The following is a 72,089-nucleotide window of genomic DNA, read 5'->3' as shown; positions in this document are numbered from 1 at the left end:
TCTGTATTTATTGCTATTATTAAATTCATTCCTGTCTAATTGTCAGAGGTTCTGAAGAAGTGTTTCATTAATCACTTAGCAGTAGTTGTTATGACTAATTTGATATACATGCAGAACACTTTCAGGAAGAAAGCTGTTAAGATTGAAAAATAAGATTTTTTAAAAGTCTTCTCCTTGAAGCATATGTTAATTAATTGAAATTTGTCCTGAAAAGGTTGGCAACCATTTACATTTATTGTGTATTTTTCTAGGTAGGAAATTAATAGACATTTGGGTTTCACGAATCAGTACGCTCCCCAAAAAATACAGGAGTTGGGCACAACATAGAGGGATCAATTTATAAACTTGCCAAGGAAACACATAAGTAATATTAATTATATCTACCTTCACTGTCATTTCAAAAGAGAAATGTTCTAGGACTAAAAAAGGAATGAGATAATCTCAGAATATAAGATATTCCTTTAAACGAAAGAATTCAGTATTATTAAAAAAACTCAACAGATGTCCTTATTTTTCTCATCTTATCGTGGTTGACAGTCACAAACTTTGTGAGATTTATGTAGTGATGAAGATGAAAACAACAAGGGACAGAGGCTGGCCAGAATGTTTGCTTCCCTAGTGTCCTTTGCCCCTTTTGCATAGATCCAGCAATATTTTGAATCAGCTTGTACTCTTCTTGTATGTTGTTGTTGTTTAGTTACCAAGTTACGTCTGACTCTTACGACCCCATAGACTGTAGCCCACCAGGCTCTTCTGTCCATGGCATTTCCCAGGCAAAAATACTGGAGTGGGTTGCCTTTTCCTTCTCCAGGGGATCTTCCCACCCAAGGATCAAACCTGCATCTCCCACTTGGCAGAAGGATTCTTTACCACTGAGCCACCTGAAAAGCCCCAGTCTTCTCATATACTTCAATTTAATTTATTTTTAATTTTTTGGCTGCATAGCACATGGGATCTTACCACAGACTGAACCCACATCCTCTGCACTGGAAGCACAGAGTCTTGACCACTGACCACCAGGGAAGTCCCTATCTCCGTCTAAAATTTCAGCTCTCATCATTTATCGCTGACTTTTCCCACTTCCATTCTCTCTTCATTCCCCCCACCCTAAGCATCTCTGCTTCACTTTCCCACACAACTGGGGTGGGTTATGGGGAGAGGTAGGGCTTCCCAGGTAGTGCTGGTGGTAAAGATCCTGCCAGGCAATGCAGGAGACGTTAGAGACATGAGTTCAATCCCTGAGTCCAGAAGATCCCCTGGAGGAGGGATCGGCTACCCACTCCAGTATTCTGGCCTGGAGAATCCCATGGACAAAGGAGCCTGATGGGCTATGGTCCATAGAGTTGCGAAGAGTCAGACACGACTGAAGTGACACAGTGCACACGCACGTGGGGAAAGCCAGCCCTGACCAGAAGCACCTTTGAGGTCTCTGCTGTGTTCTCACTCTAACTTAGAAAAAACTATTTTGTCTAACGTTGCAGTAGCTAAATGTGTCACAGTGAAAGAGAGAGAGCTTATGTCAGATGGTGATTAAAAGCCCCTTTATTGACATATAAGTAAAGAGAAGAAATGAGCAGAATGTATGAAATCTTCACAGTCTTTTTTCTAAGAAAAATAGACACATCCTCCTGTTAGGCTCCTCTTTGCTTCCTTGGAAACGTCAGCATGAGATGGGGAGAGAGAGAGACACTGTTAAAGACTGCGGTGCACAGATTTCTCTGTCTTCTTGGAGGCCCCAGTAGGTTTTGTGGAGAAGCCTTCATTCAGGATTTCTCAAACTAGAATTTGGAAGCCCTGTGAAAATGCTGTAAGGATAAGGTAGGAGCATTGTGAAAAGTTGGAAGATTAGAGACTGGGCCTTTGGAAAATGAGGAAGTTGGATTGAGAATTGAAATTAATTTTCATCTGAGCTTGAAAATTCTATGATCCTCAAAAGATACATAGTTTAGTTAAATGTTTAAGGGAGTTAGCAAGTAATACTGAGAATGTAATAGCTTTGCCCCGCCTAGTAGATTTATGAATCAGCTTTGTACTAGGACATATAACAATCCTTGAGAATTACAGGTCATCAAGAAAGAGTTTCTTCACCCTTATTAAATACAGTGACCTTGTACATTAGCACAGACAGGGAACCTTAACTAGTCTTAACACAGCACAGCAATATTACAAATGGCCATTGCCTCTCATTTTGCCTTACAGTTTGGAGAAACACAGAGGCTGTATTAAAACTATGTGTATTATTTACAATTAAAATTTAGCCTAGAGCCTGTCTTAGAAAGACATGAATTTCTAGGACTCAGCAGAAACCCCATATGTAAATAAACTATACTTCAATTTTAAAAAATAATTAAAAAATTAAAAGAAGGAAAGAAGTCCCATAAACTTTCCCCAATGTTTTCTCTACCTACTATGAGATTCCTGCAATTCCAATTCCTCATCTGATTTTAATCCTTTGGACTATAAACACCAGTGGAGAAGTGACAGAAAAATCCAGTCATTGTCTTCTTAACTTTTTTATTAATAAGGACACCTTTCATAATTATTTCTTTTTTGGCCCCATATTTTGAAAGAACTGGCCTATCAAACAAATTTTATTAATTAAATAATAGTCATCAGTTTTCTCAATTTAAACACCATTTATCAATGATATCTACTTGTCAGTCTGAGCTTCTTTTATAGCAACACAATTACCCAGTTGATGTAATTCCATTTAAAAGAAAATTAATCCCATACTATCATTAACCTATGTAGCCTTTTAGAGGTTAACAATATAAGCATTGCAATTAGGCTTTCTGAATCATTGAAAATAGCTTACAACCAAATAGCTAGCCAACTTTACCCTTGTCATCACCATGTTGGTGACCACTTTACTGAACCTTTACGCCAGGGGTCATAAAGTCAAATTCTTACAGGGGTCAAGCTGATTAATGGGTGAAGCAGGCTAGATGTAAAACAATAGGGAGTGGTAGACACTGTGGCAAATAGCACGTCTATGCGTAAAAGAAGGCTAATCGCCACCACTGGGGACAGATCTTATTCTTTAAGAGAAGTCACAAATCTGGATTTTCATGTGTAATTCGCCTAATTTAAAAAGCTTTTTTAAAATCATGCATGTCAAGGAGTAGAAGAATCCTCTCACCCCAATATATGTCGCTCTCTGCTAGGGAAGCTATTACAACTTGGTATGGATTGGTTTTTCCTTGTCTCATGGAGATTCTTGTGAAACATCTCTCATAAATTTGACTCGTAGCCTGCTAGCCCCCAGAGCTCAAGCATGATCCCAAAGAACCAAGTCAAAGGGTGGTTAGTTATTTGTGGAGTAAACTAGCCAGGATGGCGTGTTCAGTCTCTCTCACTCCACCTTTTATAAGTAACGACTGTGTAACAGTTGAGCGCATTTGTAGCGCTGTGCATGCGCCTCGTGAAGTACTTGCTTGGCTGTGGGCTACTTCTGTTCTGTAAACGTGTATAAGCACCATCTGAGAAGGCTTTGAGGCACTGAGGTTATGCTGTGTTCTGGTTGTGTCGTGGCCGTGTTATGTGGGGTCGTTACTCCTGCAGCAGGGCTGTGTCCGTTGGGTCAGCCACGAGAGGAGAGAGGTTGTGGTATGGCTGCTGTGCCAGCCAGGAGAGAATAAACATGCCTGCAGTTCCTACAGACTTCCCTGATAGCTCAGTTGGTAAAGAATCCACCTGCAATGCAGGAGACCCCGCTTTGATTCCTGGGTTGGGAAGATCTGCTGGAGAAGGGATAAGCTACCCACTCCAGTAATCTTGGGCTTCCCTTGTGCTCAGCTGGTAAAGAATCCGCCTGCAATGCAGGAGACCTGGGTTCGATCCCTGGGTTGGAAGATCCCCTGGAGGAGGGCATGGCAACCCACTCCAGTATTTTTGCCTGGAGAATCCCTTGGACAGGGGAGCCTGATGGGCTACAGTCTATAGGGTCACAAAGAGTTGGACATGACCGAAGTGACTTAGCACACTTAGCATGTAGTTCCTACGGCCCTTTGTGTCTTCCTCCAGCCTCTAAGCTTGTGCTTTGCCTACCCTGGGTTCAATGAACAGTGTGCAGGGTGTGAATAGCAAGACAATTGATGACACGAACAAGATCAGCAATATAGTTAGTAGTACAGGAATTCCTCATCAGAGATGTTGTGGATACATTGCAACAAAGCAAACATTGCAGTGAAATGAGTCACAATTTTTTTGGCTTTTGGTGCATATAAAAGTTATGTTCACACTCTACGGTGTAGTCTATTGAGTATGTAATAGCATTGTGTCTAAAAACAACATGCATTCCTTAGTTTTAAAATACTTTATTGCTAAATAATGCTAACTGTCATCTGAACTCTTGGTAAGTTATATTCCTTTGGCTGGTGAAAGGTCTGGCCTCGATGTTAATGGCTGCCGATAAGGGTGGTGGTTGCTAAAAAGTTGGGGTGGCTTTTAGCCATCTCTCAAAATAAGGCAGTAATGAACAATGAAGCTTGCCACATCAATTTATACTTCCTTTCACAAATGACTTCTCTATAGCATACAATACTGTTCGATAACATTTTGCCTACAGTAGAACTTCTTTCAAAATTGGAGTCAATATTCTCAAACTCTGCCACTGCTTCATCAACTAAGTTTACATAAAATTCTAAACCCTTTCTTGTCACTTCAACAATCTTCAGAGCATCTTCACCAGGAGTAGTCTTCATCCCAAAAAATCACTTTCTTTGCTCATCCTTAAGAAGCAACTCCTCACCTATGAAAGTTTTATCATGAGATTGTAGCGATTCATCACATCTTCAGGCTCCACTTCTAATTCTAGCTCTCTTGCTGTTTCCACCAGATTTGCAGTCACTTCATCTACTGAAGTCTTGAACCCCACAAAGTCATTCATAAGGGTTGGAATCAACTTCTTCCAAATTCCACTTATGTTGATGTTTTGACCTCTTCCCATGAATCATGAATGTTCTTATTGGTATCTGGAATGCTGAATCCTTTCCAGAAGGTTTTCAATTGACTTTGCTCAGATCCATAGGAAAAATTATCAATGGCAGCTACAGCCTTACGAAATGTATTTCTTCAATAATAAGTTTTGAAAGTTGAAATGACTCCTTGATCCATGGGCTGCAAAATTGATGTTGTTTTAGCAGTCATGAAAACTACGTTAATCTCATTGTATATATCTTTTAGAGCTCTTGGTGACCAGGTGCATTGTCAATTGTATTTTGAAAAAAATCTGCTTTTCTGAGCGGTAGGTATCAATTGTTGCTGTTTAGTCGCTAAGTCATGTCCGACTCTCTGCTAACCCCACGGACTGCAGCACACCAGGCTTCCCTGTCCTTCACCTTCTCCTGGAGTTTGCCCAGACTCATGTCCACTGAGTCGGAGATGGCATCCAACCATCTCATCCTCTACCGCCCCCTTCTCCTTCTGTCGTCAATCTTTCCCAGCATCAGGGTCTTTTCCAATGAGTCGTCTCTTTGCATTAGGTGGCCAAAGTGTTGGAGCTTCAGCTTTAGCATCAGTCTTTCCAATGAATATTCAGGGTTGATTTCCTTTAGGATTGACTGGTTTTGATCTTCCTTCTGTCCAATGGACTCTCAAGAGTCTTCTCCAGCACCTCAAGAGTCTTCTTAGGAGGCAGGTAAGGGGGCCTGGTATTCCCATCTCTTCAAGAATTTTCCACAGTTTGTTGTGGTAGGTATTGACGATCGGCTTCAATTATTCAGTAAATTGTGTTGTAAACAGATGTGTTATCATCCAGGCTTCCTTGTTCCATTTATAGGGCACAGGCTTTCAATCAATATCAAATAACTGGAAAACACTTCAGAAAAGATATTAATGGTGCAAAGACAGACACATGCTTCAGTGAGACAGACTTTTATACTAACTAAACAGAGAGCGCAATGCTCTATAGGCCTGTGCTTTTCTGAAGTAAAGATGATCTGTTTCTCAGTGTTTATTCATCTACTACTTTCCTGGTGCTAGATTTGATAGGTGAACTTTGAAATGTTGGCCCCAATAATGATTGTGCTAGTTCATAATCTTTATTAGATTGACAGTATAATCCCCCAAAGTGTTAGAAATATTTCCAAGCAGTTTCTGATCTTTATCTATATTCCTGGGCATGTAATCTGGTATTCTACAGGATGTATTCTACATGTAAACATGATTTACATGTTTTTGATTAAAGTTTATGTTTAGGTTATGATTTAGCATAATTCTTAAGGGCCCTAGGATTTGGAGAATGGTAAGTGAGCATATGGCTTCAACTGAAAGTGCTCAGCTGCATTAGCCCCTAACAAAGAGGCTCAGCCTGTCCTTTGAAGCCAGGCGTTGACTTTGGTTCTCTGGCTGTGGCATCTCCTTTCAGTGGAAGGCCATTTTGTCTACACTGAAACTCTATTGTTTAGTGTCTCCACCTTCATTCATTGCCTTAGCTGGATCGCCTGGATATCTTGCTGCAGCTTCTATATCAGCACTTGCCGCTTCACCTTGCACTGCGATGTTATGGAGAGAGCTTCTTTCCTTAAACATCATGAACCAACCTTAACTTGCTTTGAACTTTTCTTCTGCAGTTTCCTCACCTCTCTCAGCCTTCACCGAACTGAATGGGGCCTTGCTTTGGCTTAGGCTTCGGCTTAATTTTGTCTGAGATTTTCTGCTCATCTGATTTTTTTATCCAGACCTCTCAAACTTCCCCCACCTCATTGATAAGTCTGTTTGGTTTTCTTATCATTTGTGTGTTCACTGGAATAGCACTTTTAATTTCCTTCAGGAACTTTTCCTTTGCATTCACAGCTTGGCTATTTGGCACAACAGGGCTGGCTGCCAGCCTATCTTGTTTTGATATGCCTTCCTCACTAAGCTTAAAGTGAGAGACATGCACCTCTTCCTTTCCCCTGAACACTTCGAGGCCCTAGCAGGGTTATTTATTGGCCTCATTTCAATAGTATTTTGTCTTAGGGAATAGGAAAGGCTGAGGAGAGGGAGAGAAACAAGGGAAGAGCTGGTCAGTGGAGCAGTCAGAACATACACAATGCCTGTCAACTGTTTGCCATCTCACAAAGGCACAGTTCGCGGCACCCCAAAACAATTATAAGAGTAATATCAAAGATCTCTGATCGTAGGGAAGGGTCTGTTTCCTAAGACACTTTGCTCCCAATGCAACGGGTCAGAGTTCAATCCCTGGTCGGGGAACTAGATCCTGCATGCAGCAACTGAGACCTGTTACAATCAAATAACTAATGTGTTTTTTTAAATCATAGATCACTATGACAAATATAATAATAATGAAAAAGTTTGAAATATTGAGAGAATTACCAAAATGTGACACAGAAACATAAGTGAGTGAATGCTATTGGAAAAATGGCCCCATAGACTTGGTCGATGCAGCGTTTCCACAAACCTTCAATTTGTAGAAGACACAATACCAGTGACAAGCAATGAGGCAAAGCGCAATGGAACAAAGTATGCCTGAGCCGTGCTGAGGACTTCACCTGCATCATTTTATCCTATAAACAGCTCTATAAAGTACTCTTGATTGCCCCAACTTTGATGATGAACAACTTGGGCTCAGACAGGCTTAACTAACTTACAGAGAGTGACTAAGTTGGAATTCATACCAAGCTGATCCAAAGCTTGGGGACTGGAGTAAAAGAGAAGCTATCGTTGAAGGGGCAAAGGTTGGAATAATAAAGACAAATCACCCCTCATAATTTGCCAAGAGTTATGTCAGCATCAATCCAACTTCTAATGATTTTGTTGAGTAAAGGGAATTTAAAACAATCTTAGTTGCAGAGCCTTTTGAAAATGTTACAACACTCCTTGAGATAATTTGAGATATCCTGTAGTGTTGCAGAACTGGAGCTAAGAATTGCTGTCCTAAATATTTGCTCATCTTTCTGATGAGGATAATAATCACCAAGTATTACTTTTTGCCAAAGTGTTGTATAGATAATTTCCTGTTGTAGCAACAACCCTAACAGGTAGGTGTTGGAATCTCCATTTTACAGATAAGGAAACTGAGGATCGGAGAAATAAAATAATATGCTCAAACTCACACAGTTAGCATGGATAATAGTTGGGATTCAAACCCAAGGCAGTCTGACCCCACAGTTCATGCTGTTTCCTCTGCAGCGTACTATCTTGGAGCCAAAGGATGAGGATAAAGGTATGAGAATGTAAGAATATCTTACTGCTTTAGGAGTTTGGGGGTTGTGGCAGAGACATTTAAAATTAACTGAATATCCCTGTGCTCCTCACATTTCCCTACTTCCTTTCCATTAACTAGCCCACGTGACTAGTTCTAGTCAAGGGGCGATAGAATTAATGGTATCATGTTTGGACCAAGCAAAGCAGAATGGATGCATATTCTGTCACTTCTTTCTTCCTCTGACATTGTAACTGTGGGGAACACCTGTCAGTCTGGGATGCTGAATAATGACATGGAACAGAGTTACCTGCTCAGATGTAAGTGAGAAAAGATCCTTGTGTTAAACCACTAGTCTTTAGGGTTAATTTGTTACTACTTCATAATTTAGCCCATTCTGACTAAAGCAGGTATTTTCACTGGTATAATTCAAATATAAAACTTTCATTATATTATGAATTTAGGGAAAGTTTAATCTAGTTTAGTGAAAAAATGCTTAATTTTAAGGGCAAGTTCATAATAATCCCATTCCTCCTACCAGGGACCCTGAGTCACATAAAATGCTGAATAACCTGCAATAAAATCATAATTTTCCCTTTGAATATACTTACATCTATTGAAAATGCATCTTTAAGGAAATAGGGCAGCAATAGTGCAAGTCAGAAAAAAATAATTCATTTGTTTTATTTAAAAAGACAAATTATACTTAATCTCATGCCAGTGACTATAGAAGAAAAAAATCTGTAAATTAATGACAAATTCCTTAACCCAGATAATCTTTTATCAATAGCTTATTTCTGTAACATCAAAGTTGTTGGATAGCAAACATCATGGGTAGTTTTCCATATGTAATACGGGAAAATATGAAGGCCACTATTGTGAATTCCCAAAAACCTGAGTTCTCAGAGAACTGTGTACATCTTAAGAAGAAATCAGAGATCTGGTGTTCCTTCCAACACATTCCTAGAGTATTACTGTGGCAATGCATGAATTATTTGTCTTTATCTCTTCAGCCAATCTTGGTAGTTTCAATAGTATCAGCCTATGTTTAAATTAAAGGTGTTAACAGCAATCTCACATTTTCATGTTACCTTATAGTTTATAAAACATTTTACATAAATCTTGCTAGATCCTCACAGCCACTCTGTGAAACAGGTAATGATGTCATTATTTATGATGTGCAGCTGGAGATACTAAGGTTCAGAAAGGTTAAATGATCTGTCCAAGGTCACAGAGCTTGAACAAAGAGTCACTCCTCTCATCACCCTGACTTTTGGCTCTAGATAAGTACTACAATGAGTTTTCCTGGTGGCTCAGTGGTAAAGAATTTGCTGGCCAATGCAGGAGAAGCAGGTTTGATCCCCAGGTCAGGAATATCCCTGGAAGAAGGAAATGGCAACCCACTCCAGTATTCTTGCCTGTAGAATTCCATCGACAGAGGAGCCTGGCGGGCTAGAGTCCACAGGTCACAATACAGTCAGACACAACTTAGCAACTAAACCACCACAATAAAGTACTACAATTGCTCTCAGTTTTGTACAGGACAATCATTCAGCCCTTTTGTCTTCTGGGTAATCAATATAAGCCATTTTCTTTTCCAGGGTCCTTCCCGACCCAGGGACCAAACTCAGGTCTCCTGCATTGCAGGCAGATTCTTTACCAGCTGAGAAGTACCAATCACTATATGCCGGTGATTAGCATAGCCAGTCTAGTATTCTTGCCTGGAGAATTCCATAGACAGGGGAGCTTGGTGGGCTCAGTCCATGGGGTTTCAAAGAGTCAGACATGACTGAGTGACTAACACGCACACTGTATGTCAGTAAGAATTGAGATAGGGGATGAGAAATGAAACTAACACACACAATTTTTAGAATTTCTCAAAACTGAGTTCTTTGAATTACCTGGAGTATGGTGACATCACATAACAATAGTTACACTTCCTATGAACACTAATGTTATACTATCCTAAGCACTTTACGTATAATTCAATCTTTGTAACAATCATATAACAAGGGTCCTATTTTTACTGCACCCATTTTACAGGGGATGAAAATTGAGGCACAGAGAATTTAAGTCACATGTCCTGGGCCACACAGCTTGTTAGTGGCTGAACAAGAATTTAGACCAAGGTTGTATGGCTCCTAGGTCTTTAACCATTAGACAAAACTACTTCTTATGTTAAGAACTAACTTACAGGGACTTCCCTGGTAGTCCACTGGCTAAGACTTTGAGCTCCCAGTGAAGGAGGCGTGGGTTTGATCCTTGGTCAGGGAACTAAATCTCACATGTTGCAACTAAGACTTGATGCAGCCAAACGAGTATTTTTAAAAAGTCAAAACTAACCTATCCAACTAGTCCATCCTAAAGGAAATCAGTCCTGGGTGTTCATTGAAAGGACTGATGTTGAAGCTGAAACTCCAATATTTTAGCCACCTGATACGAAGAGCTGACTCATTTGAAAGACCCTGATGTTGGGAAAGATTGAGGGCAGGAAGAGAAGGGGACAACAGAGGATGAGATGGTTGGATGGCATCACCGACTCAATGGGCATGAGTTTGGGTAAATTCCAGGAATTGGTGATGGACAGGGAGGCCTGGCGTGCTGTGATTCATGGGGTCGTAAAGAGTCGGACACGACTGAGCGACTGAACTGATATAGTACTTCCTATATGGCAGGAGCAAACATATAGACACCCATCTAATCCTTATTAGTGACACATTTAACATTTGAATTCAAACTGAAATTAGACTTAGAGAGAGAGGGAGAAAAAAGAGGATGAGTAAAAAAAGGAGGGAGGGAGAGAGAGAAACAGAGAGACAAACAGGAAGAACAACTAGAAGTGCCTGCAGTGAGGGCTCCCGTTCAACACAAAGAACATGAGTCGTGAAGTGAGCATAAGACGGCGAGGAGAATCAGCTCCCCTGGCCAGTCCCAGTTCCCACCTGCCGAGAATCAATCTAATGTTCACGGATTTGCCAATTACTTCATTTGGTTCTCAACCAAAGAAACAGCAAGCTCTTCCCATACTGGAGTAAACACCTGCTCTGTTGTGCTTAATTGTTTTTTTTAGGTTTTTTGTTTGTGTGTTTCTCTTTATTTTTATTTTTTACTTTACAATATTGTGATAGTTTCTACCATCATCAACATGAATCAGCCACAGGCATACCCATGTCCCTTCCCTCTTAAACCTCCCTCCCCATCCCACCCCCTAGGTTGTCACAGAGCACCAGTTTTGGGTTCCCTGCATCATACGGCAAATTTTCATAGGCTAACTAGTTTATATATGGTAATATATATGTTTCAATAATACTCTCTCAAGTCATTCCATGGTCTCCCTCCCCCCATGGTTTTAGGGTTTTTAAAAAATATATATTTATTTTAACTTGTTTATTTGACTGCTTCAGGTCTTAGTTGCAGCATGTGGGATCTAGTTCCCCCACCAGGGATTGAACCAAGGCCCCCTGCATTGGGAGTGTGGAGTCTTAGCCACTAGACCACCAGAGAAGTCCCTCTGCTACGTTTATTAAGAGGAGGTATTTGAGTCTCTGAAGTGACACTTTCCCAAGGAATTTCCAAGGATAGTGTTGACTAGAATCTATTTTTGCCTGCCTTTGGAACTTAATCCTTGAGTAAGCCACAAGCCACTTGTATCACTGAACACGACCGGGGCTAAAAGGAGTAGCTGGATTCCTGGAGTTTGTAACACAACTCTACTGGGTATATTCAACATTGCTCATGAAAAAGTTTCAGCTACCAGATAAACATGAAACTATGGCATGTATGAACAATTGCTTTGAAAAACAGGTCTCTCCTCCTGGCTCGGCCACTAATGAGCTGTTCAGCTCGAGGATGTTACACAATCTTTCAGAGACTCCAAACTAAGGAACTAGACCGAAGGACAATCTCTAAGATCGTGTGAGCCCTCATTTATTGAGATTTTTTAAAAATATAATGGTAACAAAACTTAGGAAGACTTACTACCTCTTTGCATGTCATTCTGCATACTCTGTGTTCCTTTTGCAACAGATTCTCATCCCCAAACAGGTCATTTTTCACTCCAGCGGTCATTTGTAGGTTTTATAGGCAGCTAAAGGACATCATTTAAAACATTGTACTAAAGAGGATATAAACTTTGCTGTCACAAAAGAATCATAGCCTTGAATTCCTGAATTTTATAGTTATGGTACTCATAAAAGTGTTTAATAACAAACTTGGCTCACTTGGAACTTACCAGTCTAAAGGACTTTGCCCCAACTGGACATGTGGATTCTATTTTTTTTTTTAAGAAAATATTTACTCATCTATTGACAATTTCATATTGATACTAATGATTCCTGCACAATCCCTTTCAACCACTCTAAATATAGAAATAATGTTTCACGATTCCACAATACTATTAAGCATTTAATGAAGGCTTCTATCACTGATCTTTGTCACGATGCACGGTCTTCAAGATTTTCTACCTATATCAGACAAATTAAAATGGGCCAGGACCTCCCTGGTGGTCCAGTGGTTAAGAATCCACCTGCCAATGCAGGGAACACCGGTTTGATCCCCAGCCCAGGAAGATTCAATGTGTCGAGGAGCAATTAAACCTGTGTGCCACAGCTACTGAAGCCTGTGCACCCCAGAGCCTGGGCTCATCAATAAGAGAAAGCTCTCGCCCAGCAACAAAGACCCAGATAATAAAAAAAAAATAAATAAATATACAGTGTTTTCAAAAAATTTAAACGGGCCAGTGAGAAAACTTAACAGCTGCATATGTATGCACCCGGGCTTCCCAGGTGGTCCTGTTGGTAAAGAGCCTGCCTGCCAACGCAGGAGACACAAGAGACGTGGGTTCGATCCTGGGGTGGGGGAGATCTCCTGGAGGAAGGCATGGCAACCCACTCCAGTATTTTTGCCTAGAGAATTCCATGGACAGAGGAGCCTGATGGGCTACAGTCCATGGGGTTGAAAAGAATCAGACACAACTGAAGCACCTTAGCACAGCACAGCACGTGTATGCACCCAAGAAAAACTTCCTGATCATGTTCCATTTGTCAAAACCTAGAGTAAAAGCACCCATAAAACTAAATCACCCACAAATAGAATATCTACAATGGTTGCTTTCCTGCGAATTGAGAAATGACACATAACACTCAACAATTTATAAATCTGCAAGTCTGTTATTCAAACTGACATGTCTTAAGTACTCGTTTCAAAATACTTTCACCTATATTCTATCTTTTGATCCTTAGGCATGGAGAGCCTACATTCTTAGTCTCTGAAATCAGATCACCTGGGTATATATTCTATCTCTGCCACTTTACTAGCTGTGTGATGATGGGGAATTTACCTAATCTTTCTGCTCCTGCATTTCCTCTTCTATAAAATGGGGATAGTAATAGAATCTACCTCGTGATTTATGGTTACTATGAGGATTAAGAGCTGAGAAATGTACACTGTGAGACACACTAAGCACTCATTAAGTTTTAGCTATTACAGAAAATTTTATTCATGGACCAGGGAAAGTAAAGATATTGCTTGGGAGCAATAAATAAATAAACTTTAGCTATTATAGCTACTACCTCACTTTTCAGAAGAAGAAAAGTTCTTCATTATTTTTTTTTAGTTTTTTATTTGCCCTGTGAATGTGTTCTGTTTTACTTCTATCTGATGAAGTATTCTTCTTGGAACAAGGAAGAAAGAGAACTAAACCAAGGAAAAAATAAGATGCACAAATGGAAATCTGATGAGAAAGTATTATAAAGGATGTATATTAGAAAAGGTAGATTTGAGTCATCAGCTCCTGCTTCTTAACTTTATTTCTGAGATTGGTATGCTTTGTCTCAAGAAACACCTCTGAAAAGAGTACAAGAATGCCATGATTATTACACTTAAATATTTGCTTAAGATAGTAAAGCATGTAGTTCAAGAACTAAAGAAGAGTTAAAGCTCTGGATTTTGTCAATTGCAGCATTAAGGAAAGCCAGTCTAACAGCATTCCTGAAGGGAAACCAGGATCTATGGCCTCCAGTGATGTTTAATTCTTATTTTCTTTCAGGTCTAATTTCTCCTCTTTCATCTCTATCATTTTCTTTCCTGTGTGCCTTTCTTTTCCTTTCACACTCATTTCAGTCTTTCTGTATTTCTACAATTTAGGTTTGGGTGATTACAAGTGTGGGTGATGATTTATAAAAATGTTTAGTACAAACAGAGGCATTTTCAGGACTTCCCTGGCCGTCCACTGGTGAGGACTCCATGCTTCCAATGCGGTGTGGGGTAGGATTTGATCCATGGTTGGGGAGCTAAGATCCTGCATGCTTCACAGTGCAGGGGAAAAAAAAAAAAAAAAAACAGAGAAGAATTTTCAGAGTAGCCCAGCTTGGTTTTCCTTGTGGCTAGAACTTCGCAGCCTTATATCATTGGCTTATTTTGTTGTTCCCGAGGATCTGACAAAAGAAAAGGAAAATGGGGGGCAGTTTCCTTGCATCTTCCAGAATAAAGTCTTAACCCCCAAGGGGTACAATTGGCCCTTCATGGTTGGCCCCTGCCTTCTTGTTCTTTAACTCCAACTATGCTCAGAGTCTCCAGTTCCCAAACAGAGGCTTACTACCTTCAATTCTTACTATAAGACATCACCTCCAAGTAGAATGACCTTCCTCAGTTATTATCATTTAACAAACCCTTAACTGTTCCAAACACAAACCATCTGTCTCTCTTCTAAGAAATTCTCCCTAAAGCTCCCAGTCTGACTTACATCTTCCTCTTCCATGCTTCACATTACACCATAAAAGCCTCTGCCAGATAATAATGGTTAGGGTGATTCACCTCCAAAATATATCCCATATTCATCCACTTGCTTTCATCTCCACTGCTGCTTTTTGATCCAGGTCACCAGTCACCTTTCTCCTGGATAAATCATAGTTTCCTAACAGATATCTGTGGGCCTCCCTGGTGGTTCAGTGGTAAAGAATCCGGCTGCAATGCAGATGTGGGTTTGATCCCTGAATTAGGAAGATTCCTTGGAGAAGGAAATGGCAACTCCACTCCAGTACTCTTGCCTGGGAAATCCCATGGACAGGGAAGCCTGGCAGGCTACAATCCATGGAGTCACAAGCAGTCAGACACAACATAGTGACTTAGGACTCAACAGGGCAGTGGCTTACATTCCCGTCTGCAGCTAGAAAGATCTTTTTAAGAAGAAATAGTTCATATAAACAAAAATACAGAAAATGTACAAAATCAAGTATAACTATGGGATGAAAACCCAGGTACCCACCACCAGTTTAATTAGACACAAGCTGCTGCTGAGGCTGCTAAGTCGCTTCAGTCGTGTCCAACTCTGTGCAACCCCATAGACGGCAGCCCACCAGGCTCCCCCATCCCTGGGATTCTCCAGGCAAGAACACTGGAGTGGGTTGCCATTTCCTTCTCCAATGCATGAAAGTGAAAAGTGAAAGTGAAGTCACTCAGTCGTGTCTGACTCTTAGCAACCCCACGTACTGCAGCCCACCAGGCTCCTCCATCCATGGGATTTTCCAGGCAAGAGTACTGGAGTGGGGTGCCATTTGCCTTCTCTGAAACACAAGATGGCTGTGTTTAATTTGAAGCTGGCTGTGTCTCTTTCCCAAAAGGCAAACACAGTTGAATTTGTTTAATATTGAATTTGGAGTTTAATATTACCTTGAATTTGGTAATTTAATATTTTGGAGTTTAATATTACCTTGTTTTAAAAACTAATTCTTTTACCATATATGTCTATATGTCTAAAAAATTATTCAGTTTTGTTTGTTGTTGAGCTTTTAAAAAGTAGTCTGTGCCATCTGCTTTGCAATTTGCTCTCTGTACTCAACAGTAACATTTTTGAAACTCATCCATGTTGATTTTCATCTTCTCTGTAGTATTCCACTGTATGAATATGTCATAATACAGGCATACTCCTGTTGATGAACTATTGAGTTTTTTCCACATTCTGTGCAATCGTCAGCAATGCTCACATAAACAGTCAAGACTGTGATGCCTAGTGCATGTATCTGAGAATTTCTCTAGGGCAAGGCTGTGCAATGGAGCTTACTATGATAATGGAAGGGTTCTATATCTACATTCTCCAATATGGCAACCACATGTCATTACTAAGCACTTGGAATATGACTATTACTACTGAGAAAGTAAATTTATACTTCAACTTTAATAAACAAATTTAAATAGTCACAAGTGGCTAGTGGCTACCATATTGGATGACATGGTTTTCGAATACACAACCAGAAATAAAGTGTCTGGGCTATAAGACTACATGCATTGTCAACTTTACAAATATTGACAAATGTTTCCCAACTTGTGTGTAATATAATTTTTATCTCCACAAGCAGTATGTAATAATTGCCAATAGTACTTTCTTACTGCCTGCCTTTAAATTTTTTACCTATCAAGAAATAACATGGCATCTTATTAGAGTTTTATTTCACATTTCACAGGCATTTGTGTGAAATGCCTGTTTAGATCTTTTTTCCTTTTTCATTGGGTTGTCTTTTTTTTCCTATTGATGTTCAGGAGTTCTCTACATATTTTCAGTATTATTTTTTAATTTGTTTTGACACTGGATCTGTTTAACTATGGAAGCCCCATGGAAGCAATTTTCTTTCTAAAATTGTGGATTTCATATTTTCTAAAATATGGAAGCAATCAAGATGTCCATCAGCAGACGAAAGGATAAGAAAGCTGTGGTACATATACACAATGGAATATTACTCAGCCATTAAAAAGAATACATTTGAATTAGTTCTAATGAGGTGGATGAAACTGGAGCCTATTATACAGAGTGAAGTAAGCCAGAAAGAAAAACACCAATACAGTATACTAATGCATATATATGGAATTTAGAAAGATGGTAACGATAACCCTGTATGCGAGACAGCAAAAGAGACACAGATGTATAGAACAGTCTTTTGGACTCTGTGGGAGAGGGCGAGGGTAGGATCATCTTGATAGGATGATTTGGGAGAATAGCATTGAAATATGTATAATATCATATATGAAATGAATTGCCAGTCCAGGTTTGATGCATGATACTGGATGCTTGGCTGGTGCACTGGGACGACCCAGAGGGATGGTACGGGGAGGGAGGAGAGAGGGGGTTCAGGATGGGGAACACATGTATACCTGTGGCGGATTCATGTTGATGTATGGCAAACCCAGTACAATATTGTAAAGTAATTAACCTCCAATTAAAATAAATAAATAAATAGATAAATAATATTGTAGAGTTCTGCTGCCAGTAGCTTCGTTCCATGAGGTGTCACAGGGCTCAACAATACCTCTTCCGGATGGGACTGAGGGGAAGGTCTGAAGAATCCTATTCTTAGGAAAATGTCTGCCTGGCTAGGTCATCTGGAGCAGACCCAGTGGAAAACCAGTTTCCCTCTGCTCTTTTCTGTGTCTACACGGGGGCTGAGTGTATGTGGGTGTGACTTGCTGGGTGGAAAGCTGGTACTGAGGGTGACACCCTGGCAACTAGGGTGGAGCAGAAGAGCTGGCAAAGTGATGATGATGGTAATTTGGGGGCATGGGATGGGGAGATGTAGTCATTGGCCTGAAAAGGGTGGCAGGAGCTTGTAAAACTGACCCCTCCACCTTCCCCAGTGATTCCATCTCTTCTTTTCCAGAGGCTTCTATTTTAGCAATTGAACGAACCTTCCCTGCCATGTATTTAGTCTCTCATCTGCACTGGTTCCTGCCTTTCATCCTCCAGGCCCACATTACTTTAGTTTTCCTTCTCCCTGCAGAGACCTTCCTTCCCACTCAGCTTACTGCAATGCTGGCTTCTGCCCATCCCAGCAGTCACTGAAGCTGTTCTACGGTCACTGTTCTGAGACTTAGACTTTCCAGTGATCTATTGCACCTACTTTATCAACTGTAGGTCCCATCCAATAACTCACAAAGGGTTAAAGTTTCAGAACACAGAAAACGTTAGTAGAAAAGGTCCTCCATGTTTGGACCCTGTTGTCTCTGGTCTTCCCTGGTGGTCCAGCTGGTAAAGAATCCACCTGCAATGCGGGAGACCTGCATTCGATCCCTGGGTTGGGAAGATCCCCTGGAGGAGGGAATGGCTACCCACTCCAGTATTCTGGCCTGGAAAATTCATGGACTGTAGTCCATGGGGTGGCAAAGAGTCAAACTCGACTGAGCAACTTACATTTCACTTCACACTTCACTTCTTCAGTTCCTGCTGCTGCTGCTATGTCGCTTTAGTCGTGTCCGACTCTTTGCCTCCCCATGGACTGTAGCCCACCAGGCTCCTCTGTCCATGGGATTCTCCAGGCAAGAATACTGGAGTGGGTTGCCATTTCCTTCTCCAGAGGATCTTCCCAACCCAGGGATCGAACCCGTATCTCTTCCATCTTCTGTGTCGGCAGGCAAGATCTTTACCACTATTGCCACCTGGGAAGCCCTAACAAAGCCTTAACTGTCCCAGTTCAGATGATCTGTCCTCTCTTCCGAGGAGCTCTCCCGAACACTCCCAGTCTAACTTACCTATTCCTCTTCCACGCTCCATGTTACACTATGCAAGCCTCTACCAGATCATAATGGTCAGGGTTAGGGTGATTCACCTGGACGATATAGACCCTAATTCATCCACTTCCTTTCATCTCCATTCTTGCCCTCTTGAGCCAGGTCAGCAGTCACCTTTTGCCTGGACAAATTACAGTCTTCTAACCGGTCTCTGACTTACTTACATTCCCATCTCCCTTCAGTCTATTATTTACACAGCAGGTAGAGTGATCTTCTTAAGAGGAAATATTTCATACGGACAAAATTAGAAAATGTATGAAATCAGATATAACAAATAAGATGAAAACCCATGTACCCACCACCAGTTTAATAAACTTGATATTGCTAACAACGTTGAAGTTGTCTGTGTCTCTCCCCCAAAGGCAAACACAATCTTGAATTTGGTGTTTAATATTCCCTTGTTTTAAAAAACAATTCTTAAAAAAAAAAAAAGACAATTCTTTTACCATGTATATTTGTATGTCTAAAAAATACATTATTTAATTTTGTTCACTGTTGAACTTTTAAAATATGGTTGTGTTCCATTTGTTTCCCAATTTGCTTTTTGCCTTCAGTGTTAGATTTCTGAAATTCACCCGTGTTGATGATCTTCATCTTCTCTGTAGTATTCCATTGTACGAATATGTCATAATGAATGCATACTCCTGTTGATGAACTTTTGAGTTTTTTCCAGGTTCTGTGCAATCACCAGCAATGCTCACATAAACACTCATGCCTCTGATGCCTAGTGCACATATGTGAGTATTTCTCTAGGGCAGGGCTGCCCAATGGAATTACTGTGATGATGAAAGAGTTCTATATCTACACTCACCAATTTGGCAGCCAGATGTCATTACTAAGCACTTGGAATGCGACTACAGTCTTGAGAAAGTAAAATTTTAACTTTAATTTTAATAAACAAATTTAAATAACCACAAGTGACTAGTGGCTACCACTTTGGATGGTGTAGTTTTCGAATACACAACCAGGAATAAAGTTTCTGAGCTATAGAGTACATGCATCTTCAGCTTTACAAATGTTGACAAATGTTCTCCAACAGGCTATATTATTTATATCTCCACAAGCAGTATGTAAGAATTGCCAATAGTCCTTTTTGATAACTGCCTTTTAAAGTTTTGCCTATCAAGAGATAATGTGGGGCTTCCTTGGCTCGGTGACTAAGAATCCACCTGCCAATGCAGGGGGCATGGGTTTGATCCCTGGTCCAGGATGATTCCACGTGCCTCAGAGCAACTAAGCCCATGCACCACAACCAATGAGCACATGCTCTAGAACCCACGAGCCGTAACTACTGAGCCCACACGCTGCCAACACGGAAGCCCAGGTGCCTAAACTCTGTGCTCTGCAACAAGAGAAGCCACCACAATGAGAAGCCTGTACACCACAAGGAAGAGTGGCCCCACTCACCACACCTGGAGAAAGCCCATATGCAGCAACAAAGACCCAGCACAGCCAAAAATAAATTAAAAAAAATAAAACAACAAAAAAGAGATACTTGGAGTAGGAACTGGCAACCCACTCCAGTGTTCTTGCCAGGAAAATCCCCTGGACAGAGGAGCCTGGCGAGCTCCTACAAGGCTACAGTCCATGGGGTCACAAAGAATTGGGACACGACTTAGCAACTAGACAACAACAAATGTAAAACTCAACCCACCCAATTCCCCCAACATCTTAGTTTCCCCTCCCCACCCCTTCTTATCTTTAGTTAATGTCCCCAGGGTTCAGCCTGGCTAGAGTTGGAGGTCAGACATAACTTTTGGAAGCAAGGTGGTCTCCGAGCCTCTGCAGAAAAAGGCTGGAGGTGGCTGTGTGGCGCCACCCAGACCCTGCCCCTTCCCCCAGTCAGAAAATAAGTCCCTGGTGTCTACTGGGAGAGCAGCGCGGTGCTTTGGAGTAGGGCAAGCTGGGGCCTGCCTGGACTGGCCATTCCAGCGACCTAGCCCCTGCATCGCCCTGGGCAGGGAGGTCCCAGGCGTGCTGCCTCCCGCCCCCACTCCTATACCCAGAGGCAGGGGGTTACATAATTTTTGAGTGCCTCCCTTCCCCTGCGGGAGTGCATGGGCTGCAGTACACTCAGAAGGTGGCCTGTCACTCCATGCCATTCCCCCAAAGCAGGTTGGGAGAAGGGGTAGCTGGCTGGACCAGACTAGTTTCCCAGATGACTGGGAGGTAGCACCAATAAAAAAAAAAAAAGAGAGAGAGAGAGAGAGAGAGATACTGTGGCATCTTACTATAATTTTATTATGCATTTCCAACATTACTGTTTATTTGCCATTCATTCTTCTTTTTGTTTGAAATGCCTGTTTAGGTCTTTTTTCCATTTTTTTTTATTGGGTTATTTGTCTTTTTCCTATTGATGCTTTGGAATCCTCTACATACTTTTGGTATTCTTTTTTAACTTGCCTTGACACTAGATCTGTTTGTTTAACTAGGGAAGCCCCATGGAAGAAACAGGCAAATGGCATAGCTGAAATGGCAGGTGATGTCATTCACTGAATTCACATGGATTCTCCTTTCAAAAATTGTGAATTTCATGCTAGAGTTCTGCTGCCAGCAGCTTTGTTCCATGAGGTGTCACAGGGCTCAACAATATCTCTTCTGGATGGAGATGGAGGGGAAAGTCTGAAGAATCCTATTCTTAGGGAAATGTCTGCCTGGCTAGGTCATCTGGAGCAGACCCAGTGGAAAACCAGTTTCCCTCTGCTCTTCTCTGTTTCTACACGGGGGCCGAGTGTATGGGTGTGACTTGCTGGGTGGAAAGCTGGTACTAAGGGTGACACCCTGGCAATGAGGGCAGAGCAGGAGAGCTGGCAAAGTGATGATGATAGTAATTTGGGGGCATGGGATGGGGAGATGTAGTCATTGGCATGAAAAGGGTGGCAGGAGCTTGTAAAACTGGCCCCTCCACCTTCCCCAGTGATTCCATCTCTTTTCTTTTCCAGGGCTTCTATCCTATCAATCACACCTTCTCTGCCATGTATTTAATCTCTCTTCTGTACTGGTTCCTACCTCTCATCCTCCACAGTGGAATTAAGTTTTCCTTTTCTCCCCAAAGATCTTCCCTGCTACTTCCTTCCCTCTCAACTTACTGCAATGTGGTGGCTTCTGCCAACCCCATCATTCACCGAAGCTGTTCTCTCCAAGGTCACCTGTGATTCAGTTGCCAAACTTTTCTTAAGCTTTCAGTCCTGTTCACCTCTTCTCCTTGTCTTCCTGGGATTCCAGGGCATAACTCTATGGGTCTTCTCCTCCCTCTCTCACTGGTCTTTCTGTGTGTTAGTGCTGGCTTCTCTGTCTTTACCCACTCTTTAAAACCACTATTTGCAGAGTTAATGGCACTCCCTTATGGCATCCTTGTAACAAATAGTAAAAGGTGCACCATAATCTGGCTGGGCACAGCCTTGGGCCAGGATGCATGGTTTCAAGCCTTATTTGTCCCACTCAACCTGGCATTCTTGTGCCGTTAACACCCTATACAATGCATGCAGCTGCACAGGGTACAATTCTTGGTGCTCATCTTTTTTTTTTTTTTGCTTTATTCTCTTTCTCTTTACAATCTTGTTGACTTTCATTGGATAGCTGCTGCTGCTGCTAAGTCACTTCAGTCATTGGATAAAAGACCTATGTAATTCTAGACATCTTTTCATCTGTCTCCTGAAATTCTCTTCCTAGGTATCCTGCGGGTACTTCAAATTTGCCAGGGTCAAAACTAAATTCATTATCTGCTCACTCACATTTTCCCACATATCGATTTTTCTGAATTTTTCTCTAAGTTCATGATGAGTGATGTGATGTGCTCAGTTGTGTCCAAGTCTTTGTGGCCCCATGGACTGTAGCCCATCAGGCTCTTCTGTCCATGGATTTTTCCAGGCAAGAATACTGGAGTGGGTTGCCATTTCCCTCAAGCTGGTTTTAGAAAAGGCAGAGGAACCAGAGATCTTGCCAACATCCTCTGGATCATGGAAAAAGCAAGAGAGTTCCAGAAAAACATCTATTTCTGTTTTATTGACTATGCTGAAGCCTTTGACTGTGTGAATCACAATGAACTGTGGAAAATTCTGAAAGAGATGGGAATACCAGACAACCTGACCTGCCTCTTGAGAAATCTGTATGCAGGTCGGATAGCAGCAGGTAGAACTGGACATGGAACAACAGACTGGTTTCAAATAGGAAAAGGAGTACGCCAAGGCTGTATATTGTCACCCTGCTTATTTAACTTCTATGCAGAGTACATCATGAGAAATGCTGGGCTGGAAGAAGCACAAGCTGGAATCAAGATTGCTGGGAGAAATATCAATAACCTCAGATATGCAGATGACACCACCCTTATGGCAGAAAGTGAAGAGGAACTAAAAAGCCTCTTCATGAAAGCGAAAGAGGAGAGTGAAAAAGTTGGCCTAAAGCTCAACATTCAAAAAACGAAGATCATGGCATCTGGTCCCATCACTTCATGGGAAATAGATGGGGAAACAGTGGAAACAGTGTCGGACTTTATTTTTGGGGGCTCCAAAATCACTGCAGATGGTGATTGCAGCCATGAAATTAAAAGACGCTTACTCCTTGGAAGAAAAGTTGTGACCAACCTAGATAGTATATTAAAAAGCAGAGACATTACTTTGCTGACTAAGGTCCGTCTAGTCAAGGCTATGGTTTTTCCTGTGGTCACGTATGGATGTGAGAGTTGGACTGTGAAGAAGGCTGATCGCCAAAGAAGTGATGCTTTTGAACTGTGGTGTTGTAGAAGACTCTTGAGAGTCCCTTGGACTGCAAGGAGATCCAACCAGTCCATTCTGAAGGAGATCAGCCCTGGGTGTTCTTTGGAAGGAATGATGCTAAAGCTGAAACTCCAGTACTTTGGCCACCTCATGCAGAGTTGACTCATTGGAAAAGACTGATGCTGGGAGGGATTGGGGTCAGGAGGAGAAGGGGATGACAGAGGATGAGATGGCTGGATAGCATCTCTGACTCGATGGATGTGAGTCTGAGTGAACTCCGGGAGTTGGTGATGGACAGGGAGGCCTGGCGTGCTGCGATCATGGGGTCGCAAAGAGTCGGACGCAACTGAGCGACTGAACTGAACTGAACTGAACTGCGGGCTTTAGTTCCCTGACAAGGGATCAAACGCAGGCCCCCTGCATTGGGAATGGGGAGTCTTAGCCATTGGATCACCAGGAAATCCCTGTGTTTCCTTCTTTACATAGAAATGAGCATGCATGCTCAGATGCTTCAGCTGTGACTGACACTGTGGCCCTGTGGACTGTATGTAGCCTGCCAGGCTCCTCTGTCCATGGGATTCTCCAGGCAAGAATTCTGGAGTGCGTTGCTGTGGCCTTCTCCAGAGGATCTTCCTGACCTAGGGACTGAACCTACATCTCTTACATCTCCTGCATTGCAAGCAGATTCTTTTACTGCTGAGCCACCTGGGAAGCCCAGAAATGAGCATATTGCTCTCTTATTAAAAAACTGATGTTGGCTTCTAGTTTACCATAAGACAAAGTCTAGATATGCAGGAATGGCAAATAAAATCTTTCATATTCTGGCCCAAACCAACTTTTCCAGTCCTACACTTTGTCCCTGATCCTAGTACCTTCCCTGATCTTAACCACAACAGACTATGAAATCAGTTTCTTGAAAGTGATTTTCCCACTTGCTTTAGTGCCCCTGCATTTGGTGGTGTCTTGCATGCCCTTCCTCTGTGTTTTCCCCTACGAGATTCTGTCAACCACTCTTTAAGACTATGCTCACAAGGGACCCTTTTTTTCAGGCACCTCTGGTTCTAATTAACAGCCCCTTTCTCACAGCTTCTAGCACTATGGGCGTATTAGTATGAACTGTCTAGAAGTTATTTTTCTCTTTTTTACTACATTTTGTGTTTCTGAAGGGCAAGTTTAAGCTTGTTCATCTCCATATCATCAGCAGCTTGCCTAGTACCTGTACATGGTAGATACTGAATAAAATCTCATGAGTTGAATTCAGCATGATGCTTGAACATCACTTTGTGAAAGGACCAATGACTGCTCTCAGTATAATTTTCAACCTATTCCTTTTCTTCAGACATCAGAAGAATCTCAGAATGAGATAGTCCATGGGCCCTATTGGAGACAGTTGCTATGTCATATTCCCAAACTTTAGCCAGGTCTTTACAGGGATATAGAGGCTGTGATTTCTCAAATGACTGATTGGTGTCTGAGTATGGTTTTCCCCAGATATTAGAGTTTCTAGGAATCAGAGATTTTCAATCTAGGACCTAGATTCCAGGTTCCACCAAACACTCACACCATTCTAAGAAACTAAGCAGTTTCTTCAGTGGTAGAAAGATCAATATATATTGTTTTATCACCTGTGGGTCCCATTCCAACATCTCACTAAGGTTTGAGATTTTAGAGCATGAAAAACAAAAAGAATGACTTCACTATCTCAAAACCTTGCTAAACCTCTCAGTTATCCTGCAAGCTTGGGGATGAAAACCCGCTCATTTGTAGGTTTTGTAGAGAGCCGAGCAAAACAGTATAGGTGAATCAGACTGACTTCTGTCATCATCCTTAGTTAAACCCCACGGTACTTTCTGGTCTAGGTAGGACACTCTCACCGACGCTATGAAGCCTAGAATGAGTATTTCCTCAAAATGAGCAATTGGATGCTTGTAGAACCGTGGTAGCTACTGAGGTTAGGGACGAGCTTGATTCCAATTTCCCCTCAAACAAAAAAATGTGGTTCTACTAGAACCAAAGCAACAAGTTGCCACTGAAATTGCAGTGACCGGTCAGCAAAGGAGACCTATTGGAAGCGCCTTTGGGTTCATTTTTTTGACAGTCAACTCAACCTAAACCCAGTGTTTATGCGACTCCTCAGCCCGCTCCACAGCCTGGAGCCCTCCTTTGGCCTCTGAAAAGGTTTAACGGGGGGATCAATCCACAATGCTAGTGTATTCGGCCTCCGAGGCCCAGCATGAAATCTCTATAAGGTTTCCGCCTCGGGGCTGACCGGATCCTAGGAGGACGCCCCGGGGGTCGGGAAGCGTAATCACAGCGGCCCACGTGGGCCGGAACCGCGGGGGGACCCGCGGATGGTTAGGGCTCGGAGCGCGTCAGCAGCCCGCCCCCTCGGCCCTCCCCTGGGCGGGGCCAGCCCCGACGGCGCTGACTCAGCAACGCGTGGGGGGAGTTTTGTCCCTCCGCGGACCCCGTTTCTCTCGCCCTCCGCCGCCACAGAGCCGGTTTCCTCTTTCCGGCGCTCCGGGTGCGAGAGGCAGGTCGGCTGCCCAGGCTGCGAAGCGCTGTGCCGTCCCGGCCCCGGCCTGAGGACCCCGAAACTACCGTTCCCTCCCCGGGCACCGTGGACGCCATGAACGGAGCGGGTGAGGTGCCGCTCTTCCCTGCCGAGGCTCTGCCGGGGGGCCTCTAGGGGCTCCGCTGCGTCCCGGAGGGCGGGTGGAGGGGAAGGGCCGGGGCTGGGACCCCGGGCGACGGCGGGGATGGAGCTTTCTGGGTGGGCTGGAGAGGCCTGGAGGGAGGCAGCTTCGTGGGCGAGGACGCCGGGGAAGGGCTTCGCTGCTCCATGGTCACAGCGGGATGCTCTTACCAAGTTAGAGTCCCAGTGTAGGAGATGAGCCCTCCTCAGCCTCTTTTTGATGTTACAGTCCCATCAGGTATTCCAGCAGGACTGAATTCGGAGAAGGTAGCGGCTCTGCTTCAGAAACTGAATTCCGACCCTCAGTTCGTACTGGCCCAGAATGTCGGCACCACTCACGACCTGCTGGACATTTGTCTGAAGAGGGCCACGGTCCAGGGTACTCAGCATGTGTTCCAGCACGCCGTGCATCAGGAAGGCAAGCCCGTCACCAACCAGAAGAGTTCAGGTGAGGTCTTCAAACTTCTTATACACGTCCCTTGACTCTTGAGAGCATACCATTGTGGCGTCCTACCTAAGAACAGTCTTAAAGGGAGCAGAGGTTGGATGAAGAGAACTTGGGATAAATTCTTAAGAGAATAGACACAGATACAGGCAGGCCCGAGGAAGCTACATTGTGACTTGTTTTGCTGCTCTGTGGCTCCTTGGTGTATTTGATTTGAGCACTCAAGTGACTGACTAGTCCAAGGTCATCTGTTTAAATGTACTTCACGGATACTCTGTCCTGAAGTTATGTGATTGCAGCCCGAATCTTGGAGATACTTTTTCTTGGTACAAAGCATGAAAAATGAGACTTCCCTGGTGGAGCAGTGGATAGGAATCTGTCTGTCAATGCAGGGCTCGCGGGTTCCATCCCTGGTCTGTGAAGATCCCGCATGGCTGGGAGCAGCTAAGCCTTTGTGCCACAACTGCTGAACCCTGCTCCTCAGCTAAGACCTAGTGTAGCCAAAAATTAAAAAAAGAAACATGTAAAAATATTCATACCCTAGAGAACTCCTCCATGTTGCCCTGAAGGCCATGTGTGGGATGGAAAAGACACAACGTAATTGCATCAAAACGTCATCAAATGTTTTTAAGCATGCCTTTTAGTTGCAACTTGAACAAATGAAAACTGACCTTTTCCAGTCCTGTGGCCACTGCTGAGTTTTCCAAATTTGCTGGCATATTGAGTGCAGCGCTTTCAAAGCATCATCTAGGGTTGGACTGTGAAGAAAGCTGAGCACCGAAGAATTGATGCTTTTGATCTGTGGTGCTGGAGAAGACTCTTGCGAGTCCCTTGAACTGTGAGGAGATCCAACCAGTCCATCCTAAGGGAGACCAGTCCTGTGTGTTCATTGGAAGGACTGATGCTGAAGCTGAAGCTCCAATACTTTGGCCATCTCATGCGAAGAGTTGGCTCATTGGAAAAGACCCTGATGCTGGGAGGAATTGGGGGCAGGAGGAGAAGGGGATGATAGAGGATGAGATGGCTGGATGGCATCACCAACTCGATGCACATGAGTTTGGGTGAACTCTGGGAGTTGGTGATGGACAGGGAGGCCTGTCGTGCTGCGATTCATGGGGTTGCAAAGAGTCAGACACAACTGAGCAACTGACCTGAACTGAACAAATGTGCTAAAGGCTCAGTTCTCACTCAGAGACCAGTTTGTATGCCTTGCCGGTCAAGAGCTCTTGTTCTACAGTCTGGCACCACAAGAAGGACAGCTACAGTGAAAGATGGGTTATCTAGGAGCCTAAATAAGGAGGACATTCTCACAGCAGAATTATACTAAAAGAACTTTTTAAAGCCTGTGTATGTTAGTTGCTCAGTTGTGTCTGACTCTTTGCAACCCCATGGACTGTAGCCTGCCTATCCATTTAAAAACTTCTCCCAGTCTGTTTATTTTGGCAGAAAGCAGATCAGTGCTTGTTTGAAGCCAGCCAAAACTCAAAAAAGTGTACATTTATGACGTAGATGTATTTTATTGTATATGAATTATACCTCAGTAAAGTTGATTTTTAAATTTTAAGGAAAAAATTATGACCTTGCAATAATTAATGTTTTGTCATCAGAAAATGCTTGGGGTGGTGTGGCCTGTCAGGCCACAAATTATTCAATTAGTAATGTCACAGTGGTCTTACATGGTGTTGAATTGCAGTGACCTCTTAGGGAAGAGCCTGGAAATATGCATCTGCCACAAATCAGGTCTCATATATTCTGTGGTGTCACTTTTACTTAGAGAAGATATACATAGCACATGAGCTATGTGGTTTATTTTCATGCAGTTTTCACATTAACAGTTCATCTAGATTTCCTCACTAGGAAATAATATTGTATGTATGAGAGAGGTGACTGAGTCATTAGTAATTTATGTATGCTAAGTCATTAGTGATTTTGAAAAACACGGTATGTGTGCTAATGGTAAAGAACCTGCCTGCTAATGCAGGAGACATAAGAGATATGGGTTTGATCCCTGGGTAGGGAAGATCCTCTGGAGGAGGGCCTGGTAACCCACTCCAGTATTCTTGCCTGGAGAATCCCATAGACAGAGGAGCCTGGCAGGCTACAGTCCATGGAATCACAGAGTCGAACATGACTGAAGCACAAAGATCACTAAGTCGTTACAGAAGATGGTGACATTGTGGAGTTTGTGGTTTCCACTTATAGGACAAATGAAGAATATGATTATATGCTTGAGGGGTAGCATAACATTTTTAGAGCCAGCTTTATGCATGGATTCAAAACATTGCTGTCTCAAAAATAGTAGATGGAAGGAAGATGTTCTGATTAAAAGAAAAAGCTAAGACAAACCCAGACAGTGTATTAAACAGCAGAGACATTACTTGGCTGACAAAGGCCCATATAGTCAAAGCTATGGTTTTTCCAGTAGTCATGTATGGATGTGAAAGTTGGACCATAAAGAAGGCTGAGTGCCAAAGAATTGATGGTTTTGAACTGTGGGTGTTGGAGAAGACTCTTAAGAGTCCCTTGGACTGCAAGGGAGATCCAACCAGTCAATCCTAAAGGAAATCAATCCTAACTATGCATTGGAAGGACTGATGCTAAAGCTGAAGCTCCAGTACTCTAGCCACCTAATACGAAGAGCTGACTCACTGAAAGCAAAGAGACCATAATGCTGGGGAAGATTGAAGATGGGAGGAGAGGGGATGACAGAGGATGAGATGGTTGGATGGCATCACTGACTCAATGGACATGAGTTCGAGCAAGCTTCGGGAGATGGTGAAGGACAGGGAATCCTGGTGTGCTGCAGTCCATGGGGTCACAAAGAGTTGGACACAACTGAGCGACTGAATAACAACAACATGATGGCAAAGGCACTGATGCCAAGATGCCTGTGAAGAGTGTGGAACAGTGTGACAATGACCTGTGAACGTGGAAAACGCAGTGCTTCTATGTCCATTTATTGTAGTGACATGATTTTAAATATATATTTAAGCTACTAAGTTAGGTATTAGGTTAAATAGGTAGTTACTATTTCATCTATATTTTTAAGTGTTCATATAAGCCAGTTAACTAAATAACTTAAAAAAAATTTCTCCTTGGAGGCGTGGGGATTGACTTATGTTAGGGTCACCTTATATTGAGGTGTATACTGTGTATTCCAGATTAAAGGGTAGGATCTTTTTGAGACTTTTGCCATATACTGCCAAATTGCCTTCAGATATTTTTTACCTGTTTAGATTCTTATCCAAGGTGTGTAAGAATGCTGTGTCTCTGGGTCCTTGCCAATACTGGGCGTTATTAATTATAAAATAATGCTTCCCCACTTAACAGGTATCTTATGATGGACTTTAAAAAAAAATGTTTCTTGGCTATTTGTGTCTTTTTTGACTATTAAATTAGTTATTCATGATCTCTACTCATATTTCCCTATCAATATTTCTTTTTCTAATTTTCTTAGGTGATGTGTAATTGATTCTTTATGTGATATGTAAAGAGATTTTTTAAAATATATTAAGGATATAAAACTTTGTATATATATATTGCAAATAGTCAAAAAGAAACTACCTTTCTTGTTTTTGTATCTTTCTGCTTTTTGATTGGTCTTAAATTGTCCAAGATGTTGTCATATATTCAGTGTTGGGAAATACAATTAGAACAGTGTAATCTATGTGAACACTCACCCTAATTTCTTGATTTGCTTTCTCCTTTTAGGGCGATGCTGGATCTTTTCTTGTCTGAATGTTATGAGACTTCCATTCATGAGAAGATTCAATATTGAAGAATTTGAATTTAGTCAGTCTTACCTCTTTTTCTGGGACAAGGTATGGAACTGATTTTTCAAGAGTCTTTTTGTATCAGCATCAGCTTTGGTAGGGACTGTTTCTTCATTTCTTGCTTTTCCAGTTGTTGTCTGCCTTCCATTATAGGTGTGACACCGTTTGTTCTGATTTCCAAAGTATCAAAAATTGATTCTTTTCAAAGGCAGAACCACTGGGTTGGTAGGTGGCTTTTTGGCAATGAAATAATAAGTCTGATGACTTACCTTACTACTTCCTTGTGTCTTTCTTATTTAAAACTTTGTGTTTTCAATAATTTCTCCTTTTAGCATCTTTATGTAGGTCATTTGTCTTTCTAGGACCTAATTCCCTTTCTCTGGGTAGTACTTGTCTGAAAAACAGTAAATAATTGTATTCCTTTTTTTAAAGAAAATCTTTAAAGTGTACATTGTATGTGTCTGTTAGATATTTATTGATTGAAGGGTCTAAGTATCAGATTTTTGTTTCAGAATGAAGCACTGCCTTGTTCAGGATAAACTATTAAAATGTGTACACACATTAAAAGAAAATCCTTCACATATTCTTATGAAGCCAGATATTCCTCTTTTTTTTTTTTTTTTTTTTTTTTTGTTTTTTGGCCACACTGTGCAGCATGTTGGATCTTAGCTACTTGTAACTCCTGTGTCTCCTTCATTCCAAGCAGATTCTTTTCCCCAACCAGGGATCAGACCCATGCCTCCAGCAGTGGAAGCATAGAGTCTTAACTACTGAACCACCAGGGAAGTCCCAGAGACGGTGCTATTTAGATATCAGCTTCAGTTTAAAAATAGCTACTCTGTCGGGTCTGCAGTAGTTCCAGGACTCCTGTTCTGTCGCTAATGCCTTTAAAGATATTAGCTCTTTTCTCCTTTAATTTTATTTAACTTCTCTTACTTTAGGTTGAACGCTGTTATTTCTTCTTAAATGCTTTTGTGGACACAGCTCAGAAAAAGGAGCCTGAGGATGGTAGGCTGGTGCAGTATTTGCTTATGAATCCTGCCAATGATGGAGGACAATGGGATATGCTTGTCAATATTGTTGGTAAGAGCCTTTCTGTAAGAGAACTGAAACCCAGCTTCATTGAACAAGGCTCTGTAGTTCAGCGTAGGCCATTTCTTTGGTGTTTAAGTATAGTGTAGAACTGGTCCCCAGAAGGGTATACAGTTAGCTCTAAGAACCTTTATCTCATGTTCTTACCTAGTAAGTACCTTTCTTAAATTGGAGGTAAAGAGATAGGTACTTTAAAGTTTAGAGAAGAAAATGTATTAAGTATAACTAACTTTCTATGAAAAAGTTTCTCTCTTATCTGTTGATGTAATCAAGAAACACATTGAAAACTGCAACTGTTTGAAAATATCCTCTTGCAAAAAATTGTCTTTAGGGGAAACTCCCTCATATTGAGTACTTTGCAAAGTGTATTAGACTAAAAACATAATTAATTCCAAGATGGATGGATAAATATGCAGATTAAATGACCTGTTTAATAATATCATGAGATCGTTCAGTTTTCTGGGTTTTGTTTTTGTTGTTATGTCTGTTTCTTTGTGACCCTATGGACTGCAGCACACTAGGCTCCCCTCTTCTTTACTATCTCCTGGAGTTTGCTCACATTCATGTCCATTGAGTTGGTGATGCCATCCAACCATCTCATCCTCTGTCGCCCCTTTCTCTTGCCTTCAATCTTTCCCAGCATCAGAGTCTTTTCCAGTGAGTTGGCTCTTCTCATCAGGTAGCCAGAGTATCAGAGCTTCAGCTTCAGCATCAGTCCTTCCAGTTAATATTTAAGATTGATTTCCTGGTTTGATCTTGCTATCCAAGGGACTCTCTAAGACTCTTCTCCAGCACCACAATTTGAAAGCATCAGTTCTTTGGCACTCAGCCCCTTCTATGGTCCAACTCTCACATCCATACACGACTATTCAAAAAATTGTAGCTTTGACGATACAGACCTTTGTTGGTGAAGTAATGTCTCTGCTTTTTAATAACTCTGTCTAGGTTTGTCATAGCTTTCCTTCCAAGGAGCAAGTGTCTTTTAACTTCATGGCTGCAGTCACCGATAGACTAGCAAAATAGGGCCTATTTTTAAAAGCAATAGCTGTTTTTGTCCAAATTTCTGACACTTGGAATTTACGTTTACTTTATGGAACATTAAAATTTGTTTTCTTTTAGAAAAATATGGTGTTATCCCTAAGAAGTGCTTCCCTGAAACTTACACGACAGAGGCAACCAGAAGGATGAATGATATTCTGAATCACAAGGTACAACATACGGAGCAGGGCGGGATTGCATGTAATGTGTTTACCTTAGAACTCCTAACTGATTTTCCAGGGGCATTCCTGGGCATTGCAGTGTACACAGGCTATATATAAGATAGCTTCTCATTGTCCATCCAAGGCAGTGTAGCTGCATATTAACTTTAAAAGTAACTGATGGGACTTCCCTGGTGGTCCAGTGGTTAAAAATCCACCTTCTAATGCAGGGGACAAGGGTTTGATCCCTGGTCATGGAACTAAGGTCCCATGTGCTGTGGGGCAACTAATAAGCCCACCCACCGCATCAAAGACCTAGTACAGCCAAAATAAAATAATTATTTTTTAAAAATAATGGTGATTAGTAGAGTGATTTTTTTCTTCTCTTTAAAAATATCCCCCTTTTATTTCTGTTGGTTTTAATTCTTTCTTATGAGTACTGAGGAATGAAAGCCCCATTCTCAGTGTGGGACAAGCACATGGGCTACTGTGTCTCTCACTTGGTTCTAGTGGAGGCAGACTGGGACAGCTTTATGGTCTAGTAAAACCAAACACCTAAGGAAGACCTCCTTAAAGACGAGGCAGAGTTCTTAGGCTTCCCCAAACTACCTCAAGTGTAGTTTATCCACTCACTAAAACATTTGATGTAGTCCCTTAACTGCTTTTTATTGCCTCAGTTATCTTAATGAATCATTCTGTCTTCTCTGCGTAACCCATTTTCCCAGGGAGGACTGTGAATCCTACAGGGATGCTGCTCTGCCTGCCAGATTTCTTTTTTAAGAACTGGGAGTTGCCCAAATCTACTGTCTTGATCTATGAGGCTGAAAATTGGATTTGTCATCCCTGGAAGAAAGACTACATTTTAAAATAAACTGTAAAATGTGTTTCCCCAATATGAGAAGTAGGTTATTTTCCACTCGGGAAACTCTGGGGAGTATTATCCACAGGCTGAAAGATCATTACTAGTAAGGCATTGGATTCCATTTCAGGTGGGAACAAGATCCTCTTTAGCCCTGTGGCTAGGTTTATGACTCATGTTTATCTTAGGCGTCTCCCAAAATTGAAAACAACAAAAATGAAAAGTATATTGGGGTTTGGCATAGCCATGATCATAATGATTTTACAGAGAAGAAATAGACAACCAGGAAGATTCTAAATTAAAACCTGTTAGAGTGAATTAGTGGCATAATCAACTTGTCTCCTGTTTTTTTGTGATAGGCATTTTGAAATCACATGTTTTCCCCATTCCCAGACACATCACAAAGGGTACCATCAGTTGCAGAGCAGAAGCAGTTCCATCTAGTATTTTAGGGGACTCATCCATGTCTTTTCTCCTTATGGAGAAAGTTTTTCTGTCTATGTGTAAGTGGAGTTGTTGGAGAAAACATTTGCTTCTGTGAACTTTGCCCTGGGTCTTGACTGAGTTATACTTCAAAATGGAGCTAGTGTTGGTCTGTTAGTCTCCTTTACAGTTGAATTTGGGTAACTGTTGGAATGCTAAATAAATTTCTGTCATAGATGAGAGAATTCTGCATACGACTGCGGAACCTGGTACACAGTGGTGCAACCAAAGAAGAAATCTCAGCCACACAGGACTCCATGATGGAGGAGGTAATAACAATTACTGGATTTTTTGTGACCCTTTTAAAGAACTCTGAGAATGTTCCTATCTGTTAAATTGATTAGGAAGCATGGTCATTGTCATTAACATTGAATTGAAAATTACTTAATTTTACAGCTAAAAAGGCTGAGGTATAAACTTTGCAGTTTAGTATGGGACTTGTGGGATTCCCAGGTGGCTCAGCAGTAAGGAATCAACATGCTGATGCAGGAGACACTATTTTGATCTTTGGGTCAGAAAATCACTGAGAGGAGGAAAGGGCAAGCCACTCCGTTATTCTTGTCAGGAAAATTCCCTGGACAGAGGAGCCTGGTGGTCTGTGGGGTCGCAAAGTGTTGGACACAACTGAACAACTGAGTATATATACACATGGGACTTGTACTTGAATCTGCTCTTTCCCAATTTAGGATTCTGTATAATTTCATTCTTTATTCATTTCATAAATATTGAATACTTGCTAGGAGTTTGGCACTGGGAATACAGAGATGAGAAAGACAGTCTCTATTCTCAAGGAGCTCAATTCCTTGGTAAAAAAAAAAAAACAACAACAGGAATAATTATAATAAATCCTTTGCTGGAGATGTATAAAAAAGGACTTGGTGGTCATAGAGGAGGGAGCGAATAAGTCAGTGAACTGAAGGTTTCATGGGACAGATATTTGAACCAGTTCTTGAAAGAACAGTAGCGATTTACCAGGTAGAAAACTGGGAAAACCATTCCAGACACAGGACTTCATGTACACTGGCATGAACAAAGGTGAAATCTTCAGACAACCGAGTACCTGATACATAACTTTTTGTGAGTGTGTTTGGTAGCAAATTAAGCTAGAAAGGCAGAGCTGTGAGGGATCTTAGGTAGATGCCAGATCTTTTGGCTTTATTCTGTAGCAATAAAAATGGGAAACTATTCATGGTTATAGTGGTTAAAACAATGTATGTGAAGACATTTTGGAAAACTTTAAAAGAGCATTAAACAAATACCAGGGTGCAATATTTATTATCAAGGCCGTTAAGAATCTTTATTATATAATTACATCAATGATTACATTTAATACTATCCATAATCCAAATGAATATGTATAAAACTGTGAAACTGCTTTAAGAAAAGTACAAATATTTATGTTTTTGATCTAGTGGACCCATTACTCGAAATCATTCAACTAACAGTTCTTTCAGGACTATTTTTGTGGAATTAAAACGGTCTAAATTTTTTTTGTTTTACTACAGTGGACAACGTTAATGCTTCACTCGTGCTTTCCTTTAAATTTTAGAGAGGCTGCAGAGTGTAGTCCCGAGCATGGTCTCTGAGGTCAGACCATCTCTCCTCCTCATTATTTAACAGCCATGTGACCTGGGATAGGTTCCTCAAACTGTCAGGTCTCAATTTGTTCATGTGTAATGCCCCTACCCTCTCGCTTGATACAATTTAGTTTCTTAAATACTGTTCAGTGGCTGAATACAGAGGTGTCAGTTTGCCTGATACATTTAAATTGTCTCATATTTACTTCTCTCTCTACTTCCTTAAGTGTTCTTTGTTAAGAAAGGTATCTGTAGTAAAAGAAATAGGCTTTGGAATAGGACATGGGTTTCACCTTTATCACTTAACAGCTCTGTGATCTTGGATAAAATACTTAACCTGTCTCAGATTCAGTTTGAGTTTAAAATGCATTCCTCATTGGATTTTTGTGGGGATCACATAAAGAATTAAATATCTGAGTGTAAGTTCTAGTGCCTGGTATATAGCAGTTGTCCAGTAAATGGTAGTTTTCTTGTTTCTTCCTTAGAATGATCTCTCTTCTTAAAGCCATGTCTCTTGCATAATTTGCCTTTATGATTATACTAAGATTGTGGGGTATAGGGGGTAGGGAGGAAGGGTCTGTAAAGAGTTATGGAAATAGTCTCAGATGGTACTTATTGCAGATCACAAACATCCTGTTGACTTAAGATATTTGCTTTAATGATCTTTTAAATGATGTATCTAAAGTCCATTATCTGAGCCTGCGATTAGCTGCTAAGACGGCAGATATATTCTACATATCTTTTCTCTCCTTTCCTAACCTTGGAAACAGTAAAACACCACCTTGCCAAGTCCTGAGTATAAATGTTTTATAGGATTATTTACTTAATGATTCTCTGTAAACTGTTGACTACAGAATTCTGTGTGGTAGGTCTTTAAATTTTTACAATTCCCTAGATGACTTCTCATTAGTGAACCTGACTCTTCTGGTAATGAAGAGTCTAGTTGTGGTTTTAAAGCCACAAATTAGTACCTGTGATTTGCCTAGCCTTGTAGGCACCTCAAAATGATGACTTGAATCAACAGCCATGAAGCTCCCATAGCTTTGAATGAGATGTGTTTATGCTAAAGGCATTTCTAAGGAGGCTTCCCTGGTGGCTCAGTGGGTAAAAAATCTGCCTCTGTGATGCAGGTGACTCGGGTTTGATCCTTGGGTTGGGAAGGTCCCCTGGAAACATGAATGGCTACCCACTCCAGTATTCTTGCCTGGAGAATCCCATGGACAAAGGAGCCTGGTGGGCCACAGTCCCTGGGTCAGAAAGAGTCAGACATAAGTGAATTGACTGACCACAGCACAGCACACACCTAGGTATCTCTTTCTTTTTATCTTTCTTCCTTTCTTCTCGAGGGATACCTGTTTCTTTTATTTTTTCAACTGAACAGTTAACTTCTTAGTTTGAAGCATATAATATATTTGAATTATATTTGCTAATCATTCTACCTTGTTGCACATTGGAGGCTTTTGAGTGTGTTATACCAGGAGCATGAATAAGGCTTGTACTTTTAAACTTTTGTAAACATAAGAAATTACGTACTAACTAACCCAGGGCAGGATGACATAGAAAGTCCTTGTGGTCCAGAGGTTATCACTGCCAACTCTCTGATACTTTTCCTTATGTACTTTTTTTTCATTTAAGATCATATAAAATTTAGCTTAAAGAAAGGATCCTATGCACTGTTAATAAGTTCCTTTTTTCATTTTCTTTGTGTTTCTCTAGTGCCTATAGTTTTTTTTTTATATGCAAGCTTTTTTTAAAATTATTTTTTAATTGAAGGATAACTACAGAATTTTGTTGTTTACTGTCAAACCTCAACATGACTCAGCCATAGGTATACATATATCCCCTCCTTTTGAACCTCCCTCCCATCTCCCTTCCTATCCCACCCCTCTAGGTTGATACAGAGCCCCTGTTTGAATTTCCTGAGCCATACAGCAAATTCCTGTTGGCTATCTATTTCACATATGGTAATATAAGTTTCCATGTTACTCTTTCCGTACATCTCACCCTCTCCTCCCCTCTCCCCATGTCCATAAGTCTATTCTCTGCGTCTGTTTCTCCATTGCTGCCCTGGAAATAAATTCTTCAGTACCATTTTTCCAGATTCCATATATATGTATTAGAATACAATATTTATCTTTCTCTCTCTGACTTACTTCACTCTGTATAATAGGTTCTAGGTTCATCCACCTCATTAGAATTGACTCACATGCATTCCTTTTTATGGCTGAGTAATATTCCATTGTGTATATATACCACAACTTCTTTATCCATTCATCTGTCGACGAACATTTAGGTTGCTTCCATGTTCTAGCTATTGTAAATAGTGCTGCAGTGAACAATGGGATATACATGTCTTTCAGTTTTAGTTTCCTCGGGGTATATGCCTAGGATTGGGATTGCTGGGTCATGAAAGAAAGTGAAAGTGAAGTCACTCAGTTGTGTCTGACTCTTTGCGACCCCATGGACTGTAGCTTGCCAGGCTCCTCCGTCCATGGGATTTTCCAGGCAAGAGTACTGGAGTGGGCTGCCATTTCCTTCTCCAAAGGATCTTCCCGACCCAGGGATCGAACCCAGGTCTCCCACATTATAGGCAGACGCTTTACCGTCTAAGCCACCAGGGAAGCTGAGTCTTATGTTGGTTTTATTCCTAGTTTTTTAAGGAATCTACATACTGTCTTCCATAGTGGCTGTATCAATTTACATTCCCACCAACAGTGCACACCTTCTCCAGCACTTATTGTTTGTAGACTTTTTGATGATGGCCATTCTGACTGGTGTGAGGTTATATCTCATTGTAGTTTTGATTTGCATTTCTCTAATAATGAGCGATGTTGAGCATCTTTTCACGTTTGTTAGCCATCTGTATGTCTGCTTTGGAGAAATGTCTGTTTAGATCTTTTCCCCACTTTTTGATTGGGTTGTTTGTTTTTCTGGCATTGAATTGTATGAGCTGCTTGTATATTTTGGAAATTAATCTTTTGTCAGTTGTTTCATTTGCTATTATTTAACCCCATTCTGAGGGTTGTCTTTTCACCTTGTTTATAGTTTCCTTTGCTGTGCAAAAGCTTTTAAGTTTAATCAGGTCCCACTTGTTTACTTTTGTGTTTATTTCCATTACTCTAGGAGGTGGGTCATAGCGGATCTTGCTTTATGTCATCAAGTATACACAAGCTTTAAAGGTTACTTTCCATTTACAGTTATTAGAAGATACTGGCTATAACCTCCTTTTGTACAGTACATCCTTGAGCTTGTCTTACAGCCATTATTAGTTTGTAGCCCCCACTCTCCAATCGTTATATCACCCCTTCCCCCACACACAGTTAACCACTAGTTTTTCTCTGTATCTGTGAGTCTGCTGCTTTTTTGTTATATTCATTAGTTTGCTGTATTTTTTAGATTTCACATATAAGTGATGTCATACAGTATTTCTCTGTCTGACTTATTTCACTTAGCATAAACATCAAAAATATAAGAATATCTACAGTGAGCTAGCCACTGGGGGATTTAAGCTGAGGAGTGATGTGGCTTAATTTTCGTTTTAAAAAAGATGTCACCCTGGCTGTTTTGAGAACGCATGGTAAAACAGCGGGAGAGGAAGAAGGGAGACCAGCGTGGAGGCTATTGTTGTGTAGATGAGATATGGTAGTGGTTCCCACTAGATGGATGAAAATAAGGATGAAGAGAAGTGGATATATTTGAGGGTGGTGTATCTTCAAAGTGAGGATAACAGGACCTGCCAATGTGGAGGACAAGGAAGAGGGAAGATTTGGGGTGATATAAATGGAAGGTTTCCAGGTAGGGGAGAGAAGGCTTTTGAGTGATTATGAGGGAACCTGTATGTGGTCAGGGATAGCAGTGTAAATGAGAGAAGTAATAATTGAAGAAGCAAAATTTGGGAGGAGGGAAAGAGTAAATGTGCTTAACGTAGTGCTTTCAAACTTTACAGTCAAATCTCTTGGGGATCTTGTTAAAGTGCAGATCGACTCAGTAGATCTGGGTGGAGCTGGAGAGTCTGAATTTCTATTTCTTTGATCTAAACAGACTGTAAAAGTGGGAACCACTAGCATATCTCATCTACAGAGCAATGGCCTCCACACTGGTCTCCCTTCTTCCTCTCCTGCTGTTTTACCATGCGTTCTCAAAACAGCCAGAGTGACATCTTTTCTAAAACAAAAATTAAGCCACATCACTCCTCAGCTTAAATCCCCTAGTGGCTAGCTCACTGTAGATCTTCTTATATCTGAAGGTAATCATTTGACTCTTAGTTATCATCCTTGTGAGCTCATTTTCTTTAACATCACAGAAGGGCACACACCTCTTAAGTGTAGGTTTTTGTGTCTTTCCCTGCCCTAAAATATATCTAATCCCTCCAGGAAATTTCTCCTCCTCCACTTGCTTTTGCTGGCACAAGTAGGAGTTTTGTTTTTAAAGCAGATCCCTGCCTTTCTTTCATTCCCCATCAGAAAGCAGTAGAGAGCTGTCTCCTCTCCCCTTTCTCTGCATTGTCAGCAATCACCAAGGTCTCCACTCTTCTCATGTGACTGGCTCATTTACCCTTGGCACCGAACCTTCTCCAAAGTTCGGCTATTTTCTGTGACAATTTCTGTGTCCTGGCAGTCATTCTCCTCCGTGATCAATAGGTCACTTTACCTTTGAACCTAATTTCTCCATCAGTGAAACTAAAAGGTCAGAGTAGATGATTTCTTAATGGCACTGTAGCTTTGTGTTTTTACAATAGAAGGAAGTCACATTTCTACAGTGCTTCGACTTTACTGGACAATCCAGTATTGTAAATACAAATGACGATTCCAAGATTCTGTTCCTTCTTCTGTGGTACCAGGCACTGAACTCTTAGCATTACCAGTTTTGGCTCCATTGCAGGTAGCTTGGTTGTTAACCATTGCACTACCTTCCCATTCTTCTGGGTTGAACAGAAAGTTCATTCAGGTTTTTCATAACATCCTATGGAAAAACCCAAACGAACTTTTTGGCCAAGCCAGTAACATTTCTAATTACTATGGTTTCCTCCATTCTGTGTCTGCCTGTAGCTGGCTTTAAACTCTTACCCTTCTAAGCTTTCATGACTGACTCTCAGCTATTGCATCCTGCCTTCCTCCTCTTACTTGGTGTCTGTCTTCCAGTTTAGCCATGAGGATGGAAATTGACTCTGTCCGACATCATTTGTCTTTAAATTGGGGTCCATACTTTCTTTCCCTGCATCCTGTATTTCATGCTTTCGGTGTCTTTTGTCTTTTTTCCATTGCTTTTCAGGTTCTATTATTCACCAGTATTCAGTTCTGTATGAAGACTTCGTTCAATGTCCAGTATCTTTTATTGTCCTGAATGTCAACTTCATCTTGGGAGAAACAGACAACAACTCCCGAGTTGTCCACCAGAGAGCAGTCTCAGATACCCAAAGCTCACTGCCAGCTTTGTATTTTGGGAACAAGGAATAGTTTTTCAGAACAGCAGAGTCTCTTACCAAGAATTGAAGTATCATGGGCCCTGGAGATTATAATTCAGATAATTTTTTAAAATTAGAGCTTGTTTCACTATTGTTAGTTGACTTGGAGCCAAATGTTCCTTCCAAAGTGTTTTAAACTGACTTGAATGTGAATGGCTTTAGATAATTTATTGTCATGGTAAACAAATAATATAAAACAAAGCAACATTGTCTCAGATTACAGTTTTATCAAAATATAAGAGAGAGATGTCACCCTTATCCTCATTCATCCCTTGTATATATCTTTGATAAAAATTCAGCTTTAAAAAATATATGCAGTAAGGCATAAATATTTTTATTGCAAAAAAAGATGAATTATAGAATTCATTTAGATAGCAAAAATGCAGATTTCCTTTAGTGCATTTTTTTTTCCCTTTTACTGATATCTTCATTTAATTTTTAGTTTCTAGTGCAGTACAGTTGATTAACAAAGTTGCATTTGTTTTGGCATCGATTCAGTTACAGATAGGAGTACATCTACTTGTTTTTGGACTCTGCTCCCAGATATCTTCTTCCAGAGTGTTGAGTAGAGTTCCCTGTGTTAGACAGTAGGGCCTTGTTGACTGTTTTAGAAATATCAGAAAAGAAAGGGAAGTTGCTCAGTCATGTTCAATTCTTTGTGACCTCCATGGACTGTAGCCTGCCAGGCTCCCCTGTCCATGGGATTTTCCAGGCAAGAATACTGGAGTGGGTTGCCTTTAGTGCATTTTTGATGAGAAGGAAGGAATGATTTCACACTTTTTACCATAGAGAGGGAGTCAGATGCCCAATAAGGTATATGTAAATCATAGTGTAAAACACTCATATTTATATTTAGAATGTGTTTAAAAGTAATCGGAAGTTCACTTACTTAATCTTCATTAGGCCTAGCCCTAGTCTCCCCCATTTTTTCGCCAGGGCCTAACTGAACTGGGTAAACCAAGTGGATGACTGAGAATTAATTAAAATGACCCTGTATAAAATGTTCATACACATGTGACAATGATTATTAGTTGAAAATACACATCATTTAAGGCTATAAAGCCTTCCTTTGTTAAACATATTATACACTTTAATTGTCTTGACCATGGTTAACCAGTGGCAGGGTCCTCATGATGAAAATTACCACTTGTGGCCTTGGTGCTGAGGAAATACAAAATGACTGTCTGGTCCTTAGGAATCTCAAAAAGAGCTCATTAATCCATGGCTCGATTAGCTCAATTACAGTTGCTCGTGTGATGCCCGGCTGCTGCTTCTCTGTATTAGAAACTAGCCTGAGAATGATCTGTTGAAAGAGAGGCAGTTGGGCCTCGCTGTGGCTCTGTGGTAAAGATTCTGCCGGCCAGTGCAGGAGACATGGGTTTGATCCCTGGTCCGGGAAGATCCCACACGCCACACAGCAGCTAAGCCTGTATGCCACAACCTCTGAGTTGCTTTAGAGCCCGGAGGCTGCACCTCCTGAAGCCCATGTGCCCATGCTGCACAACAGGAGAGCCCACTGCAGTGAGAAGCCCAAACACCACAGCTGGGCAGTAGCCCCTGCTTTCCACAGCTGGAGAAAAGCCCACGGAGCAGCGAGGACCCAGCACGGCCAAAAAGAAATACGTAACTTTAAAAAGGGAGGGTGGTGGGTGAAGGACCAGCCTTTCAGGCTCATAAGACATAAAGCAAATCCTAGTAAACGAAGACCCTCTCTTGGAAAACAAACAAAATGAAAGGCACACATACCTCCATCTGTAGGTTGATGTGTTTCCGTTAAGGTGGTAGAATCAGGCTCTGTCTTCCATATGACATAAGAGTCTTTTTATCCTTAATTATAGGCCTGAAGTCATAGGCAGGCCTATTTCTAATTGTCTAGCTTTGGTTCAAAGAAGAAGTTTGAACCTTGCTTATCAGGGTATCTGTCCCAAGGCTTTTTTGAGGCCTGATTTTTGCAATTTACTGGCTTTAGGACTTCAGTCAAGCTATTTATTTTCCTGAACCTTGGTTTCTTTATCTGTCAAATGTGAATAGTATCTACCATTTTTGTTGAGAAGACTGAGAGACATGGATTGTGGTACAGCACAGTAGACAGTATTTCCTTTTTTGTTTTAAACCCTGAACCGGTGGAGCAATACTTTAGTTTTTTTTTTCTTTTTTTTGGACAGTGTGTGACTTCGGATCATGATTCTGCCAGTTACTAGCAATGTGATCTTAAGTAGATTGCTTAATTTCTTTGAGTCTTTTGGAGGAGGGAGGAAGAGGGAAATTACACCTTGAGAGAGTTCTATGAGAATTAAGTTAACCTAGCAGATATATAATGGGTAGCACAAAACAGTCACACTCAGGATCCATTTCTTCTAACTGTAGTGGAGTATTCAAATGTAAGGAGCAAATAATGCAGGTGGTAAGTGATGAGACTGGATCAGGGTGGTGACTGGGGTGGAGAAAGAAGAGGCAGATCATAGTGTCTGTTTTTTCAAAAGTAAAGGAAATTTGATACAGAAGAGAAAGTACTTCTGTGCTCTGACCTTATGCAGGGTATGTCTCTATACTTCTGTCCTTCTGTGAGATGAAAATAATATAAAATGAATCCTTGGATTGTAATGATGCCAACTTGAAGGTTTTGTGACATCATTAGAGAGAATGTTACAGTCTCAGCCCCAGAAATGGTACCTTTCTACTCCGTGTATTCTCGTTCTGGTATTACTTTGGATAGACATTGTCATCTAAACTCCACCAAAAAGTTAGTGACTTTTCTGGGAGTAGAGACCCCTGTCACAATCAAAGCAAAACCTGGAAGCATAAAGGGAAGGAAATCTATTTATAAAATGTATGTAATTATTTGTCGCTTGAAATACAATCAGCAGCAACCCAGATCTTGCTGTGGATCAGTGGTGAGTGATTTCTTGGCTAAGGAAGTTTGACTTGCAGGGCAAATACAAAGCACTAAATATTAACATTGCTGAATTGTATTGTTCTGAGTGTTTATTTAAGAACTCAGAAGTTTGCTAATACCAAATCCTGAACATCAACCTTCCAATTTTTGGAGCAATATTAAGTTTCCTGTGAAATCTCTGACTTGAATATAGCCTCTGATTTCTTGTGTTCCCCAACCTTGAAACTTGAAGAAAAGAGGTAAAAATACTGCTTCCCTCTAGCCATTGCTCATCTGTCCTCCTTTTTTCCAGATATTCAGAGTGGTGTGCATCTGTTTGGGTAATCCACCAGAGACATTCACCTGGGAGTATCGAGACAAAGATAAAAACTATCAAAAGATTGGCCCTATAACACCCTTGAAGTTTTACAGGCAACATGTCAAGCCACTCTTCAATATGGAAGATAAGGTTAGAAACTGGTGATGGCAGCCACTGGCTTTTTATTTTCAAATACCTGTTGACTACAAGAAAGAGTATCTAATTCCAAGGTTAATATGCATGGTCATCCAACAAGACACTAAACCAAATTTTTCCTCTTCTTCTGAAGTATTTTATATACCAGTTCAGTTGGCCACTCAGGATTCCCAGTATTCCTCCTCAAGACTTCTCTAACTGTGGGTCCGCGTTCAGTTTAATTCCCATCAGCTCCCCTTATCTGGGCCCTGAGTCATTCTCCGGTGCAAAGACAATAAAAGCCTATTGGGCATTTCTTACCATGAGTTCAGAGCATCACTGTGCTATGGGCCTCTGGGGACTCTTTCATGGAAAGGAGCAGTATCTCAGCCCGATTTTTCCCACTAACTTCAGGACTTCCCCACCTGCCTAGCAGGTGCCAGTCTTCCCTTCCTTGTTGGCATCTTGACCCTCTTAAAGGGCTTTCCTGGTGGCTCAGATGGTAAAGAATCTGCCTGTAATGCAGGATTTGATCCATGGGTCCTGGGAAATCCCTGGGAAGAGCCCCTGGAGAAGGAAATGGCTACCCACTCCAGTATTCTTAGCCTGGAGAATTCCATGGAGAGAGGAGTTTGGCAAGCTACAGTTCATGGAATTGCAAAGAGTTGGACACAACTGAGTGACTAACACCTTCACTTTTCACTTCACCCTCTTAAAAGCAAATGGCTTTGTTTTATCATTGGAGTCCCAATTCAACTGTACTACCAGGCATTGAGCCTGTCTTGAAACTTGAGAGCAGGGGTCTTGTAATGATGGGCTCCTGAATCATCATTTTGCCTTACCTGGTACACATAACTCTTTAGGATTAGTTTTGGGGTGACTTTTGCCAATAGGAAAAATGGTGATGCAGCTCCCAAATGTCTCCCTTCAACTAAATAGAATATACAGGGACCTCTCTCAAAAGGACCCTGCCACCTTTTGTTTCTTGTTTATTTAACAGTGTGTTCGTAATGCTTATTCTTGTAGGCAGAAGTGATAAGCTTGATATAAATATATGAACTTGGAGGGGAGGTCTCTGTCTTGATATTCCTGGTGTTATATTCTGATCAACATATTCTTGATCTCCTAGATTTGTTTAGTGAATGACCCTCGGCCTCAGCACAAATACAACAAACTTTACACAGTGGACTATTTAAGCAATATGGTCGGAGGGAGAAAAACTCTGTATAACAACCAACCCATTGACTTCTTGAAAAAGATGGTTGCTGCCTCCATCAAAGATGGAGAGGTTGGTATTGTTTCTGTGTCTTCTACATACAGAGTTAAAGTCTCTTCTTCCAGATCTTTGGTGGAATAGGAAGATAGGACATATGTTGACATTCTGTCTTCCTCTTTCCTCTGTTTCTAGGCTGTATGGTTTGGCTGTGATGTTGGGAAACACTTCAATGGCAAACTGGGCCTCAGTGACATGAATGTGTGAGTACAAGAAATTTAAAATAGAAAATCATTTGTGGCTTGTGGCTGTTGGCGTACACTCTTGGTACGAAGTGACTCAGCTGAGGTTCATTCAGAGATTAAGCCTGAGGGTGGGCCTGTTTCTTTCCGTTTTGTAGAGTTTGAGGATTCATAGCTGAAACGCTGGAACGCCACATATTTATATGCTCTAACCTGGGAAGTCAAGATCATATCTGAGTTGAAATTGTTGGGTACTCCTAAAAAGTCATACTACATGAGGAAGAAACTTTTTTTAAAACTTTTTATTTTGATTAACGATGTTGTGGCAGTTTCAGGTAGACAGGGAAGGGACTCAGCCATACATATGCACGTATCATTCTCTCCCAAACTCCCCTCCCATCCAGGCTGCCGCATAACACTGAGCAGAGTTCCCTGTGCTGTGCCGTAGGTCCTTGTTGGTTATTCATTTTAAATGCAGCAATATATTCATGTCCATCCCAAACTTCCTAACTGGTCCTTCTCCGCTGGTAGCCACAAGTCCTTCCTCCGAGTCTTTGAGTCTCTTTCAGTTTTGTAAGTAAGTTAATTTGTATCATTTCTTTTTAGATTCCACATATAAGGGATATAATACAATATTTCTCCTTGAGGAAGACAGTTTAAAAAAAAAAATTGAATAGTGTGTAAATCTGTCAAGTGTATTTGGGATGTAACAAAAGGTTTTCTAGGTCCTTGGTTTGATCTTTGGTTCTTCTTACTGCTTCCATTATTTTGATACCGCGTGTATTTTGTCTTTATGACAACTAGGACTAGTTTGGACACACACTTTAAAGCGTTCCTTCTGGTTGTTGATGACAACGAAGGTTCGTTTGTGAACCAAATCATACTAAATCCTTGACTGTTAAAATTTATCACATTAGTATTATTTTTAAGTAATTATTACTTGTAGGAAATGGAATAAATATCTTGACAGTTAACAGTAGGAGAAAGGAAATCTGCTAAAAGAATTCATGAGATTTTCTAAACTTTGAAAATATTCTCCAATATTTTGACATTTATTTAAATTTCACAGTTAGCCATGGTCTACGTGAATTCAGAAACTGAATTCTACCAGCTCAAAGTGAAAGTCACTCAGTCATGTCCAGCTCTTTGCGACCCCATGGACTATACAGTCCATGGAGTTCTCCAGGCCAGAATATTGGAGTGGGTAGTCATTCCCTTCTCCAGGGGATCTTTCCAACCCATGGATCAAATCCAGGTCTCCCGCATTGCAGGCAGATTCTTTACCAGCTGAGCCACAGGGGAAGCCCAACCAGCTCAAAAGAGACCATTTTTGAAAGAAATACTTCAAAAACTTTTTTTGCTGTTGTTTTCTTTCCAGATTGACAGTGCAGCCTTTCGTCAGTTTTTTGATTAGGGGAATTTATGTTAGTAACTTCCAATTTTTCTGAGTGCTCTTGTGACACAGAGAGAATGGAATCCCATTGAGAGACTAGATTCTGCACGTCCCATGTTCTCAGAAGAGCTGAGCCCAGATTTGTCTGGAGCTGCTGAGCCCCTTCAGTTTCTTCTGTGATCTTCTCATAGCCAGAAGCCAATTATCCCCCGTGATTGTACTTTCTATATTCTGTGCTATTCTTTTTATAACAGCTATGACCATGAGTTGGTGTTCGGTGTCTCCATGAAGAACATGAATAAAGCTGAGAGGCTGACTTTTGGCGAGTCACTTATGACCCACGCCATGACCTTCACTGCTGTCTCAGAAAAGGTATGACCCCCAGTGTGCAGACACCGGTGTCTGCACAGGGGGACCTCCATTCCCCTGCGGGCCATTTAATCCAGCAGAGCTTCTTCAGTGTATGTGCTTCCTGTTAGAAGTTAGGTTCCAAGCGAGACATTGTACCCACCTCTCTGGGGGGTTGGCTGCTTGCTTTCAGAAGTCATAAAAATAGGAACTGTCCATGAGGAACAAAATTTGGGTCAGCAGGGAGTAAGGAAGTAACTGCTTCTCTGTAACTTTGGAAATTCTCGGTGTGAAAAGAGGTCAGCAAGGAAACTTGGAAGAAGACTACTTCAGTTTAATAAGGAATTAAAGTGTGCCCTGAAAGTGTTCATATCTTGATGGTTAGTGTTCAGTCTCACCTTTGTCATTCAGATTCTTCTGCAGTAAAATGTCAGTAACAGTAATTGGTAGACTCCATGCCCATTACTGAGTTTATTCAGAGTTTCAGAAAATGGGATGTAGAGTATTTTGGATTTCCCTATGGAATATTCTGACTAGTAACACCACTGTTTCTAGGATACAGTGTTGGAAACAACAACTGCAATATTATCTTTCACAAATAAGCCTCCTCATTCCCAGTCTGTAGAAGAGAGTTTTACTTCTGTGCTCAGGGATCATAAAGAAGAGAAGACATCAAACTATGCTTTAATTCTTTACCACTGCAAGCAAAAATGTTCTTTCCAAGCCTATCTAATTACTGGAAAGAGTGTCACAGAATAACTGTCTTGACATTAGAAGCAAAATATTAGAAGGAGCTTTTCAGAAAATACTATAAATATTGAGATAAAATGTAATCGTAAATAAACTAGAATAAAGTATTATTAAACCACTTAAATATGAACAACTTGGTACTTTATTCTATGTTTGGCCCTGCTATATTATAAAATTTAGTGGATTTACAACTAAGCTCCTTAAAGTTAAACTTTTAAACTATTTAGAGGATTATTAAAAAGGAAAACAAAAACTTTATAATTTCCAAGAGAGTTTGGCTTTTTATCATTTTCCATCTCTGTTATAGAGTATTACTACTTTTCAGAAATAAAAGTCATACATACGCCATGTCTTTTTCTCTGGAATTTCCATTCTTTAATAGGCATGGTTTAGTAATACGCTGTTTTTCCCTCTGGGAAATGGAACTACATTACATGTTAATATTATAAAGCAGAATTAATGTTATCATAACTGGAATTTTATATTGAGATTTTTCTCTTCTCTCCACTTTTGACCTCTATAAAACTAGTTTGCATTGCCTTTGAATGATAATGCGGAGATAAATGCTTGTAAGTATTCTGGGGTATCCTTTCTTGTTGCTGATTTCTTGGAATCCCTGAGAGGGAGTTCCAGATACTATTCTATATTTGTAGATGACGTGGCTTGATCTAGGTCATGTAGGAATTCATTGGCAAAGGCAAGAAGAGGAAGCATTTTCAAACTTACTGTAATAAATGACTTCAGGTGATGTAGATTCTAACACCGATATTTTAAAAGGAAAGTAAAGACGTACTACAAGGCAGAGAGTTAGAAAACCAAAACATTCAATAAGCTTGACCCAGAATGTATAGTTTATTGATGTGGTTTTGAAAATCTCTGGGGCTAAGATTAAGGGGTAGTCCAGATAAGGGTATTTGAAACTTTGGGGTTTGATTGTTGGCTATTTCTGAGATGGAAAATTCCTGAGATTCAAGAAAACTGTCAGGAGTAAAATTGAATCCTATTTAGATGTGATTTGTGCAGTTTTATGCAAGTGGGAGTTGACAGATGAAATCATTAGGAGATAATTCAGGAGCCAGTTCTCTTCTCAGGCTACAAAGATTTAAGTTGTTTTGACATCAGCTAATGCTCTGGGTAAACATGAAAGAGAACAGTCTTTTCCCAAATGGAACCTTCTTAGCCCTCTCTGTATCACTGTAATAAAGACTGTAAATGAAAATTATCATGATGAGTATCATTTTATTGATGAAGATAGATGAACAGAACTGCCTAGGTTTTGTTTTATGGAAATAGTGTTTTGCTTTGCCATCTATACTGTATTAAATTCAATATTTGTGTAACCAAATCAGTAAAAAGGCACATTTTGGAAAGTATCATCTCTTGGTTCCCCTAAGTAAGAAAAGTAGGCTATATGATGGGAATGTGTTTGTTTTCTTTTTTAAACTCTTGACTAGGTCTGAGATTCATTGCTAAAATAAATACAGTGAGATGCCTCTGCAAAGAATGCTAATTGAAAGCGAGTCCCTGGCTTCAGATGGTGTTTACTGCTTTTCGTAATTTTAACATTTTGATTTTCTTAGCCAAAAGGGATTTTAATGTGCTTATTTTCTGTATACCATAAAATGTAAAGGAGAAAATAGTAATATTTATTGCTTGGCTAGGTTTATTGTATTTTCACCTGAAGGGATTCAAAATCCGCCTCTAATAGAACATTCTCTTAGTTATAGTAGAAGATATACAGCCCTGGTCGTGTATAGCGTTGCTGTATAGAGAAGGCTGTTTCTTCTGAGTGGCTGAATAAGAGCTAAAATTACATGACACCTCATCTGGACAGATCTCATTTCAGACTACGCTGTCCACTCTTTTACAGGATGATCAGGACGGCGCTTTCATAAAATGGAGAGTGGAAAATTCTTGGGGTGAAGACCACGGCCACAAAGGTAAGCTTATGCTGGTAATACTGCCAGACTCAAAGTGACTGGGTTCTGTTTTACTCTCTGCCTCCTAAGAGATATGGGAAGAAAGAGCTGCCCTGGTGTGAATCTGTTTTTCAGTAATTGGTCCAGTTAGCTAAATTATTAGCTGGACTATTGTAGAGAAAAATCTGAGGATCTCGTTTGCCCCCAGCATTCCTACCAGCATCGTGGTAGGCCTGAATGCCATGGTTGGCTCTGAGACCAGTATGTGCTGGCATTTGTTCCAGACCATAGTGACCCTCCTACACCTCTCTGTACCGGAATCCCTTGGCCAGTAAGAAACTTGAGTGTCCTTTGCCAGGACTGTTGGCTGTACAGCATTTGGCGCCTTTTTGTTGGCTGCACTAACTCTAGAAGATCAGAAACCTTACAAGGAGGAGAATGGGCCTGGCAAGAAACTTGAGGCATTTGTTGGAGACTCATTAGAAGTTGTGGGGTCTAAAGAGGAAGAGAATGTTGTGGTTACCATTTAGAACTGTTTTATTCTGACAATCAAAAGCCAGGCAGAAGTCTTAAGTAAATTCTAGTAATTGGGCTTTAAAAAACAAACAGATAATATGTGAGTTGTAGCAAAATAAAAACTACAGATAAGCCCAAAGTCGGGGGGGAAAAAAACCTCTAATAATCCTGCCACCCAGAGATCACCATTGATTAACTGTTCAGGGTGTATTCTTGCAAATCTTTGAGACCATGATTTTTAAGATTGTTTTTCATGGTAGATAATAGTAGATTATCATCTACTTTTAAGGTAGATACTAAGGTGGTGTTGTGCTTTAATTTTTAGGGTTTCAAACCCAAAAGTGGCAACTGCCCTAGAACGTGATGCATGTCAGCATGTTTGCCTGGGTGCTGTGTGCGTCTTATAGCGCCTTCTTCCCAGAGTCCACATGCTTTACCTTAGCCAGTGGATTCCGGCTAGGAAGGATGTGTTAACCACAGCTTACTTACTAGACTAGCTAGAAGGCTGGGAGGAAGTAGATGGGGAATCTAGTGAGATAACCCAGACACTTGGAATCAAACTTTAGCCATCTCACCCAAGCAGGAATCAGCTGGAAATTAAATAAATAAAGGGAAAGAAAAGAAAAAGAAATTAGAGACCTCAACAACTCTCTGTTACTTCCCTCTCTGTTTAAATGATTTTCCAGCTAAGTCCTTTAGAGCTCTAGGATTTCCAGGGGTAAAAAGGTGGAAGAAGGAGGGATGTAGAGGCTTTGAAGTGAGCACATGGAGCTTCAGTCATTTGTATTTGAAAACTGCTATCTTAGAAGAGCCTTGACAAGGCTTGTGTGTGCCCCGATTGAGCAGCACAGGCAGTTGTGATGGCCAACACCGAGAGGCCATTTCATCAGTCTTTCCAAGTCTCTTCATCTCCCTGTGAAATGATCATGGGTGGGTTTTGGCTTAGCTGTCCCTGGGGTCTGCTTTGGAACTCTGCAGCTCAGTGTTTATATGTAAACAAATACCAGCACTGTTACTCTGTTCATCATCACGTAGTTGCGTGTTCCCCTTCTATGATTTCTGTCATTGTTCTGTGATTATGAGACACTTGTTAAACTATTCTGAATTAAAGTGCATTTTGTGCATGTATTTTAATTGGTGATTTCTTATAAGATGAGCTCGTTTTAGGACACAAAAACATTGGAATTGGGTAGAGATGGGTTATGAACTTTAGGAAAGCTAGCAGAAAGATTTAAAATAAGCAATCAGAATTCAGTTATAATGTAAGTTGATGATAGTTAAGAAATGAATGCAAAGGAAAAGCCTGAATTGGAAGAATTTGGTGAACCCTGTATGGAATAACGGATTGGTTCAAGACTGAGAAAGGAGGACGGCAGGGCTGTCTGCCGTCACCGTGTTTGTTTTATCTGTATGCTGGACACATGAGAGAAATGCTGGGCTGGAGGAGTTACTGGCTGGAATCAGTAGGTGGGAGAAATATCAACAGCCCTAGAGATACAGATGATACCACTCTAATGGCATAAAGTGAAAAGGAACTAAAGAGCCTCTTGATGAGAGTGAAGGTGGAAAGTGAAAGAGTAGGCTTAAAACTAAATATTAAAAAGACTAAGACTGTGGCATCTGGCCTCATTACTTCATAGCAAATAGAAGGGGGAAAGAGGACGTAGTGAGAGATTTCCTCTTCTTGGGCTCTAAAGTCGCTGCAGATTGTGACTGCAGCCATGAAATCAGAAGACGATTCCTTCTTGGCAGGAAAGCTGTGACAAACCTAGACAGTGTGTTGAAAAGCAGAGACATTCCTCTGCTGACAAAGGTCCATACAGAGACGGCTGTGGTCTTCCCAGTGGTCACATACAGTTATGAGAGCTGGACTGTAAAGAAGGCAGAATGCCAAATAATTGATGCCTTTTTGGAGAAAACTCCTGAAAGTCCCTTGGACAACAAGGAGATCAAACCAGTCAATCTTAAGGGAAATCAATCATGAATACTTGGAAGGACTGATGATGAAGCTGAAGCTCTAATATTTTAGTCATCTGATAACATCCGACTCATTGGAAAAGTCCCTGATGCTGGGAAGGATTGAGGGCAGAAGGAGAAGAGAGTGTCAGGATGAGATTGATGGATGGCATCACTGATGGAATGGACATGAACTTGGGCAAATTTCAGGAGATGGTGAGGGACAGGGAGGCCTGGCTTGCTGTAGTCCATGGGGTCACAAAGAATTGGAAATGACTGGGTGACTGAACAACATTTTAAAACATAAGATTGTTTCAGATGAAACTGTGTAGCTTCTGTTTCATTTTTGGTCTTATTTGGTCCCTGTAAATGGTTTGTTATCATAAAGATTAGTGTCTAGGAAAAGGACTAAAATTATGGTTTGTTTAGACCAGCCTGGACCATTGGCTTGTTTCTGAGATATTTTTCTATCTATCAAGAGTCACTGAGTTTGTAGATAGTAGTGATATCCATTTAAGAGAGGACAAACACTTATAAAGTCAGGCAAATATTCTGTTTTGTGTAGGGCGAGTTACTGTCTTTATTACTTTAAACCTAAATACCTACTCTTAAAGGGGATTCTAGGTTACTTTGCTAATTTTTTCCCCCATTCAACTGTACCTCTATGCCCCACTCAATAAAAGTTTTGCTTCTGTTCACTTACACTCATTCCATTATTATGTTGAGAGACCTGGGGTCTTGATCCCCCTGATGTGCCTGTAATCCTTCCTAGTGAAACCTGCAGCTGTCAAGTTAGGACTAAACTAACTTTTTTCATTGTTCTTGAAAAAGTAAAATGCCTGAGATTATACAGACTAAAGCATTTCAGTAGAGAGCCAAAAGATAAGAAATTGAACTGAGTGGGTGTAGCGTATAGTTCGTTCAAAGCCAAAAATAAATTATTCTCCTGTGTTTCTTGGTAATGTTCTTTTTGACTTAACAGGAAGGAAGGAAAGAAAACATGATCTAATTTAATTGGCACACTGGGCCTGACCTTAGGGAGAGTACGTTATCTGTTATGCTGGCGATGTGTGTTTGCCTCGGCGGGGCCCTCCCGTCCATCACCCTGGTCGGCATTGGCTGCCATGTCCGATACAGAACCCCTTTGTGCTCTTTTAGGAGATGTGACAACCTTAAACACCATTGCTAGGATTTTGTTTCTGTAGATAGCATTGTTAGCAGTTTGTTACTGTGCTCTAGGGGATTTCTGCTTGTAAAGATTGATGGTTTCTCAAAAAGCAGTGTTGGTAATACTACAAGCTGGCGGTAAACAGAGCAGAGATACTTGGGCAGGCTGCCTTTTTCCTCTGCCCAGCTCTAGCTTTGGGCTTCCCTGTTAGCTCAGCTGATAAAGAATCTGCCTGTAGTGAAGGAGACCCCAGTTCAATTCCTGGTCGGGAAGTTCCCCTTGGAGAAGGGATAGGCTACCCACTTCAGTATTCTTGGGTTTCCGTGGTGGCTCAGACATTAAAGAATTCGCCTGCAGTGCAGGAGACCTGGGGTTCAATCCCTGGGTTGGGGAAATCCCCTGGAGGAGGGCATGGCAACCCACTCTAGTGTTCTTGGCCTCGAGAATCCCCATGGACAGAGGAGCCTGGCAGGCCACAGTCCATGGGATTGCAAAGAGTCGGACACAGCTAAGTGACAGAGCACCACACACCTCTGGCTTTGGTCTTCCCCACTGGTCATGTTCATGTCCCTTCCTGCCCAGAGTCTAGTATCAGTGATGAAGTCCAGTAAACTGACTGTTTCCCAAAGGGGATAGATATTACCTCTGCCCGCAAGAGACATAAAGGGAGAAATCAATTCTTATCTTACTGAATCCATTGAGTTACTTCATATTGGTGAACACTAGTATTCTTAGTCAGCTGGACTGAAAACTGGATACATATCTGAGATGGCATACAACCTACCTGACTTTTCTCCCGTCCTTCTTGAAATACTTGACTATGCATTTTGTACCTTCTTTATGGATCGTATTAGAAATGGATTCCATAGCTGAATGAGGGAATAGACCTTGGGACCTGTTACATTATCTTTCATTTTGAAAAGCTGACGGGCTTGTTAGAGTTAAGTAGTTTGTAAAATGTTTAAGAATTCAAAATAGGGGAAATAACCTTTGGTGCTTTTTGCTCTTAGTCAGAAATTCATCTGAGAAGAGCATAATCTTTATGCCAGAGTGACCTACAGGTCATCTCACTAATAAATGGTAGATCCAGAATTATAATTTGGACAGTCTGACATTAGAACCTACTCTTTATCACTAAACTGTGTTTCCTCTTAGCTTCTCTGTTCCAGTGGTATCTGGTCTGCTCATAGAAATAACATGGTTATAGCATGTTTCTTTGATTTTTTTTGTTAACTTTTTTTTATAACTTAGTTCTTTGATTTTTTTTCCCCTTAACTTTTTATCATGGGCAATTTCAAGCCTCTACAAGCAGAATAGTACTCAGAAATTCCCCACATGTTCATCACCCAGCTTCAGTAGTTATAAACATTCTGCCATGCACGTAACAAAGTATTTATAGTCAATAAATTGAATTCTTGGATGGTCGCCCTAATGAACCAGTCTTGTTATGATTGGTTCACTTAGTCATGAGATGGTATTCCAGTTCTAAAGTCTGATACATCAGAGCCCTGAAGGTAGAATTATCATAACACACTTCTTATGCTTGTCTAGTCTAGTTTCTTAATATGCTAAATAGCACAGCTTCTTAGTGAGGTTAGGGGGAATATAATTTTCTGACTCTTCAGTGGTCACTGAAGGAAAATCTTTATCTTTTAAAAATTTTGTTTCTCTTAAGTTTTCATTTTGAACCAAGATTAGTTTTTCATTTTTCAAATTGCTTTTTTGCCTTTCAGCTTCAGCTTTGAAGTTGTTTTTAACTTGCATTCTTCATCTTTTCTTACATGTAAGCCTGTTCTTGATTTCATTTTAGTAAAATTTCCAGACTTCCTCATGAGGCTTTGGCATGTTAGAGACTAATCTGGAAAGAAACTTAACGAGACTGATTCACATTACATCTGGACTTCTGCTTCGTAAAAACCAAAAGCATGGCCTTCAATTGCCTCACCATATGATTTTGGGAACAGAATGTTCAAAGCTAGGCACATATTTCATCATATCCTTCACATAATGTTATATGGTAGAACCAAGAGAGACAGTTACTACTTTCTTGATTATAGATCCTGGACAGCAATTTGTCTCCTTGTGGTTTCACATTTCTCTATCAATAACATGGATAACAACCGTTTTCCTTATGATGTCCTGTAGTTTATATGTAGCCATCTAACTGTACACTGTTACATAACTCTAAAGAGTTCAATGAATAGTCTATTTCTGTCAGAGGTACTCAGGACATATAGTTCATAGCATCTTGCTTGCTTCATAAGAATTCAACATTTGCTAATGCATTTGTCCTGTCCCCCCCAACCCCCACCCCTACCCCGCTGCTCATGGCATCAGTTAGAGTAACTTAGGGTATGAACATGGATAATTGCACCCATGTTTTATGGGAATCAGTGAAAACATGCTGAGAGGTTGTGACTTACCCAGTGTTGGAGATAGAATTGGGACTGAGATTTCTTAATTTGACACAGGCAGCTTCCCTAAGAATGTATATTACCTACAAAAGATAACCAGTTATTTGCAGGTAAGTTTGAGATTTGGTTTGGATTTCTAGCACAAATGTAAATTGTAGACATTATTGAACTGAACTTGCCAAAATAAGAAAATTATATGAGCCAAAAGCAGAGGCTTCTGATCTTGTAAAAGAGCAACATACACATTTGTTTCGTCACCTCGGGGTTTTCGTGTCTCTCCAGGATTTCATGTCTCTCTCTGACACCATCAAATTCGGGTATCAGAGTTCTCTCGGAGGGACTCCTCATCCATCTTCATTAACCACTGAGCCTGGCTGACACAAGCTAAAAAAATAGTGAATGTGAGTGGAGGCTCGTGCTCTCAGGTGGACGGTTGCTTCCTTATCCAAGCATGTGACTAGGGCAGGGCTGTGCCTGCGTGCTGAGTTGCTTCAGTCGTCTCTGACTCTTTGCGACCCTGTGGACCGTAAGCCTGGCGGGCTCCTCTGTGATGCGATTCTCCAGGCAAGAATACTGGAGTAGATTGCCATGCCCTCCTCCAGGGCATCTTCCCACCCCTTATGTCTCCTGCATTGGCAGGCAGGGTCTTTACCACTAGCGCCACCTGCCTGCCATTTGTGAGAGAAGCCTCTTCCTAGCCTACAGGCTGAAATCGACTTCAGGGAGAAATCCTTGCACGTTTAATGTAGATTGGTGTGTATTTCCTTTGTCCTGTAGAGAGGATTTGTCATTTTCTCAGGTGGTCTCCAAAGTATGTTTGCATTGCTTTGAGAAGGATAGAGGTTAGACACAGAACCCAGCACCAGATGCCTGGGAACACATCCTGGCTGTCCCACCTGTTGGCTGTGTAGCCTTGGTCATGGTGTTTAACCTTTATAAGCCTTAGTCTTGTGATCTATAAAATGGGAATAGTAATTGTACCTACCTCATAGGGTGTTTGTGAGAACTATGCTGGGCATATAAGAAATGCCCGGAAACATTAGCCATCGTTGGTGCCTTTGTCAATGTTCTCTGTAGACAAGAGAGCAGCAGAGCAGGGACGTAAGATCTGCCCCCTCTGGGAGAGGGCTGTCTCACTTGCCCAGCATTCTCACATCGGGTCTCTTAAGAATTCAGGACCCTTGGTGACCGTTGGACTACATCTCCAGTTTACTGGGTGGGCGACTCGTCATGTGGGCTTAGTCTTTCATGAGAGAAAGCAGCGGAGGTGAGGACACCTCTTGCCAAGGAAACCCATTAGCAACAGTGTCAGCTCACATTTATCACCGGGATGCAGGGAGCCGCGCACAGACCGCGGTGCAAACGTCTCTGACCCTCAGAGGAGTTCGTGCGTCTCCACCTGGGACCTGGAAGGGGGTTTGAAGAGGGCTGTGATGTGACCGAGGTGGCAGTCGTGGTGCGCTCCTCAGACTGTAAGATACAGGATAAGCAGACCAAGAAAAGCCAGAGAAGGCGTGATTTCTCCCAGAAGGCAGACAACAGCAGAAGAGGAGGAGCTGGGGAGAGCCCCCTCAGTGGGGAGACAATAGAAAGACATTGAAGCTGTGGTTACTGAAGTCACAGGACTAGGTGAGAAGTCACGAGACTAGGTGACGTCAGGGAGAACTTGACGGGAAATAGCGCTGCAGTGGGGCAGCCAGAACTAAGCGGGGGGGCTTTGGGATTGGGCCCTAGAGCAGGTTTGGAACCCTTGAGGTGGAGGGAAGGTAGACGCTCACTGTGCTGTTAGTACCACGCCAGGAACACAGTGTGCTTGCTTCCTCCACATGCTAGGAATGGGGAGGAGAATGAAGGCACAGTAACACAGGGGATAAAGTACAGGAGAGACGATGTGTGCTTGGAACTGGGGAGGCTCCTTACCGATCCTTCAGAGGTGAGCAGACGTTTAGGAAAGATGCTTGGGTTGTGGGTGTTTTGGGAAGGGGTGTGGGAGGCCAGCCAAGGAGAAGGGGGCTGAGAAGCATCGCTCTTGACCTGTAGAGTGCTTCAGGCAGGTCCGAGGCGTGGGGCCAAGAAATAACGTGGCCTGTCATCCATGGAGCTTTTGAGGAAAGAGCAAAAAGCTGGCTTTGCCTGAAACAAATAGGAGTAGTAATGTTTGGGGTCAGAGAGAAGTCATTAAGTTTTAGTAGGAAAACAGACCCTTGGATGACACCTGAATTTGTGTTTTCTCCTCCTGTCCAACATTGGAGATGCTGGCAGGATTTTGTGTGATCTCAGACTGTGACTGTGAGCCTAGATAGTGCTCACAGTCCAGGGAAACAAAACAGTCAGACTGGCTAATGCATTGCCCTCTCTCCTCAGCCCAGAAGTGGACAGGCTTCTCCTGGGCTCCTTAGGAGCAGGCACTTCCTCAGGAAGTGTGCACTTCTGCAGACTGAACTTTGTTGTGGTTTGATGCTTTTTTTTAAAAAAAATGCAACCCACAAACCAAAACAACCCTCTTTCCCAAACACATTTTCCACCACTGTGCCTTCTTACCAGGGAGATGGAATCTTCCGTAGCCTTTGTTTCTGAACGAGGCCACAGGAAATACCCAGCTGCAAGAGTAGCCCTTCCCTTTTCAGCAAAAGTTTCAGGATCCTGAATGTACGTGCACCACAGAGCCAGACTTTGGTGTTTGGCCTGGAGGAAAAAGAGGCCTCTCCTCAGATCCCTGTCCAGGTATCTGTCTCAAGCAGTAGGTTTTCTTTCCAAAACGTCCAGTCCATCCTGTTCTCCAGCCTTCTAAGCAAATGCACTTAAAACACATGACATCTCTTTGATTTAAAGAGACAAAATGCCTCAAACAAACCCGGCAAAACCTGGGCGCCTGACCATCAGTGTGGGGTATGTGGGCAGATGGAATTGGTTCCAGACAGTGCCTGGATTAGAAACTAGAATATGTGGTATCTGTTGGCCAGAGGACACCTACCTGCCACTCTCTATGCCGCTGAGTACTCTTTTGGAGGAGGCTGAGCCCCATGGAAAAGACTGAATTTGAAGTTAAAACCTGGATTTGAGTATGGGCTTTACTTACCAGCTGTGATTTTAAACAACTCATACCAACCCCGCCTACCTCACAGTGTCGCTGTGAGGATTAAAATTGAAATAAGAATAGATAGTGGATGTAAAATTGCACTTTGAAGTGTAAGTTCCCTACAGAGCTACCTGTGTGTTTTTGTTTCATTTTGCTTACTAGGGTATAATTCTTTTACTAAATAATAAAATTATACTATTCCAAAATCAAAATACAAAGAAATATATAAAGAGGAGTCTTGTTTCCATCTCTGTCGCTGTGTTCCTTCCGCCTCCTGCGTTTTTCAGATGCTCATTCTCTTCATTTCTGATGACTTTCCAGTGTGTTTCAGTGCACCGAAGGTAGCGTATCGTATCTCCCCGCTCTGCATCTGCTTCTCACTTCACTTAGCGTGTCTCGGAGGCCTGTCAGTACGTTTCCACATCAGTACAGTTTTATTATCTTGCATTGTCTGGATGTACCGTAGTTTACTTAACCAGCTCCCTTACTGATGGGGCTTGGGTTGCGTCCAGGCTTTTGCTATTACAAACAGTATTGCACTGAGTTTATCGTACAGTGCTCAGAACAGTGCCTGACAATAGAAAGAGCTGAATGTTGTTGTTATTTAGTTGCTGTCATATCAGACTTTTGGCCCCATGGACTGTTGCTCACCAGGCTTCTCTATCCATGAGATTTCCCAGGCAAGAACGCTGGAGTGGGTTGCCATTTTCTTCTCCAAGGGATCTCCCTGACGCAGGGATTGAATGTGCAACCCCTGCATTGGCAGAGATGTTCTGCACCACTGAGCCACCAGGGAAGCCCAAGTTGAATAAGTATTAGCTTTTGTTGCACATAATTACATGCATATTGTGTGCATGCAGGTACTGTGTGTCTGTAGGATGAAATTCCAGAAATGGTGTTGCTTAGTGAAGAGGGCAAAGGCACTCAGATTTTTCCCATTCCATAGGAGTTGTGTCATTTTGTATATTTGTAGCATACTCCATACAAATGTAAGGCATGCTTTACACAGTGGGTAACTAACAGAAGTGGTTGACAGATTGTTACTACTTAATTGCCTATGAAATTGCGTGTGTTCATAGCTGTGTCTAGACCTTAATGAGTGGTTTTCATTGAGACTGTGTTTCTTACGTTTTCTTACCACTTACCCTACTTTGCTTTCAATTTTTTTTTTTTCAATATAATAGCAGGGAAATGTTTTATCAGTTCAGTCCAGTCGCTCAGTTGTGTCCGACTCTTCGTGACCTCAAGGACTGCAGCATGCCAGGCTTCTCTATCACCAACTCCCGGAGCTTGCTCAAACTCATGTCCATCGAGTCAGTGATGCCATCCAACCGTCTCATCCTTTGTTGTCCCCTTCTCCTCCTGCCTTCAATCTTTCCCAGCTTTGGGGTCTTTTCTAAGGAGTCAGTTCTTCGCATTAGGTGGCCAAAGTATTGGTGGCGAAACTGGTTAAACTATGGTACATCCAGACAATGCAAGATAATGAAACTACTGATGTGGAAACCTCAAACAAAAATGTTTATAAACATAACAAAAAAAAACTTAGAAGCCATAAAGGAAAAGATTGATAAATTTGACTACATTAAAAAAAAAAATTTAGTATACTAGAAAACATCATCAACTAAATTAGAAGGCAAATTACATAATAGGAAAAATGTTTGCAATCATTATATTAATATAGAGAGCCCTATTACTGATCACTGTGAAAATGGCAAATATACCAGTTAAAATTCGGCAGAGGTCCCAAACAGACTCTTTACAAAAGAAAACTGAATAGCAAGCATCCACAGACAAAAGTTCAGATTGGACCCAAAAAGAAAGTTGTAATTATGTATACCCATTATTGATAAGGACACAAAGAAATTAAGTAGATGATTAAGGATGTACACAGAGGTTTAATTACAAAATTGTTTATAGCAGTGTTGTTTCTAAGCATGAAAAAATAATTCAGATTCCAACAGTAGGGAATTAAACACATTTTGGTTTTACTCATAAATTCAGCACTTAAAAATTATAGTGTAGATAGTTTTTTTATTAATATGAAAAGAGCAATATTGGAAAACAGCATATGTGATACTCTGTGGTATAAGAACATTATGCTATCTCATTTTTATTAAACGTATAGCGTCTACACATATAAGTTTTTATCAGAGGATGTACATGGGATTTTCCAGGCAAGAGTACTGAAGTGGATTGCTGTTTCCTTCTCCAGGACATAAAAATCTAACTAGGGCCTAAACTGAGCTTCCCAGGTGGCGCTAGTGGTAAAGAACCTGCCTGCCAATGCAGGAGATATAAGAGACGCAGGTTCGATCCCTGGGTTGGGAAGATCCCCTGGACAAGGGCATGGCAACCCACTCCAGTATTCTTGCCTGGAGAATCCCATGGACAGAGGAGCCTGGTGGGCTAGCTGTAGTTCGTGGGGTCACACAGAGTCAGACACAGCTGAAACAACTTAGCACGCACTCACGCACAGGGTCTAACCCAGGATGGTAGGGTTGTAGGCAGTTTTAAAATGTGTATTTGTCTTCTTTTCATCCACCTCTTCCTTCTGCTCCTCTTCCTTCATTTTATCATCTTCCTCCCTCTGTCCTTACGAGATTTTTTATAAGGAGCATTAATTATTTGGATTATCTTTAAGGAGTCAAAAGCAATATGATATTTCAGAATTTTGAAGGGAAAATCACCTACTCCGGGATATAAAGTTATCATTGTTTTTCATGTTTTGTCCCCCTGTGTATTTGGAATTTTAACATCGTTATAAAGGATACACTATTTTTATATACTTTTATCACTTCAACATTTTCCCATGTTACTGCATAGTCTTTGCAACTTCATTTTAAATGACTGATTAATATTTTGTGGAGTGATTTCTCACTATTTATTAGGAAGTTTGAAATATGAGACAAGTGTCAGTGAGGCTTTCCTTCCCTTTCTGGGAGCCTTTCTTCAGCCCTGAGTTATCAGCATCAAGTGAAAGATTGGCAGTGACTTAATGAGGCCTCGGTTGTCTGGCTTCCTTAGGTTCAGGCTGCCAGACAGATTCATCACAGCAGAACAGTAACTAGATTTTGTCATACCTTTTTTAAAAATAGCAACAACAACAAAAATTGAACCACAAGTAGTTTTGTTAGTGAGGTGAAATATTTCATAGTACAAAGCAAAACATTTCTCATTTATAAATAATAATATATTTATCACCTTAATTTATGTCTGAAAGGTTTAAAACTTAGATCTTTAGTAGGATTTCAGAAAACTGATTTTTTAGGGTAAAGTTTTTCTTTCCCTCAAATGAACCCATTGGAATCCCTTTGTTTCTGAGTGCATTAGGCTTAACCTGTCTAGAGCTGTATCTGCAGATTGCTGTTTCTCCCTTTACAGACCCATGCTGCTCTTTCTCTTAACAGATACAGAAACGTTGCCAGTGTCTTTGAGGGACTGTTCACTTATTTTATTTCTTCCTCTTCCTTTCCTTATTTTATTTCTTGCGTGTAAGCAAGACATTTAATGTTTAAACAAAATTTAATTTCACCTTAGTCCCTAAAGCTGACTTTCTTTATCTACTTGTCCATTTGTTTCCCTGAATGCAACGCCAGGATCCTTGGGGCAGATTTTTGTTTTCCTTTTTTGTTTGTTTCTTTGGTCTTTGGGGAACGCCAGTTTCCAGTGGCCAAGGTACATGAGGGCTAGAAGCTGCACCTTTCCTCAGATCAAGATGGCCACTCTAATCCTGCCTGAGTGGGCACCTTGCTGCTCCTCTCCACAGCACTCACTCGGGTTTCAGACACACTGATCCTAATCTCCTCAGTCAAACTCCAGGACACGCAGTATCAACAGTTACAGCAGCCACAAGGTCATTATCTACCCAGGGTGCAATTACTTGGCAGCCACCTAGACTGGGAGGTTTTGTGGGCCCCCAGAGAACTCATATCCTGAAGAGAGAGACTAATCAAGGCAGGTCCTCTTGGCGGGGACCCTGAAAGGGTGGATTACAATCGATAGGAGTTTTAATTTGTGAGGACTTAATCTTATCTCCTGCTTTTGGAACAAGATAACGTAGATGTACTTATTGTCCATTTTCTCCAGGCATTTTTTGAAGACTCATTTGATTGTGTGATGATAGTATTGTTGAAAGGACACAGAACTTTATTACATGAATCTGCCTCCATCCTTCACCTGCCTCTCTGCCTGCCCCAAGCCCCTCTCAGGATTCATTCAGCGAGCATTAGGGTGAGGGGAAGGATGCCTCCTGTCTCAGATGGTGTGGCACTTAGTAGCCTGGTCTCCTGCCCACTGAAAACTCCTCGTGGGCAAGGCAGATGCTGAAACTTTTTCTCAGGAAGCATTTACTTAGGATGCAGCAAGAAATGGTACCGGCTGGCCCTTCAACTGACTCAAGCTTTGGCTGCTGAAACTCAGTGGCAGTGACGTGGGTGATGTGAGAGGCCAGGGACTTGGGAATGTTTGTGTGTGTGCTTCCTGGTGTCTCCTGTTGAGAACGGAGCCCTGGATCATGAGGGGGTCGTCGTGATCTGACTTGGCATGAGTGCTGGCGCCCTTTCCTTGGCATTTTCTGGAGAGGGCCACGTCAGGATGCGCTGCCTGAGGGCAAACGCACAGGGCCACGTCAGGAGATGCGCTGCCTGAGGGCAAACGCGCAGGGCCACGTCAGGAGATGTGCTGCCTGAGGGCAAACGCGCAGGGCCACGTCAGGATGCGCTGCCTGAGGGCAAACGTGCAGGGCCACGTCAGGATGCGCTGCCTGAGGGCAAACGTGCAGGGCCACGTCAGGATGCGCTGCCTGAGGGCAAATGCGCAGGGCCACGTCAGGAGATGCGCTGCCTGAGGGCAAACGCGCAGGGCCACGTCAGGATGCGCTGCCTTGACTCCTGCCAGGGAGGGGCAGAGTGCAGCAGAGACGAGCTCCCCGAAGCAGTCCTGTCCTCAAGTTAAATGATGTCCTCTGTCGTACCATTTCGTTTATAAAAGTAGACTTACCGTCCCGTTGCCTTTTAATTATTTAGATCAGCCTTGCTTTTAGAGCAGCAGTTCTCAGAGTGGGCCCTGAGGACCCCTGCCAGGTCCCTGGGACCCTCCTAGGACATGTACAAGGTCTTCCTTCCTCTGACAGCATATCTGCATGAGGCCAGATTTGCTGCTTCTGCTTCATCCAAAAGAACAGTTGCAGCAGACGCACACAGAAGCAGATATAAGAATTCAGCTGTCTTCTGCATCACAAAGTAATGCACTTTCCTTACTAGAATTTATTTTGTATTGGTGGACATAATTATTTTTTCCTAAGTGAATCAGTATTTTTAGCTTTCTATTTTAATTTTTAATGTGGTTAACATCATTAAGTATAACCCGTATCAACAACTTTTTAGAGTCCTCGGTAGTTTTAAGTTCACAGTCATGAGCCTGGGGCCAAGAAGTTTGAGAACCAATGTACTAGAGGACCTCCTGAGGAACACCTACCTCTTCTCCCTCTCTCGGTCCTCTCTAGTGGAAAGTGATATAGCATAGACCTAGATTTGCACACTTGCAGAGAAAAAATGGCTCAAGTATCTAGTATATAGCAGGTGCCAGCTATGGTAAGACGATGATGAAGATCGCTAGTTACTGTGAGTGCTCAGCGTGTAGGTAGTAACCTGTGCAGTTACACACTTTTGTCCTCTGCTTTCTCCATGGCCCATCCTTATTTTAAATACACACACTTTCATCTCCTGCCTTAATTTCACTCTTTATATTAGCAGTGCCTCAGGTGAAATGTTTTCCCATTTCAGTTTGGTAGTGGTATGATCCTGAAGAGGAATTTATGTTGTCCTAGTGGAGCCTTTGGGCTTCCCAGGTGGTGCTGGTCGTAAAGAACCCACCTCCCAGTGCTAGGAGACTTAAGAGACACAGGTTTGATCCTTGGGTCAGGAAGATCCTCTGGAGGAGGAAATGGCAACCCACTTCAGTATTTTTGCCCAGAGAACCCCATGAATAGAGAAGCCTGGTGGGCTACAGTCCATAGGGTCACAAAGAGTCAGACATGATTAAAGCAATTGAGCCTGCCGCCGCTAGTGGAGCCTGGGATAGTCTCCCTGATGGGAAGAGGCAGGTGTCTGTCACCAGATACCTGAGGACACCACACTTTTTCTCAGATAAGCCTCAGTCTGGGGTGTTAGTACTGCTGTGCCCCTGTTCATTCCTGCCACTGGAGAGATCCATAAATCCCAGGGCCTCAGCAAGGAATATAGGTCAAGCGACTCTCTCTTCTTCACCACAGATTTCCTCCTAAGAAAGCACAGACTCACACAGTATCATCTGCAAATAAGTGGCTCCCTGGGTATGAAGACCAGACCCCGTCAGGATTCCCCTGATGGCTTAGCTGATTGTTGGGTAGAAATTTATGGTAGAGAAGAATGAGAGAAAACAGCCAGTGATGCTGAGAAGGTGGGATGGGTATGCTTGCCCTTCTGATCCTAGAGATTAACCCCCAACATATGGCTGTGTGAACAAGAAACATTTCTACCTACCTTCAGGGTCACTGACTCACCCTCAGTGAGGCAGCCTGAGCAGTGGAATCACACAGGATCTTCGGTCCAAGGCCCCGCTCTGAACTTCCCCCATGTAACCTGGGCTCATCACTTAGTTACTCTGAGCCCCCGTTTTTCTCACTGGTGAAAGCATTGCCCTGCTGTCCTGGCTGCTTTGTAGATCGCCAGTAGGACTCCATCAGGGGGCTCCCTGGTGGCCCGTTGGTTAGGAGTCTGCCTGCCAGTGCAGGGGACAGGAATTCAATCCCTGGTCCGAGAAGACCCCACACGCTACAAAGCAGCTGGGCCTATGAGCCGCGACTGCTGAGCCTGAGTGCTGGAGCCCAAGGACCACAGTTGCTGAAGCCCACGCACCTAAAGCCCGTGCTCCAGAGCAAGAGAGGCCATCTCAACCACAACAAACAGTAGCCGTGCTTGCCGCAGCCAGAGAAAGCCTGTGTGCAACAACAAAGACCCAGTGCAGCCAAGAATAGATAAACAGAAATTTTAAAAATAAGCAGATGAAATGAAATTACAGACGGGAAAGCTGAAAAACATGTACAAATGATAGCTTTGTAAAAGATTTTATCATAATGCCAGTAAGGTTTTGCTCTTTGCCCCTTGCCCTCTGGATTCATGAGGCTCCTGTTCTCTTCTCCAGGTTACCTGTGCATGACGGATGAGTGGTTCTCTGAGTACGTCTACGAAGTGGTGGTGGACAAGAAGCATGTCCCTGAAGAGGTGCTAGCTGTACTAGAGCAGGAACCCATTGTCCTGCCAGCCTGGGACCCCATGGGTGCTTTGGCCAAGTGATGTTGCCTCCAGCTTTTCCTCTTCCCGTGGGACCTGAAGTAGCTGCAAAGGACAGATCCAGGGACTGAAGCCAAAGTGACATAGGTGACTGTGTGTTCCCACGGGACACAGTCAGACTCTTGGATTGCTACTCCAGGAACCTCTTTGGGAAAGTGTGCTTTATGCTGAAACAAAATATTCTTAAAGAAAAAAAGGGAAAGATCAGGTCACACTATCTACTCTCCTCATCTCCAGCAGCTCAGGATCTCTTAGCGTTTTAATCAGATGTAATTGTTTGTCTTAAGTCTGTCACACCGGTTTGGCTCTGTGTCTGTGTTGATAAGGCAGGAGAGGATGAGCAGTTGAGGTGTGTGGAGAGAACGCGGTCCTAGTGCCCCTTGTTCCTAGAGTAGCGTGGGGGGAGGGTGCCCTAATAGTTGAGCTCTCAAAACTGCATGCTGCCTGGCAGTATCACTGTTCCTCTGAGGTGGCAGTCACTGAATTCAGTGTTTGTCAAGGTAATTCTGTGTGCCTCGAATAGCCCAGGAATGGGAGGTTGATCAAAACTGACATGATTCCTTCCAGCTGTTCTGAACTGTGGAGAACACGGCTCTACTTGAGTTGTGGTTAAGTAGAGGGTCAGGGAAAGTGGGTGAGAGAACAACCAAAACCTTATCATGATCTGAATTATAATCATTAGAGGGAGCTCTCGCCAAATGGTTCAACTTCTGCCTCTGGAATTGGGAGTTGGGTGGGCACAAAAAAGGGATATCATCTATTCTTTCTGACAACTAGATGGTGCTGAGAAGCTTTTGAATAAAACACTTTGCTAAATGAGAGTATTTTGGCTTATTTGACCTATGAAGTGTGTGTTTATTTGGCTATAAAGGAAAGTAGCCAGGTGGCTCGTGTTCTTGAAAGTGAAGAGACAGCAAGATGGTTCAGAGCGTGTCTGCCTTGGCTTCTCTGTGGGATGTGTGATCCTTCCCAGCCTGTGCAGATCCTTGCTGGCTTCTGCAGAGGGCTTCTAGGCACCATGTTAGGCACCATGTTTAGAAGAGCTGGTGCCTCTGCTGCTTAACCATCATTTCCCCAAGCAACAGGGTCACTGCAAGAGTGGGAAGTAAGGCCCGGCTGGGTCCAGCCTTCGAGTGGGCTGAAGAGTATGTATTTTACCAAGACTGGCCTCTCACTGAAAGCAAAGAAATACAGCATCCTAATCAACATTTCTGTTGGTGCCTGAGTCCCCTGCCTTTCAGGCTTTGAAAGAATCTTCTTAGTTCTAGCATGGAATATTGTTTGTCACAGGACTTTCCAAGATAACATTAGTTACAGGCTCAGGTGTTAATCAGTGTTTACAATATTCTAGTAATCCTGTTCCAAGCAGGATAAATCCATTTCCAGACACATCATGGTGAAACCTCAGAACAAATCTTAAAGGTATCCAGGAAGAAACAACACAGATTGCCTCCAAAGAAAAGACAATGAAATTGACTGCTGACTTCTCATCAGCAACTATGTATGTCCAAAGACGGTGAAAAGTGCCTTCAAAGGACAATTAGAAATTAACCACGAACCTAGAATTCTATACTGACCAAAACTGTCTTTGAAGAACAGAGGTGAAATAAAAGACTATTTCAAAAATTGTTTGCCAAGCAGAACAACAGTGATCTCTTAATACAGAAGTTCTGACATTCAGCAAAGGAATGTAGCATTGAAGAAAGTGATAAACGTGCACCATCTGAACAGGAAGTGACTATGGGTAGTCTCATACAGTTCCAGAAAAGATAAAACCAAAATACATAGAAATAGGTAACCAGGGGGATGATTAGAATAAGCATACATACTCTCAAGTCCTTAATGTCATTCAGGAAGAGGATAAGTACATTGATTAACTTTAGGCTTTGCTATGTTTATTATATGTGCTAGAAGTTTCCAGATTAACTACTAAAATAAAACAGGATGTACTTTCCCATCAAGAATATATATATATATATTATATATATAAACAAGATAGTGGAGAGAAAGAAAACACAGGGCAGGTACTGTGTCCAAAATAAGATAGAAACCTAAACGTGTCAATAATTTCAATGTCCATAAAAGGCTTAAATGTTTCAGAAAAAAGCAAATTGTCAAATGGAATTTTTTTTTTAACAGATGGATTTTCTTTTTAGTTTCCTTTGTTGTTGTTGTTTATCCATTCTAAATGTAATGGTTTGCATCAACTAACCCAGAGCTCTCAGTCCGCCCCTTTCCTTTCTGCTCTTCCCTTTGGCAGCCGCAAGTCTGTTCTCTTACGTCTGTGAGTCTGTTTCTGTTGTGTACGTAGGTTCATTTGCGCCATGTTCCACATATAAATGATACCGTGCAGTATTTTCTCTTTCTGACTTCACTTCGTGTGATGATCTCTCATGGCACCCATGTTGCTGCAGATGGCACTGTGTCATTCATTTTTATGGCTGAGTAGTATTTTACTGTTCTATTCTGTTGGGAGTTGGCGATGGACAGGGAAGCCTGGCGTACTGCAGCCCATGGGGTCGCAGGAAGTCAGACACGACTAAGCAGCTGAATTGAACTGAGTACTCTGTTGTATAAATGTACCACATCTTTGTCCATTCATCTGTCAGTGGACACTTCGGTTGTATCTTTTTGAATTATTGTTTTGTCTGGTTATGTGCCCAGGAGTGGGATTGCTGGATCATATGGCAACTCTTTAGTGTTTTTGAGGAAACTCCATACTGTTTTCCATAGTGGCTGCTCCTATTTACATTGCCACCAACAGTGTGAGAGGGAGGGCTTTCCTTTTCTCCACACCCTCTACAGCATTTGTTACTTGTAGACTTTAATGATGGCCATTCTGACTGGTGTGAAGTGATAGCTCATTGTAGTTTTGATTTGCATTTCTCTAATGATTAGTGATGTTGAGAATCTTTTCATATGCCTATCGGCTCTCTGTATATCTTCTTTGGAGAAATGTCTGTATAGGTCATCTGCCCATTTTTCAGCTGGGTTGATTGTTTCTTGTTGTTGAGTTGTATGAGCTGTTTGCATATTTTGGAGATTAAGTTCTTGCCAGTTGCATCATTTTGCAAATATTTTCTCCCATTCTTTAGGTTGTCCATTTTTCTTTTTTCATTTACGGTTTCCTTTGCTATGCAAAAGCTTGTAAGTTTGATTAGGTTCCATTTGTTCATTTTTGGCTTTATTGCTATTGCCTTGGCAGACTGTTTCCACTGTTTCCCCATCTATTTCCCATGAAGTGATGGGACCGGATGCCAGTGTCACATTTTATTTTGGGGGGCTCCAAAATCACTGCAGATGGTGACTGCAGCCATGAAATTAAAAGACGCTTACTCCTTGGAAGAAAAGTTATGACCAACCTAGATAGTATATTCAAAAGCAGAGACATTACTTTGCCGACTAAGGTCCGTCTAGTCAAGGCTATGGTTTTTCCTGTGGTCACGTATGGATGTGAGAGTTGGACTGTGAAGAAGGCTGAGCACCAAAGAATTGATGTGTTTGAACTGTGGTGTTGCAGAAGACTCTTGAGAGTCCCTTGGACTGCAAGGAGATCCAACCAGTCCATTCTGAAGGAGATCAGCCCTGGGATTTCTTTGGAAGGAATGATGCTGAAGCTGAAACTCCAGTACTTTGGCCACCTCATGCGAAGAGTTGACTCATTGGAAAAGAGTCTGATGCTGGGAGGGATTAGGGGCAGGAGGAGAAGGGGACGACAGAGGATGAGATGGCTGGATGGCATCACGGACTTGGTGGACGTGAGTCTGAGTGAACTCCGGGAGATGGTGATGGAGAGGGAGGCCTGGCGTGCTGCGATTCATGGGGTCGCAAAGAGTCAGACACGACTAAGCGACTGAACTGAACTGGGAGACTGACTTAAGAAAACATTGATATGATTTATGTCAGAGAATGTGTTGCTTATGCTGTCTTCGAGTTTTATGGTGTCATGTCTTATGTTTAAGTCTTTAAGCCATTTTGAGTTTATTTTTGTGCATGGTGTGAGGGTGTATTCTGAATTCATTGATTTACATGCAGCTCTCCAACTTTCCCAGCACCATTTGGTAAACAGACTGTCTCTTTTGCATTTATATTACAAGTGGCTCTTTAAAAAAAAAGAAAAGCGAATTAACATATTGGTAAGACTGATCCCCCCCAAAAGTACAGACACACACAAAAGAAGTTGAGAGGAGGCTACCATTATACTGCAGGTAGAAAAATACAAGATACCCTTAATGTTGTCAGAAGTGACAGTGAAGGGACCTGTTTGGAACATATATCCCCAAACCCCGGGAAGAAGGGAGAGAAGAAACAAACTGAAAAGCAGAGTGAGACATTGAAAGATTTAACAGAACTGAAAAAGTTGAATCCTGATTCAGCAGTGGAGACAGCTAGTGATAAGCAAACCAGTTTACACTGTGTATCTCCCCCGACCCCCCCCCCACCCCCAAAGCTCAGATATGCTAGCATCAGAGGGTTACTCTGGGTTGCTGAAAGCTAGATTGCCTCCCTGCCTTGGGTAGCTAGGTGCTTGCCCCTCCCCCTCTCAGCAGGCACCAATTCAAGATTTCTTCTCCATAGAGAAAACTAGTTTATGGCCTGGAGGTCAGAAACTGAGCTGAAGATGAAAGTACCCTATGCGGGCATTTGCATTTTGAATATCCTCGGCCATACTGGGCTCCTAGAGCCCTAGTGTGCAGAGATTGCAAGTGTTCTCCGGGGAACTGCGATTAGGTTAAGAAGAAAGACATAAAGAGCTATTCTGTGGCATAAAGGATTATTTTATGAGGCTGCCATAACCCTAACAAAAAAAAGAAAAAAGTACATGCAAATTTCCTCCATAAAGAGATGCAAAATTCCTAACCAAATATTACCGAATCCAAATATATAAAAGATAATCTCCATAACCAAATATTGAATAGAAGCTATTTTCCAAATAAAATTAGGATCCTGTGGAGAGAAACATAAAGGATGGTGGGTATGTCTTCTCTACCGAAGATGAAATGGGCCAGAATTTTAGCCGGCCATCTGAACTGGAAGAACTTGCTAACATTTGGGTGACTGGTGAACTGGGAACTGAGAAGGTGTGAATTGTCTTCCTGTCACTCTTCCAATGATACTCTTACCTCTGGAAGGTCCTTGCCAGCTCCAGGAACCCTCTTGAGATATGTAGAGTCATGCTGACCCTACACATCCAAGAAGCCAGGACCTGATAATGAGACATCATTCCTCCAGGATGTGGCTGTGGATCCATCAGCGTGCTCCAGCTTGTTGTCAAAGAGCCACTGAATTCTCATTTGCTGTTGGCAGCGCCAGGGCGCTTGAATGTTCATTCCCACTTCTTTGATTGTGTGGCCTGGGTGAAACTTGTTGCTGACTGGCCACAGTCACTGATGAGGCTAGATTTTTCTTTCCTGGTAAGTAGTATCAGA

General features: G+C 41.8%; 2 protein-coding genes across 2 annotated transcripts in view; both read left to right on the top strand.

Moving 5' to 3' along the window:
• TMIGD1 (transmembrane and immunoglobulin domain containing 1) overlaps positions 1 to 45 on the top strand; it is a 14,675-nt gene extending 14,630 nt beyond the window's left edge. Inside the window, exon 6 of the mRNA XM_005693291.3 lies at positions 1 to 45. This exon is cut by the window's left edge and continues 72 nt beyond it. The gene's annotated coding sequence lies outside the window, so the exon portion shown is untranslated.
• On the top strand, positions 25,822 to 67,481 carry BLMH (bleomycin hydrolase). The gene is made up of 12 exons (XM_018064360.1): positions 25,822 to 26,057; positions 26,340 to 26,558; positions 30,267 to 30,376; positions 31,270 to 31,411; positions 32,540 to 32,628; positions 34,138 to 34,230; positions 44,191 to 44,346; positions 45,461 to 45,619; positions 45,740 to 45,807; positions 47,434 to 47,551; positions 50,148 to 50,217; positions 66,512 to 67,481. Exons 1-12 carry the CDS (start codon positions 26,045 to 26,047, stop codon positions 66,661 to 66,663), a joined length of 1,389 nt encoding a protein of 462 aa, XP_017919849.1. The 5' UTR covers positions 25,822 to 26,044; the 3' UTR covers positions 66,664 to 67,481.

Source organism: Capra hircus, chromosome 19 (genome assembly GCF_001704415.2).
Source record: "Capra hircus breed San Clemente chromosome 19, ASM170441v1, whole genome shotgun sequence".
NCBI classification, from domain to species: domain Eukaryota; kingdom Metazoa; phylum Chordata; class Mammalia; order Artiodactyla; family Bovidae; genus Capra; species Capra hircus.
The sequence above is the reverse complement of the archived record's forward strand: the minus strand, read 5'-3'. Positions and strand labels throughout refer to the sequence as shown.

Coding starts and splice junctions, on each gene's coding strand:
- BLMH (XM_018064360.1), top strand. Junction 26,559..30,266: donor CACCAACCAGAAGAGTTCAG/GTGAGGTCTTCA, acceptor TTCTCCTTTTAG/GGCGATGCTGGATCTTTTCT. Junction 47,552..50,147: donor TCACTGCTGTCTCAGAAAAG/GTATGACCCCCA, acceptor ACTCTTTTACAG/GATGATCAGGACGGCGCTTT.